The sequence below is a fragment of the Tiliqua scincoides genome, chromosome 6 (genome assembly GCF_035046505.1).
Source record: "Tiliqua scincoides isolate rTilSci1 chromosome 6, rTilSci1.hap2, whole genome shotgun sequence".
Classification (NCBI taxonomy): domain Eukaryota; kingdom Metazoa; phylum Chordata; class Lepidosauria; order Squamata; family Scincidae; genus Tiliqua; species Tiliqua scincoides.
In genome coordinates this window covers 2,497,898-2,555,000 of record NC_089826.1, presented here as the reverse complement: position 1 = coordinate 2,555,000, position 57,103 = coordinate 2,497,898, and the positions used below count along the sequence as shown (strand labels likewise).

Sequence of the window (57,103 nt, the reverse complement as noted above, 5' to 3'; positions counted from 1 at the left end):
CCCTCCACTGCATCCTGGCAAGCCAGCAAAGGCCCAGGGCTCAATGGGGAGGTTAGCAAGGAGGTGGTGGAATACAGGTGGAGGCAATGGGATGGCACCTCCTTTGTGCTGCACCATAACTATAGCGACAGTGGCAGTGAAGGAGGCCTGTTGCCCACCCACTGGGGTCCTCTTTCACTGCTGCCACCATAGCTGTGGGTGGCGACACCAAGGACGATCTTTGCCCATTGCTGTCAGGTTCCTGAGCACAATGGGGGGGGAGAGCTGGTGCATGCACATGCTCTCCAAAGCGTGGTGGAGGGCACCATCGCAGGACCTCCAAAAGCTGGAGCTGCCACTGGAGAAGAGAAAGAAAAAAATGGGGGAGAAGAGGAGGAAGATCGAGGATCAGGTGGAAGTAATAAGAGCAGATTCAAGTAATCTGGAAATCAGAGAGGTGGATCCAAATCAACACTGGCTTCCAGTCCACGGAGGCAGGGTAGGGAAGAACCGCATCACGATGGAGAGCTGAACTTGCTTATGGGGCTTTGAGATGCGCACATGGCCTTCAAAATCATCAAGTTACACATGCACAAGCGTCAGGCTAAGGGCTGCCTTATGCACTGAGCAGGAATTGGCTTGGGACTCATTTTATTTTGTGAACACCCATTAAAATGAATTAGAGTCACAAAAGCTCATGCACTGAGCTGTGTGTGCATGTGGTTTAAAGGACAAGGGACCACAGATCACCCCCATGCTGAATAACCTGTGTACAGTGGCTCACCACAAAGCCGGGCATCGCCCCCCATCCCCACGCTACCACACATATCCAACTCACAGATTCAGTGGCAAGGAAAAAAATGCCCAGTCTGCCTGCTTAGGCCAGCCCTGCTCCCCACACTCCAGGCACTGTCTGCACTGATAAATGCCAAATGTGGGCAGAGCTTCGCCCTGCGACTGCACCCCTGACAATTTCCAGGCTGTGGTCATGGTGAGAAGCTCACCCCTCATTCAGCAGTTGTCTCTGCAGACAAACGAGTGGATGGGACAAACCTTGCTCCTGCCATGAATCCTCACTAGGTGGCCTTAGGCAAACCCTTCCTTCTCAGCCTCAGTCTTCCCCGTCTACAATATGGGCATAATCATACCTTTCAGCCATACCGGGTTGCTGTTGCATGGATAACACCAATGGACAGAGTGGATAGAGAGATGCTCTTTACACTCTCACATAACACCAGAACCAGGGGACATCCACTAAAATTGAGTGTTGGGAGAGTTTAGAACACACAAAAGAAAATATTTCTTTACTCAGTGTGTGGTTGGTCTGTGGAACTGCTTGCCACAGCATGTGGTGATGGCGTCTGGCCTGGACGCCTTTAAAAAGGGATAGGACACGTTTCTGGAGAAAAAATCCATTACGGGTTACAAGCCATGATGTACATGTGCAACCTCCTGATTTTAGAAATGGGCTATGTCAGAAGGCCAGATGCAAGGGAGGGCACCAGGATGCAGGTCTCTTGTTGACTTGTGTGCTCCCTGGGGCATTTGGTGGGCTGCTGTGAGATCCAGGAAGCTGGACTAGATGGGCCTATGGCCTGATCCAGTGGGGCTGTTCTTATGTTCTTAACTACAATTCCCAGGAAGCCTTGCAGGTCTTCTTGCTATCTGGTGTGCTCCCTGGGGCATTTGGTGGGCCGCTGTGAGATACAGGAAGCTGGACTAGATGGACCTATGGCCTGATCCAGTGGGGCTGTTCCAAATTCTCATAAAACATATGAAATGGTTTGAACACAGAGTATCACATTATGATTAAGGGGTGTCAGTTGCAGGTCAATTCTGTAACACAGGTAGATCCTGGCATTCATTCTGTCCACAGTCACATCTTACAACCTTCTGGGCCAGCCCCCAGATTCCAGGTGTATGTCAGGGAGCGGAAACTTGTGGCACTAAACCTGCATTCTGCATATGCTCAGAGACACCCTCCATGAACAAATGAAGTATACAATGCACATACTTGGGCTAGCCCAGTGAGGCCACAGTTCCAATAAAACCTGGTCGCCTTCTGTGTATATGCACATGTGCATGGGCATGAAAGCACATGAAGAATGTACAGAGCTGCCTGGGTGGGTAGAGGTGCTCAGAAAAGGCTGTTTCCTCTTGAAAGGTGAGCCCCCTTGTTTGGGATACAGGGGTGAGGAAAGACTGGAACATGATGAACTTCCCTGCCCTGCCAGGCCAGCTTCTCAAGAGGCCGGGCAGAGACTTCTGCATCCATCCCAAATTCAACCTTATAGAGTCATAGCGGAGCAAGACCAGATGCTGACAGCCAAGAGGGGATGTGGAGCGGAAAGTAAGGAAGTTCCCCAGAAACAGATCTGAGCAAGACTTGGCAAAGGCACCTATTAAGCGACCCCACTTGGATGCTGTTTCCCCCAGCCAAGAACTCTCTTGGCTCTCTTGCCCACACTCTTGCCCAAGAACTCTCTTGCCCACACTCTCAGGACTACCCCAGACTCCTCTTCCTGGACAAATCCTCCCCACAAGCCCCACCAAAAGACAAGCCCCTCTTTCTGCCAGTAACTCCACCCACACATCACCCCTTCCCAGGTGGTGCCAGGTGCAGGGGACCCCCATCCCAACCTGCAACTGCAACCTCCCCCATTCAGATCAGGGCCTCCAATCTCGACCCCCACCCAGCAACCCCTTCTAAGCTAGTATGTAGTGGCACATGGGGAAAGCAGGGGGAATTTTGTGGCAGCTTCGAAAAGGCTCACTGACCTCTGCACTTGGCAATGGATGGCAATGGATGACCTCTCCCCTCCCCCCCCCCGGAATTTGGGACCTTTCCCCAGCTTTCACACCAATCCACCTTCTGCAAGGGCACAAGCAGAACCCGGCTGGATCAGGCCAGAGTGGGTCCAACTAGGCTGGCATCCTGCGACCTGCAAGGGAGGGCACCAGGATGCAGGTCTCTTTGTTGTCTTGTGTGCTCCCTGGGGCATTTGGTGGGCCGTTGTGAGACACCGGAAGCTGGACTAGATGGGCCTGTGGCCTGATCCAGTGGGGCTGTTCTTTGGTTCTTAACCCACAGTGGCCAACCAGAGGCCCCAATGGGAACACAAGAACAGCCCCACTCACAAACAGCAGATGCACAGCTCAATCTTACATTTGTCAACTCAGAAGTAAGTCTCATTCTAGTCAATGGAACTTACTCCCAGGAAAGTGGGTGCACAGGATTACAACCGACAGCCACAGTCCTCTCCCCTGTCGTCGCCCCCCCCCCCAAAAACTGGCCACTACTGAAGCTGGAAGTGCCATTCAGCCACCACGGCTAAAAGCCACTGACAGATCTCCATGACCCGGGTGCGACTTTTCAAGGTGAACCCCTGGAACTCTCTGCCACCAGATCCATCGCCTGAACTTGCTGCAATGGTCACACTTTGGGCTGCTTTGCCAGCCACTGAGACACCACACCCAGAAGCATCACCCCCCCCCTTCTACAACTGACCCATCACGTCCACAGGAACGGATCGGCCCCACGCTCTTCCTGGTGCCCAGACCCCAAGGTGAGGAGGCTGCCCCTCCAGCCTCAGCACTCCTCGCCCGGGCCTGGGGGGCTTTACCTGCAAGACTCGGGCAGGCACAATGATCCCCCCCCCCGATCAACAACCCTTTCCTCTCCCGCGCCCAGGCAGTGGGGCGGTGGCGTAGCTAGAGGGGGGCAAAGCACTAAGTTTGGCAGGCGGCTGCGAAAAGTGCTTTGCCCCCCTCCAGCTACGCTCCCCCGATCGCCGTCGGACGCCTTCCCCGGGGGGCTCCCTCCTCACCTGGCGCTCCGGAGAGGAGGGTCAGCAGCAGGGCGCAGAGCAGGCGGCGGCGCCCCCCGATCGGCTCCTCCCGGAGCCGGGCGCCCCTCTCCATGCCCCTGCGGTCCTCGGCGTGTCTCCCGCAAGCCCCTCCTCGCTCGCTCGCCCGGCCTCTCCTCCTCCGTCCTTCCCTTCCGCGGGATGCTGGCCGGCCGGCCGGGGCTGCGCTCGCTCGCGGCTAATGAGAACCACATGGGCGCCCGCTCCTCCACACTCTCCCCTCCCGCAGGCGGATCCCGGGCCGGCCCTCCCGACCCCACCCTCCTCGCGAGGGACGGGGCAGGCTGGTGCTGGAGCGCAAGGATGCTCCCATCGCAGCCACCACCACCCCTTCTGCAGGACAAAGGCAGGGGGGACCCCCGGTGGCGTAGCTGGAGGGGGGCAAAGCACTCCGGCTGGCAGGAAGCCTCACCCCTCCCCTTCGGAGCCAGGCGGATGCCTAGGGGGACCCCATGTCATGTCCGCAAAAAGGGACACAGCACCCCAAAATGTAGGGCATCCCAAAAAATATAGGACATGACAAAAGCTCAAAACACTCATATCGTGATTTCATGTAGTTATTTAAGCACTAGATTGCTTATTAGTAAACCTAAAACTACATGACATGTAATTTATTGATTGCAAGCAGGCTCTCCGGGAAAAGGAGTTCTTTTCCAGGACACAAGGCTCGAAAAGAGCACATCTGGTCACCCTGTGCACACCTCCCGTTTGCCCAGATTGGCTCCAAGGCAGAGGGGCTGGTTGCAGACTGCAGTGAGGCTCCCTGCCAAACTTAGTGCTTTTCACCCCTCTTGCTGAGCCACTGGTGGCCACTGAGTTTTGAGAGGGGCAGCAGGGTTCAGTGAGGCCTGCTGGAGCTCTGGCTGAAGCACCTGAGGACAGCAGGACCACCAAACACCCAGAAAGAGTTGCATTTCTTTCCCAAGAGGTGGCCACAACCACCAGGTGATCTTTCAGTTGGCCTGGACTGCAGCACAATGAATAGCACACTGATTTGTTGCATATACGCAACAGGGATCAGGTGTGTGCACCTGCAGGCTGGGCAAAAAAGGGTTAAGGCAACCTGCTTTGAATCCAGTGATAGGGTGAGACCCAGTGGAATAACTTAGGGCCAAATCCTATCCAATTTTCCAGTGCCAGTGCAGCCCTGCCAATGGGGCGTGCACTGCATCCTGTAGTGGGGAGGCAGTCACAGAGGCCTCCTCAAGGTATGGGAACATTTGTCCCCTTACCTTGGGGCTGCGTTGTGGTTGCACAAGTGCTAGAAAGTTGGATAGGATTGGGTCCTTAAGCAGCAATCCTATATACATTAGTGGACAAGATTGTGCAGTAAGCTTACTAGCTTAAAGCTTAATAAGCTACCTTTAAAACTACATGTCCATGTTGCAGTGCAACTGAAGGCAGCACAGCTGTACAAGTCCTGGAGCACTAAATACATTGTGGGGTGTTTGATTCAAGTGGAAAACAGATCCTCCTGCCTTATCAAACAGGAAATCTACAGCAGGGGATGGAGCTCAGGGTTTCACAGACCTAGTTTACAGCCTCTTAGACAGCAAAAGGGCTGAGATCAGCCCTATACCAGCCACAGTGGCAAAGGCAGACAGACCAGGGGAAGGAGCGGAGCCAAATGATCTGGCTCCCAGCAAAGTGCTATTTCAGCACAGGGAAACTGGGGGCAATTTTCCCATAACTGCAGTGCTAATTGGCAAAAGGAATTTGGCTCCTCCTGAAGCCTATATGCTAGCTGGGAAACATCACCCATGGCTGAATAATTAAGGACCCAGTTCTCTCCAACTTCCCATTTCAGTTGTTTTTCAGTCTGCAGGAGAAAAGATTTTCCCTCTGTTTCTAGTGGAAAAGGGCTGGGGGTCAACTTTGAGTTATAAAATTGGAAGAGAATCATGAAAGGGTTAAGCTCCTCTTCATCTCTGGATGCTTTTAGTTTGAGAAAAAATGGGGGACAGGTTGTGCAACCTCTGCCAATGTCTGAATGTCCTGCAAGGCCCCAGCCTGAGTCTCCCTTAGATGCTACCAGCCAGCCACTGCTTCTCATTTCTAGGCAGAAATTTCAGTACAATTGTTAATAATTTAAAAAGAATAAGCCTGAGAGGCCTGTTTGTTTGAAAGGGCTCCTGGCCTTTGGTTCTGCAAAGAAGCACTTTTGCCCCCTTTCCACCACTTTGCTAGACTCCCGTGGGTGCCCATGCATTGCCCCCAAACCTGCTGCTCACCCGCCTGGCCTTGTTCAAAGCCCTGTTTTGTGCTCCGATGAGCTCCCAGCTGCTGCCAGGGTGGAGTGGTGGAATCTCTTTCAGGAAGCATTTAAGCAAGTGCCCCATTTTCCTTTCCAAGTATGTCAGCCAAAAAACACACGGCTCTCCTGCTCTCTTGTTGCCATAAGCAAACTGACCTCTTGGGTGGGGTCACAGTTATTACTGTACAACCCAATTTACTATTTTGCCACAAGATGGAAATAGAAAAAAGACTTTTTAAATATATTCCCTCCCATTTCCATCTCTGGTGGTTGGTTAGGGTGGTTCAGATCAGTATGTTTCGCTTGTCATCTCAGTCTTTTTTTAATCTGCACAGTTAAGAATGTAAGAATTTGCTTTGCAGGATCAGACCCGAGCTTCCATCTTGACCCACTTTCTGTGTGCACCTCCCAGGAAGCACCCAAATTTTCCTCCTCTGTGGTTTGCATCCAGGAGCTAGAGAGAGTCTGGAAGTGTCCCACCTTTGACCAGGGAAGCTTCATTTTGCTATCAAGACTGATAACTGCAGATAGCCCCTCCCCACCTCCTCCAGGAATTGCTCTAGAGAGTCTAAACCTTTTCTAAAAGCATCTTAGAGAAGTGGTCATTATGGCATCTTGGGCAGCACTCCTTAAATTAATGACAAGTTTTTCCTTCTGTCTGTCCTGAACTTCTTTGGACGACCATCACCTTCTAATTTTATCTGGGTGGGGGGATTTCCTTCCTTCTGCGCCAATTGTAATGTTGAATGATTGCAGGCTATAGTCAGCTGTCACCCAGAGTTGCAGGCTGATGGATGAGACCGAATTTCTCCATTGGTCATAAACAGTAGCTTCAGGTTAATGGTAGCACCTGGACCCCTCTCTCTGGTCCAGTTCACACACCTGCATGGAAGGGCTGCACGAAGGAAAGAATAAATGGACACCAAGACACTGTTGCCCCCTGCAAAAAAAAAATAAAAAATAAACAAACAAGAACCCAAGAACAGAGATTTTTGATACCAATTTATCTGTGTAACCCTGAACACAAGAGCCCCTTTTTAACACTAAAAATTCCAGATTCAAAGATATAGAAGCAAATGCTCGAACCAGAACAGGCTGTGGCAATCAGCTGAGTGGCATTGAGAAGGACCACATTCACCTCCCTGAATCTATGCTTCTAGCCCTCCCCCCTTCCATCAGAAGCCATGTGTCCATCATCCCACGACCAGGAGGCCAGTTCCAGCTGCCACCAGCTACATGAGATGAGGCCACAAGGCAGGCCTTCCCCCACCCAAGCCCACCGAGCTGCATGAGTGGAGAGGGGGAGGGTAACATTTGGACCAGGGTCCTGGCTTTTATCCTCTCCCACCCACACTTCCTCAGGCAGTCACCCCTACCCATTCACTCACCTGGGCCCATGAGAGGGGGGTAGAGGGAGTAATTTATACCCAGGCCCTGGGTCAAGAAGAGGCCAGGAGCCAAAGAAGGGGGCCCAGAAATTTCCTGGGATCTTCTATTTTCCTATCTCACCTGGACCCACTGCCCATATGGGATGCTGGGCGTGCAGCGGCTGCCATCAAAAACCATGTGTTCTGGGCCAGGGAATGTGTCCATGACACTCCTCAATGCAGTGTCACATCTTGAGGAAACAGCCTGCTATAGGAGCTCTTTGGCATGTAGATCTGCTCAGCATGAAGGGCTGTATAGGAGCTCAGGAACACAGCTGTGGAACTACAGCTGCTGCAGAAGTAATTTTGGATGCAAACAGGTCACTCTCCATTCTAGTGAGAGCCTCAATACAAGGAAACTAATTTTCTGCAATGATTTTCTATATTAAAAAGATTTTAGAGTGTTAGGAATGCGTTTAGTTTTCCATATTACTGTACCTAGCTGTCCATGCTGTGTGGGCAGGTAGACCTGGGCTTCTAAAACTTTTCTGGCTGTTGCCACCCTCTCCCTGCCCTCTTCTGCCCCCTCCCAACCCTGTTCTGTCCACCCTTGTCACCACCCTCCCCCACTCTGTTTCATCTCCTCCCCTCCCCCTTTGGGAAGGAGCCAAAAGAAACTTTGTTTTCCCTGATAAAATTCCTCTCTGAGGCCCTGACTCGCAACTTCTCTGAGAAAGACTATAGAGGTGGGTGGCTCTTCATGTGAAATGGCATGGCAGGTGTATGGTCAACATGGGAAAGGATAAACTGATATTCACCCCCCCCCCCACACACACACACTGCCAAGAGCAGACTGGGCCAATGAGATGGGTGCTAAATTCAGGAGTTCTGAGGATGCTGGCTTCTGCTGAACCAAGGCCCAGTCCTTATGTGGCGTTGCTGCAGAGGCGCAGTTTATTCACAACTTTCCATTGTGAATTGTGCACAGGTCTGAGACAGTGTTGGAGGGACTGGGAGTTCATTACAGAAAATTTAAAGTCAAGCAGCCCATGTGGCATAATGGTTAGAGTACTGGCTTAGACCAGGGAGCCTTCCCACAGCTGCTACAAAGCTCACTAGAATATGTAGCATAAATCAGCCTAACCTACTTTACAGGGCTGTTGTGAAGATGAACTGGACCACAGACACTGCCCTGAACTTTTTGGTGGAGTGAAATCATCATACAGAGCTGCTTAATGGAAAATCCAATATGCTGTTGCTTTCAGGAAGCAATTACCATTTTACTACATCTCCCCACCATCGGAAGGGCATCCTGTAACGATGATGAAAAGCAGAAGCAAGAAAGGAAGAGGTGATGCCGTTGAAATCGAGAAATATTGCTGATGATCCAGAACTCTGGTGAGTCAGGCCCATCACCAGGAAGGGGAGTGGCTGGCAAGGGTGGAGGAGACCCCCAAAGAGCGAGCTGATGACTGCAGGCTGAGACACTGGAGAGGGGGAGACAACTCAGCACACTTTTCACTGATGGAATCCATTTGTTCCTCCATCCGTCTCTGGCACCGAGTTGGCCTGCTGCCTGTGTGAATGCAACAGGGGCAATTTCAAAAGGCCACTGTAGTCCAACCGCATCAGTCTGTGCACCTTGGACCACTATACATCCCACATGGGACTGCCTGCTGTTGAGGTCATCATCCAAGGTCTTCCACTGTAAACCCCCTAACTCCCCCCCCCAGCTGGGGGTTAGGCAGATGCCAGGAGGAGACAGATACTCCACAGAATGGCACCTACAGAACCCAGAGGATCAAGTAACTCGTGCATGCAGGCCAAAGCCAATATACTCCAAGGGAAGGCAGAAACACCCCTGCCTCGTTACAGTCTTCTTTCTCCAGAGCTGAGTGGATCTTTGAGTTGCCCCAGAATAAGCCCTGGCTCCAGTTCCAGACCCTGACCACAACCAACCCAATCCGCAGAGTCCTTTCTGCTTTGCAAGGTATTTGATGTGTGTCCTGATAGCTTGAGAGCATGAATGTGACACATCATGGCACAAGCACTCGCATCAAGAAGCTGGGGATCGGACACGGGGGACTCTCCAGGTCTTCTAAGTGCTATTGCATGATCAGCTGGGAAATGAATGAAGGCACCCCCTGTTAAGGAGCAGGCTACTGAACTTGCCTCTCTGACTGCTGACTGCCCTCGGGTGTGTTCTTTCCTCTTTTGCACCATGAGATTTCATCCTTGGCACAAGAGACCAAGGATGTCAGCTGTGCAGCTGAAATGCCAAATGGAGATAACATACAAATATAACTATATCACTCATAGCTTTTAGGCCAGAAGTAGCTGGCAGTAAGAGCTCATGGGCTGTATGTACTAATTCAGCTGTCATGCTTTTCCTGTTTGACACATTCTGGCAGCATCCTCTGTGAGTAAGCAAGCACTCCAATGTGATTTGGATGTACCCACAAAACTATTGCGGCTTATCTCCCTCCCTCCCCTTCTCAGATATCTTTTAGATAAAGCAGATACCTCACTGTGCATATCCAGCTGCAGGAGGATGAGCAGATACACAGATCTCAGTTAAAGTTGCAGGCCTCCTGCGGTTTTTCGAATATCTTGCTATTTATGTGACATTTTCCAGGCTTAAAACAGGTCAGGAGCCTCCTACTGTGAGGAAGCAAAGTCATTAGAGAATGGAGTCAGTCACTTGTGCTGTACAGGGGACAACATCGAGATGGACGACTGCAATCAACCAACAGATTTTTGCTACAAGTTGTAAGGTCCACACTTGATTATGTACCTCACTTTCAGGGTTCCCGATCTGGTATGCAAGTCAGTACCTCATTAAACATGTACCAAGTTGTGTGATGCACCTCACATTTGACAGCAGGGCAAACCTCCTGCTATGTCCTTAAACCTTAACTCTTGTTTAACTTAACTCTTGTTTAAGTTAATTGCAAACCAGAAACTCAGACTTCAAGTGCCCCCACCTCTCACATTGAACGACACTAGAAGAGCGAGCACAGTGAAAGGGTCAAGCCACAGAGTAACAAGATGTTTAATTTCTTTCTCAGGAATAGAAAAAACAAAGACAGAAGTAAAAGTTTCAGCTATAAAAAAAAGTATAGTCACCCCCTCCCAAAATTCAAGTATTAGAAATAAATAACACACACAGCTACATATATCAAACCAATGATTTCATTTTTGTGATAAATTAATTCTAGGCAGCCCTAATTGGGGAGAGGTCTAGGCAAAGCATTCCACACCAATTCCTATTCTAAGCAACTCTTCAATGGCTGGTTGGTTTTCAAGCATATAGGAACCGCCATCTTAGGTTAGCTGGGAAGGGCACACACGGATGCTAATCGGAATTCAGGACCTCTGGTCTGAGTAACAGGAGGTCTGCCTGAGGAGTCCACTCACACAACAGTTCAGCTGACACAGGGACAGGTTTTATTGAAACAGGAGGCAACTCTTGGTTTTGCTGTCAGCTTCACTCCCAGGGCACTTTTCTCCCCAAAATGCGATTGGTGATTTTCTACACAAAAAGAGAAGGACAAATCAAATAGTTTCATTGTTGTTGCATCACCACAATACTCAGCGATAGAGGACAGCCCACCAAGCCCGTTCTCTGCCCCACAGCCTTCCAGAGGAGGGATGAGCTGAGGTGACAGGAGATGGGCATCTAGAAAGAGTGCAGTGGATGTCTTGGGAAGAGGGGAGGGTAATGAAAGAATCATGAACTGATTCAGTTGCTGATTTTAACATACCCACATTAACATACCTTTTTCTTTTTAAAAATCCTCAAGTCAGCTAATAAGTTAAAGGACACACATTCAAGAGAATTTTTTTGTTGGTTTAGGTTTAAAAATAGCTATTGCTCACCAAACTGCATCTGAGAACCCCCTAAATTCAAAAGCAGCTTGCCATATGATATCAATGTCTGTATGTATTGGGGGGGGGGGGCAGACAGATGGGACTGGAGGCTACAGGTGGTGACAAGCCAGCCAGCCTAATACCTCCCTCCTCCCCAGGACACATGGAGCTCTAGTGTCATGACCGGGCATCCTACTTGAGGCCTCTGTGAGCCATACATTCTGCTGCCTGTGCTCCTCCTGAGGTAATCAACTGGTCACTCCCACCTGGGCTTGAGCCAAGCTGGAGAGCTCAGCTTGGGCTTCTCTCCTGCCCCGGGTGACGGAGGAACAAACAGTACTGCCAAGGGACACTACATCAGGAATCTAGAGTTCCCACCTGACTCAGCAGTTTGCAGTGTCCACACTTGCTTCTTCATTCCGCTTAGTGTAGTGCCACCTGGTGGCCAAAGTGTAACTTACAACAGTTTCCGCCTTTCTCAATTCATGCGGTTTACTCGACTGAGGGCCTAATCCTATCCAACTTTCCAGAGGGGGTGCAGCTGTGTCAACAGGGCACATACTACATCCTGCAGTGGCAGGGCAGTCATGAAGACCTCCTCAAGGGAAGGGGATATTTGTTCTCTTACCTTGGTGCTGCATTGGCACTGGAAATCTGGATAGGATTGGGCCCTCAGTCGAGTAAACCACATGAAGTCATTGTTATGAGTGTCGTCCAAGTAGTGCCCTAGCATAGATTCCAACCACTTCCACGGGTCTCATACTGGAGAATTTCCCAGTAGAGCATATTGTGCCTGATGGAACAAAGTGGATTTTCTGTCCCAGGCACCAAAACGTCATGGGTTAGCTTGGCTGGCAACTGAACTTTGGCACATAAGTGCCTTATGCAAAGTCAGCTGCCTGCGGCTGCTACCCCTCAAAATAACTACCAACCCCTTAATCAGGTCAATTCCCCCTCACAGGGCACAACAGGCAGTAAAATAAGGCTGTAAAGCCTCATTGGAGCAGCTTGCTGAACAAGGACCAAAGATGTGCTTTTATGGGCATTTAAAAGGGCTGATCATTATATGAGAGTGTAACAACCCAGCCCTCCCCTCAATTCTCCAAGAAGCACATAAACCATAGGGGGCAGGGGGCAGCCCACTCAGTCCTGCCTTTCCACTTTTTCCCACATCAATTTCTGGGCCAGCAAACAGGGGTGAGAAGGCCAAACAAGGCAGTTCCTGTTGTTTTTATTAAATCAACACGGCAGAGCTTGCATTCATGAAGGCCTCCAACTCCAATAACATTACAGTGACGGACTGCCGGCCCCAGAGACACGTTTACGACAGGGATTTATGGACCCTTCCCATAGTGCAGACGCCATGTTCTGTTCAAATGTGAGGCGCAGTTAAGTTGCAGTCATCCTGCTGCAGGCACCGTTAAAGCACAGGTCACGGGAAACGGTTCCTCCAGGGCACACTGTTCCTGTGAGACCTGCAACAGCAAGCCAGGTGACTCTGGGCCCCTTGTGAAACTCACTTGGGCTGAGGAGTAGGGCAGAGGTGGAAATGAAAGGCATTAACAATCCAAAAAGGGGACCCAAGTTCCCCTTCCGAGGCTAGCAAGCCCTTAACTAAGTAGCATGTGGAAAGTCTCGGGTTAAATTCCAACATCTTTGGAACTAGGGCTGGCAGAAAAGGCTCTGCCCGAGATCCTGAAGAGCTCTGTCCAATCACAGCAGGCATTGGTGGGACAGAGATGCCAATGGTTAGATCCAGCATTTTTCGCTTCAGAAGCTGAATGAGGAGGGGTCATAGCTCAGTAGCAGAGCACTTGTTCTGCATGCAAAAGGTCCCAGATCCAATGTAAATAAATGGGTATATAAAATAAATCCCTTGAAGCATCTTAGGTGGTGGGAAAGACTTCTCTCTGCCCAAGATCCTGAAGAGATGCTGCTGATTGACAGAGATCTTAGCTGGATGGCCACAGACAAAAGGTCTGATTCCAACACATCATCCGAAGGGGCTCCTAGCTTGATGGCAAAGCATGTGCCTCACACGCAGTTCCCAGGTTCAGCCTCTGGCACCTCCAGCTAACAGGCTAGAAAAGACCTTACTCTGCCTCAGACAGTGCAGAGCTTCTGCCAGTCACAGCAGTCAAGCATAGGCTAGATCAGGGGTGTCAAACATAAGGCCCGGGAGCCAGATGCGACCTGCGGAAGTTTTTTATACGGCCCTCAGGCTTTCAACTGCTGAGTAGTGCTGAGGTGTTACTGCTGAAAGGGCAGCCCACATGAAAATTGGGCTCTCCCATACCTTGAAATATGATAAAGATTCGTATAGTTTCTCTTTTGTTATTTGCAGCTAATGAGTTCCTAAGTGAGAAAAGAGTGTTTATTTTTGGTTATGACCTGTTTAATGACATCACTTCTTGCCTAATGACATCACTTCCGGCCCTCAGCAGGCATCATGAAAGCTATGTGGCCCTCGGTATGACGTGAGTTTGACACCCCTGGGCTAGATGGTCTCCCAACAGCTTATGCAGAAGGGACACATTTCCACTTCTCCAAGCCACATGGCACCTCTTGGGGACTGAGCATGCCAGCATGTTTTCAATGCATAGTGGAATATTATGGGTTTTTGTGCAAGTGCGAGTGTGATCAGGGCTTGAATTGTCACAGATCACTGGAGCATTAGGAAAGGTGTGCTTTTCTGTCCAAACCCCATATTTCCACTGGAACACAGAACTCAAACTGCCCTCAATTCATTTTCCCACAAGTCCACTAGACTTGTGGCATCTTTATTGGAGTGCACAGGGCCACTTTATTTTGTGCAACGTTTGAGTTCGTGGCTCATCTGAGCAGCGATTTGAGCTCTTTCGGTGGGAACCAAAGGAAGTATTTCAACTGCCTCCCATCATCTGGATGAAAGGAAATTCTGGCCTCCCCAGTCTAGTGAATGTGCTTAGCTCTTTCCCAGCAGTTGTTCACAGAAGGCTGACTTGCCAAAAAGCAACTAAAAGCCCTACCGTTTTATAAAGCTGTGCCTTTAGACGGTATGTAGAATAGTCTGATTTTCTTTTCTCTTCTTCCCTTCTTTTTCGCACTTCAGGTAGCTGCTCATAGATCCTACCAATGTAAACAGAAAAAGAAAAAAAATTACTGCAAGAAAATAGCTACTGAATCTATCTTTGTTTAGCATCCCTTACAACAGTGGTTCTCAAACTTTTAACACCAGGACCCACTTTTTAGAATGAGAATGTGTCAGGACCCACTGGAAGTGATGTCATGACAAGACATGACATCATCAAGTAGGGAAATTTTTAACAATCCTAGGCTGCAATCCTACCCACACTTACCCAGGAGTAAGTCCCATTGACTATCATTGTTAAAAGCATATACATAGTAGTTTGTTAAAAGTACAGGTCTGCAACATTTCTCCAAATGCAGTCACATACCATAGTAGCATCAAGTCTCATAGATTAATAATAAAATACTGAAATGAATGGGGACCCACCTGAAATTGGCTTGCGACCCACCTAGTGAGTCCTGACTCACAGTTTGTGAAACAATGCCTTACAACATTAGAGCCAGCTTCTAAACCCCGGGAGGGCTTCCCAAGGCCCCAGAATGCCTTAAAAGACATTAAAGTGACACATACAGGATCTAACCTATACAACAGCATACTACAAACTGTGCTTCTGTTGTGTGACATTCTGTGAACAGAAATCCCTATAAAGGCAAAGTTAAAACTTTGCATTTTCAGAATTTTTGCTCCAACAGGAGAGTAGACCAAAATACAATTTCTATGAACTGCATTTTTCAAGAGGAAAAAAAAAAAATCTCTTGAACTGTCCATGGAGTTGTTAAAATGCCTCCTGCCAACTGGCTACACCTTGTCAAAGGTGGCCCTACCTAGAGCCAGATGAGGACTGCCTCAGGCACATCAATTTGTGAAGCCACTAAAGACAGTGGTGTGGAAGGTGGACAGATTTTTAGCGAGGGGCAAAGTCCAGAAGGAGGTTTCCCTCTATGAGCCCCACCAAGATGAACCGGAGATGTGCAAGACCACGTCAGGGGTTGTGCAGGAGAACCTCGACTGAATTGTAATCCATGTTAGTTGGAAAACGCTGATGTTGTTGCATTTTCTGCCTCAGACTCCAACGTGTTCTCCTGGGGCAATCTTGCATCTTGGTAACTTTCTAGTAACTGAGCGTAACTGGGAGTATGGAAGAGTTCAACTGCGCTGTGCATGGGGTTTCTTCACATTTTCTTTAATACACAAAAACCCAGAAGAGAGGACAGCTCCAGGGAGGACAATCAAAAGGAGCCTTACCGTTTGGACCTCTGAACCATTTCGCTCTTGGAAATTGCTCTTCTCTGTATCGCCCGGTAGTCTGAAGAAGAAAAATTGAGTAATTTTAAGTTTGAAAGCATCACTTATACAGATGTTGTGGTCACATCCTGTTATTGTAAGCTTTGGGGGAGAAGTAATTAATATTATAAAGACTCTGATTTTTGAGCGAATGGCATATTGGCATCAGTTGCGCATAGACGTATTTGAGAATATCTAGAGGCCATTCCTTGCTATAGTAACAGAAGCCTGTAGGGTAGGTCAGTACTGTTGTTCCAAAATTGCAGATGGGGGCCAGAGACTGGGGGGGAGAAACTTCTCTAAAGGCCACCCAGACAGTTCATTGCACAGACAATAGTTGAAGTGGGGACTCCCCACTCTTAGCCACTTATGCTGCATCATTCTAGCTCTCAGTTACTTTAGGTCCCAATCCCACAGTGTGCGCAATCATCATACTGCACACCGAATAGCAATGCACAGACTACAGCAGTGGTTCCCAAACTGTGGGTTATGACCCACCAGTGGGTCATGAAACTTACAAGGAAAATGTATTGAGCCTTATGGAAAACAAAACAGTCACACATGTGTGTTTACTTGTGAGTAGGTGATCATGCCTCAGCTCTAATCAGAGGCCAAATGGAGGGGAACACAAGGCCACCATAAATGTTCCGACTGAATGAATGTAGAGCTCAAACTCTCCAGAAGATGGACCCTGCCCCCAGTAGTTGAAAGGATAAAAACAGAGGCTTGAGCAGCTGGTGAAACGAAACTTTCTCTTTCTCATAAAGCTGGGTGGGTTCCAACAGAAGGTCTTTTTAAAAAGTGGGTCCTGGTGCTAAAATGTTTGGGAACCACAGGACTAGAGGGTGGTAGAGAAACTCTGGGCTTCTATGTGCCTTGAGATTTGCACATCTCGCACTATATCCCTTGGTGGTTGTACTAAAAAGAAGTTATTGCCTCTCTTCGCACACAGCTGCTAACCTCTCTCCAGAGACGTGGCTAGAGGCATTCCATTACAATACGGGAGAGAATTGGGGATAACTGCAGCCTCTCTCTAGTGAGGTAGACTGTCAGCTATCTACAAACAGGGAAGTTTCAAAATACTAATTTCTCTGCCAAGGAATCCATGCACATTACTGAGGATTCTAGGGTGTGCTCTATGGCACATTCCTAGTTCACATGGAGTGCCAACCAGCCATGTTGTTGTCTGACAACTAAGCATGCTTTAGGAAGCACCTATCATTCTCTTGTGGCTGCAGGTTGCAGAAGAAGATTACCTGCCATTACCAAACTGTCTTTTCAGTCAATTGTCTGGCATTAGTGCCACTAAGCTTCCCAAAAGAATCTTTCTAAAAACTTATTTGGAAAGAACACAAAGACAGATGCACACTACAGCTAGACAACACTAATGAATGCAGGAGAAGGGGTGCAAAAATTGTGTGTGTTCTAGCTCTGGTTGTTTTGTAGCCTTTCACCACCACTGTTTTATACTGCGCTGTTTTATACTGTCTCACTTAAGAGATAAACATCCTTATGGTAGATCCCAATCATTCAATTTAAACTAGCTACTTTTCTGTAGGACAGAGTGTAAGGTAAATGCAATATGTGCTCATTATACAGTTACAGGAAAAAGCATTATGGCCATGATCCAAAGAAGTGATATACACATGGAGGAGAAAGCTAGATACACAGCCAGATTCAAATGCACCGTTTCCATTGCCAGAGATAAGCTGCCTCATCACTGCTTCCAACAGCAGCTTGCCTCTTCAGAAGCAGAAACTCTGTCCAGTTTCTGCCAATTCTCTGGAGCAGGGTCAATGTCTAAAATAAGAAGGCACCTCTGTTAGGAAGAAGGCAACCAGCATTCCTGTACACCCTTCTCTCTTCAGGAGGGTTAAATAATTCTTCTCTCTCGCTCTGGAGCATGCTCTGTAGTTTCCTCTCTTCCATGATCAGCTTCAGGCGCTTCACACGTTCCCCAGAGCGGGAAATGAAATCTGGACGGCGCAATGCAAGAGCATCCTGGGTGGGAAAATACGGAGAAGTGCTATTCAGAACCTCCACTTACAGCTAGGATAAGGAGACAAAAATAGCTAACTCCATTAACAAAGCACGGAAAATATGCCTTGCTGGAGCAGAGAATCATCCCTGTAATGCACAAAGTACAGCATATTTGAAGCTGCAGAGATCTCTCTGTGGGTCTTGTTAACAAATGCATTGATGCTGAACAACCAACTGAAAAGATAACAGTCTGGGAATAGGCCCAGCCACATATTTGCAAGCAGGAAAAATAGCTAAGCTTAAACGAGCAGGTTGGAGATCAAGCAGCGCACACACAGGATCGAGAAGCCTCGTAAGTAACGGGAGCAGGTGCAAATGACAACAAACAGTTCAAAATTAGTCCAGGAGGAACGCATGCCATGGAGCTGGGGCCTGTAAGCCCTGTCGTACGGTCAGTGGAAGTGGGGGTGGGAACCCTTGCCCAATTTCAGCACGGTCTCCGGTTACCAGGAGGTAAGAGGGCAATTATGGGTCAGGAAGGTTAAGTGGGGGGACCTGAGTGATATTTTGCCAACAGGTGATATTTAGGACACATTTTCATGGAGGCTTGCCTGTACCAAACCTGTGTCTGGACTGTACCACTTCAGAGTCAGTGAGTGCTCAAAGACTGAGTGGCCCCCATACAAAAATTATGCACCTGATATTCAAAACTAATATCAGAAAGAAGTTTGACTTACAAGCCCACAGTGGTATAGCCCAGACACAGATTTATCATTTCAGTGACAACTACAGCATGTCATGACCCTGCTGTATACAGATCTCTTGCACATTCTGCGGCTGCTGAATCGTGCAAGTAGAATTACAGAAAAAGGAGCACAGACTCATTTTCAGTGCTTCAAATAACCTGCACTGGCCTGGGGCCATGGCTCACAGCTGCACACATGCCGTGCTGTCTGCTGAAAGGCTTCAGATATACTGGACCGAAAGATCAGTTCAGTATATCTTCAGTTAGGGCAGTGGGGAGACATGGTCAATAGCTGTTTTGGATTCCACCTCCAGTCACTGCCTTCATCTGCTCTTGTACACAAGGTTAAGACAGGAACGTAACTGGCATTTTCAATTCGCAATAACCATTATCTATCCTGAATCCCTTATCTATTACGGGACACAAGTCAAAATAAAGGTAAGAGATTAACATATACATTTCCTTCCGAGTTTTGGAAGATGAATGGGGCAATACATATACATATGCACACACAGCTAAAACACAGGGACATATGTTTCACATCTAAGACAACCATGAAGCTGACAGCAAAAGCCAGACAAGCAACTTGAAAGCAGAGCCTGGATTTTACCTGCAGTGTCAATTTCACAAAAGGTGGGGGTGGCTTATTCTCAATGTCTCTTGCTGGAGCCGTCAGACGCACCTGGAGGCCCCCATGATCCTCTTGAGAATTCTTCTCTCGAAGGGGCTCTCGCCATGGCTTGGCACTGGTCACTGGTTCAAACCATGAGGGATTGGAATCGGGAATGAAGTTGGATCCATCTCCTTGCTTGGAATTTGATTTTAAATCCTCTGCAGGAACAAACCAGGACATTCCTAGAGGGGAAAAAATCCCCCAAAAAACCGCTTTTGAAAGACAGTCGCCCATGTTTTCTGTTCCTTGAATTTCCTTACAAAAACCCCAGCACCCAATGCCTGCAGATCACCCCTATTGTTCAGAGATGTCCACTGAATGAGAAAGAGTTGATGCCAATCATGTTGTACACATTTATTACTCTATTCAGGGGTCTCCAAACATTTTGGCCAGAGGGCCACATCAAATATCTGGCAGTGCTGAAGTCCAGAAAAATTTTTTAATATAAAATTTATATAAATAAATTAGAGAGGGAACTTAGATGAGTGAATAAATGAATGAATGGACTCCAGATGCACACCAGAGCACAGCTGTAGTCATGTTTGGCCAAGTGGGCCAGAGGCTTTCAGGGGACAAGAGGCCGAATTGAGGCTGGCCGCATCTGGCCCCTGGGCTGGAGTTTGGAGACCCATGCTCTATATAATAAACTCTGTTTCAACAATTTAGGAGTTCAAGTGATTTAGTAAAGATGAATATGATAATATGAATGTTAGACTGGTGCTCAGAAAATAAACCAAGCTATTTGCAACTTTCAGGAGAAATAGCTTGGCTTATTTTTCAATCCAACACTCAGTCTGTAGACGTCATTGGAAACATTTCCTAGGGATCCCCAGGGCTTTTCTTCCTGGAGCTTGCAATAAGTGTGCAAGAAAAGAAGAGATAGATGGATCTTCCTTGTCCCCAAATAGCATGGCTGCTGCTCTGGATGGAACAGGCCTACCAATAACAACTGTTCAGGGAAATCCAGCAGAGGTACGATTGTGTTACACAAGTTTCTCCTGCAGGTAGCGATCTGTACTCTATTGGGGGTGGGAGCAAGGAAGATTGGTTTCTTATGACACATGCATTCTACCCCCTTTGCACTCCTTCCTTCCTGTCATATAGGCCATATAGGAACACAGCATTTGATAGGTTGCACCCTGTGCCATGCAAGTCCCTCCCCCATTCACAGAAGGTACAGAGACCTTGCAGCCACTGAAGCTTGCTCTTCCTAGGTCTTTCTGCAAGAAAGCTGCCTGGCAGTCTCTTCTGCGTGCCCTTGCTTCCTGAAACAAATCCGTCGGGCTCTGTTCCGTTCAAGAGGGCTCCCTGCAGTCTTACTTGGCTGGAAGTTGGAGTGGGGAAAGTCAAGCCAACATCACGAGTGTTCTTCTTAGTTGCACTGTTTACTATCTCAAGGTCTCCTAGAGTACAAGAGACAAAAAAAAATTCAGTACTTTGTCGTACCAACAAAGTGAGCGGGTAGCTGTATTCTTGCAGCAGACAGCCGAAGATCTAGACAACTGCAAAATAAATACAAATAAGCTTTACATAGAGGACAAATAAAGACAAGTTTAAAATTTCTTTTGTCTATACCAGTGTTCTTCAACCTTGAGATCATGACCCCAGTGGGGTCATGGAGCTTCAGGTCATGGCAACTAACAGGAACAAAGAAGGTTGAAGATCACGAGAAACCCCAAGTAAAAGGGGAGGCACCTGGTGTACCCTTTCAGGTACCAGGAGAATATGTCTCAACTCTGCTCGAGTTCTTAAAAATTCCGCTAAAATAGCTTTCACTAGTGCCAGGCTCCACTGCTCTCTCTAATAAGAATATTTGGTTACAGTAAACAGTGTCAGGAGGGTGTAACGGGGTTGGAGAGTGGACGGATAGGGTCCTGGGAGGGGGAAAGGGATCAATAGTGAGTCCCCAGTCTCCTACTTTATTTATTGGGGTCACGCACAAAAAGGTTGAAGACCTCTGGTCTATACCATCTTTTTAAAACTGGAGCAAGTTATTAAGGGCGGGATGGTGGAAACAATCTGCATCCAAATGTGAAGCTGCTGGATTTATTTCCTGTTCTGAAAAAGCCAGCAGCTAATCCAAATTAGCAAGAAGCCTGCACAGAATACAGTATTACTAAAATCCAGGATCAGGAGTACTGGTCTGCCAATATAATTTGCCGTTTGGACACAGTAGCCTTGATAGCAGTTCATTAAATCCAGAAATTACAAAGAAAAAGCCACCCTGAAATTTTGCATGAGGCAAATACTGCACTGGAAAGGCTGGGAATGAGTTTGCCAAGAGGGAGGCGCGCACATGCACAAAACAGATGAACTGAATGTTGTACATATTCTGATTGACATGCAAAACAAATCTGCACATTTCTGTGATTAGCAATTAACATCATTTGAAACTGATTTACACAAACTAATGAAAGGATAGCAAAGCCACAGCTGGTGAACATACGGCATCAAACTGCTGTGGCACTTTTATTCCAGAATAAATGGTTAGCGCCACATGTGAAATTCGCTCAAAATAATCAAAATAGGTTTAGATTACAGTGTTATTCAAACTGTGAGGTGTGGCTCCTTAGGAAGGCACCAGGAACTCAAAGGGGAGGCACGGGATGTCATCTCGCAGCGATACAGTCACACCCCTGGGCAGAATACGAGCCCATCTTCTGTGCTTTTTTTTAAAGCAGGAGTTGCTCAGCTGCTCCCTCCAAGAGTGACTGGGAGAGTGGCTGCTGCTGCCCCGCCCTCTTCTCTTCTCTGTCCTAATCCTCTTCTCCCTTCACTCCAAGGCTGCCGCCTTCTGTGTTCGCTGCATGTTGTTTCCAAAGCTCTTCGACTCCAACCCCCATCTGGCAAGTACCGAGTATGCTCAGTTTGCAGTCCTTGCCCTTGCTGACCGTCAGAAAGAAACCCTCCTTGATCCTTGCCTGGTTGGTTCCTACTTCCCAGCCTGGGATCGCTTCTCATCAAAGAGATATCTCTCTTTTCAACCCCTTCCCTCTTCCACTCCCCCCTTTCGATCTCCAAACCTTCCCGCTTTCCTCCCCCTCCCCAAATAAAACGCTTCCTATTTTACCAGTCATCAGGACTCTTAAAGTTGCTTCCATGCTGTTGGCAAAAGGGGGGGGGGGAGAGAGAGAAACAAGCACACACTTTACTTGGCCAGGAGCAGAAAAAGGGTACTCTTTTTAAAGTGATTTATTAATCTTGTTGTTTGACTGAAGAGGAAAGGCTGTATTTTTAAAGTGATGAATCTTGCTATTTGAAGGGAATACTTATCAGCCATTGATTAAGTGATTGCCAGCCCAATCTTATCCACACTTTCCAGGGAGTAAACCCCATTGACTTTAATGGGACTTACTTCTGAGTAGACATGCAAACGTTTGAGCTGTGCATCTCCTAGTATAGGAGACAAATCAGCTTCCTAACCAAACACTTATCAGCTCTGATATATTTTCATGGTCTATTTTTGTTTTCCCCACCAGGTGCTGGAAAAATTTAATTTCATTAAATTAATAAAGGTTTCAGTCCTATCCAAGGAAAATGGGAGAAATGACTAGTTGGATTGGGGTCCACAGGGATGTGTGTGTGTGTGATGTTGGTCAGACTGGTTGTTCACAAAGTTCATTTGATAAAACAATTCTATAGGTATGCTTACAAAGTTAAAAAAAATGAGTCTTCCTGGACCAGAAAAAATCTACCTACTCCAGCATCTCCAGCACTGTCTCCAACAGTGATCAGCAGCTGATCATTTATAAAGCAAGTATATTGCTGTGTATTAATAATATATTTTTAAGTTCTGCATTTAATTAATAATATGACTAATATAATTAATATTAATATAGTTAATATTTCTCACCACTTCCTGTTTAATGATGTCATTTCCAGCCCTCAGGAACATGATGGGGAGTCATGGCCAACAGCCACGGGGGTCAAGGGAGCCACTGGCCGGAAAAGTCTGAGTACCACTGGGTTTAGAAGTTCAATTTAGAAAGAAAGAGAAGGAAAGAAACCTTCCTTCTCATTTCTGAGCCTCTAAAATCTGACACCAGCAGGCTGACACACTTGTTTAGATAACCACAAACACCAGAAATCTTTTTGTATGGAAACAGGAATGTTGTGTTTCCTTGCCACGTATAAAACATGGACAGCAATGGAACAAGCTGCCTAAGGAGGGCGCAGGATCTCCTTCATTGGCAATTACAAAGAAAAAGCTGCCCAGGTTGTCAGGCTCTCCTTCTTACCATGTATTTATTCAGCAATCCCACCCACTGCAAAACAATGTCTTTTGAAGCAATGATTGGAGGAATGAAGGAAGCAGTTTGTACCTTCCTAGGCAAACGGGTAATTGGGAATCACTCCAGTTCAGACAGGAGATGAGGCCGCCCTGTCACCGTATGCTGGCCTGTTTTTGTACAGACCCAGAACAGACATCCCAAAGCAGACAAAGAGGAAAATTCATCCTCCCCAATATAAAGCAAAGCTCTAGAGAGAACTAACATTTATTTGAAGTAGTGCTACATTTTTGTCTGTCCTTGCAAGTGGGAAATAAATCCCATGAAGGTCAAGTCAGTTCCCCAACCTCAAGATTTATTAGGAAACCAGAGTGAAGAAAGCCCACAGCATGGACAAAGGAATTGCCTGCTGATACCAAAGCAGCCTGTACAAGAAAAAGGGCCTTCCTTCCCTTTTTGCTTCAACACACTGTTCTTTTGCAAAATGAACTGAGCAGCAAAAATGTACCGACAGAGAATACTTTACTAACATAGCAAACTGGCTAAGCACATGTTAGACTCTGAAGACATTTTCAGTAAAGAGACAGGAAGCCCAGGTACAAGAGGATTCTGGATCTGACCTGCTTGGACAGCCTTATTTAACATTCGTTTGTTTCGCTTGTTACTGAGAGCAGGGCTTGGTCCTCGGGAACTGGTGACAGTAGAAATGGAATCCGATGAAAAGACAGAATCTGTCACCTAAAGAGGGAAAGACAGACACAGACAGAGAGACAGGAAACTCAGGTGATAGCAAGTTTATTTGTTGCTGTTTGGAAAGCAATTGACTTACACACACATTGTACCAGCTTGGCTCTGAAAAGCCTGGAAGACCAAGCCTACCTCCATGGGCTTCTGCTTTTGTCCAGGAATAACACAAGCATCAGCCAGGTAACAATTTTCCTTCCTTCCCCAAAGTAGCTTTAGCTATTTTTCAAATGAAGGCTTAGTTACCCACCTTTCTTTCCCACCACAAATTGGCATCAACACTGGCATCTGCCAAGGCACCCCTGCCATCAGCCGGTCACATACCTGAACTGCTTTTGGGTAGTCTGCTGCCATGGCTTTCCTGCTTCCCTTGGCCCATGTCTCCGAACGAGTCTTCTGCAGGGTTATTGTGCTGTACAGCTGGGACAGTTTTGGAGAAACCTGCACTCTGTTGTGCCCAAAAGCCCTGATCAGTCTGGCTGTGTCAATGGTGGAAACAGAGACACTTTCCTCTGTCTGAGTGGCAGTTTCGGTCTCGGCTTGGGTCGCCATATCCGATTCAGAGGTGTTGATGTCAGTTAACACACTGGAGTCTTGGGCAGTCCTCAGTTCTGAAGAGGTGTCGCTTGGCATCTCCGAGTTCTGTTCTTCCAAGTTTCTACTGCTGCTCCCAGCAGCTGGGGCAGCTCCGCTTTTATGCTGTCTTGATTTCAACAGTTGCTCATTGCTGGTGCTCTCTGGACTCTCTTCAGCCCCTCTTGCGCTGCGATGAGATGCCAGGGTACCTTTGTGTGTTGCTTTTCCCTGGGTTCTGACCTTCTTGGGCTCTTTTCTCCTTCTCTCCTCTTGGACAGTGCTCTTCCTCTCCCTGGCAGACATCAGCGATTGCCTAACAGGATTCTGAAGGAGTCGAGCTAATCGATCAAGTCGCTCCACTAGGGACAGCTCCTGTCTGCTGCTACCACCTGGATGCTGCTGCTGGTGCTGCCTTTGACGCTCTAAATATTTACTCCAGAGTTCATCCAAACTGGCTGTGAAAGGAACACTCTGCTTCACCGGCAGAGGTGCCACTTGCTTCAGTTTGGGACTAGTCATTTGGCTGCTTGGAAGTGGAAGATCCTTGACCACCTTATGGCCTGTTTGCCTTGCTTCACGCTGGGCTAGTTCTTTCCTTACAGAGTCTCTCTCAAAAGCCTCGCTCAATCTTGAGTCTTCAACCAAACTGTAATCAGGTTCAGCAGTCAGTGGGGAAAACTTCTCCTCACCTCTCTGCCAACGCAAAGAAAAGGGAGTCCTGCTTTTCTCAGGCATTTCCTTGTACTGGAAGAAGTCTCTTGAAGCAGGTTCAGAGTGCCCACTCTCAGGATAGGGCCCCAAGGCCTCATTCCCTGCAAGGAAGTCAATTTCGTGTTGCAAAGGCACTGGTTGATGCAGGTAGAACTGGGCTGACCTGAAGACTGAATGGGTAGTTTTGACAGATTCCAAGGGGTTCCTGTTTTTGGCATGAACTAAGATGGGGTGGGGAGAAAAAAAAAAACACAGAAAAACCACTTTGAAATATATTACTGTATTCAGGGTGGGGGAAGGAAGAATAAAGGCTTAATCCTATTGGCAGCTAAAGCTGCCAGAACAAGCATACCGGTATGCTAGGCACTTTCTGGCTGTTGCAAAACATGACACACTAGAGCCCACTGACTAGTTGTCACTGCTGTAAGCAGCTAGGACTGGATGCCTGCCAGGCCAGGTAAGATCACATATGGGATGGAAAGGAGGTGGGTGATGGGCAGAACAGAGTGAGGAGTGGGAGGTACGGGGGGGGGGAAGAGGATAAATCAGGACCAGTAAGGGGGCGAGTTTGGCAGCAGTGGAATCCACTGAATCCAAGTCTCTATCCTAGGCTCGATCCGCATGCATGGGTCCACACGGACTTGCACTAGCAATATTGCTGGCGCGGGTCTGAACAGACCTACTAAGCTAGCAAGGGCTTGCCTCAGGGCAAGAGAACATTTGTTCCCTTGGCCTGAGGAGACCTCTGCAGGCCAAAACTCTCCTGCAGGACGCAGAAGACGCCACACTGGTGCTGCTGCATCATGCACAGGAATTTTCAGTGGTCTGGACTGCAACTTACACGACATGATCATTTCCATTCTCACAGTACTCCAGTTTCATCAGCTCTAGGTACAGCACAGTCTGGTTACATAATATCTGCACACTATTTATAAATATATATTTATATACCAACAATCTGTTGCATTTATTGTACTGTCCAAATGTTACCATTTACAAAATATTATGTGATCAAAAACCAGCTAACTATCTCTACACCTTCAGAAATATGCATGTGCATCCATTCTGCTGCTAACAAAGGGGAAGGAGCTGTACCATTATTTTTGGAGGGAAGATGAGGCTGCCTTCAACTACACCAGTGTGAAGACAGAAGCATCTTCTGGATGAAAGAAGGCATATACAATTGGGGCTTTTTGTTAAAAAAAAAAAAAGTTAAGGAGTGGAGTATGACAGAGGTTTATAAAGTTAGGAGTGCCATAGAGAATACTGCTTGGGGTCATCCAATGAAATAGATTAGCTTTGTCAGAGTGGGCCCACCCAAGAATGAGAAAAAATTCTCTCTCCACGCATTACGGAGAGAGGATGCGGAAGGTCTGGTCTAGAGGGCAGAGCCTCTGTTAGCCCGAAGATAACATCAGAAGCGTCTTGGCTGCCCTCCATGTGAGAGATGGAGCTGCTTGCCAGCCTGCGTGGGAGAACTGGAGGCCAGAAGTGAGAACAAATCAGGAAGATCCATCTGAAATGTGGTTGGTTCTTGAAAGAGAGAACCTCCATGATTGTAAAAATCCTCTTGAGGGATTTAGAAACACCTGCCTGTGTAAACCGCCTTGAATAAAGTCAGAGGAGTAATCCGATGACCAGAAAGGCGGTATATAAATACCTAGTTATGATTATTATTACCAAAAGGAAAGGCAGTTTAGCTTCCCAAGTTCTCTTCTCTGCCTTGGCCAGGCAGGCTGGAAGGGGTGAGAACAGAGTAAGGAAGAAGCTAGTTCAGAGATTCTTAGGAACGCAATTAAGATGGACTGGTATTCTGATTTATGGTGTATTTTTTCTTTTAAAAGGCATTCTGGGTGATGGCCAAGAAAGACCTTGCTGCCACCCACACTCCCTTCTTAGAAAGGTCGCTACACACTCAGAGAGCCATTGATCTAGAAGAATTCCAACAGATGGTCTAACAGGGCCGCAAACTGATCTCGCCCTTCTAAAATTGTTACCTCTACATACCACAGATTTAAGATTTCTAAATGCACTATGGCAGCAAACTACACGTCTGGGAGTAAACCCCACAGAATACAATAGGACTCAATTCTGATACGCCTAGGATTTTGCAGTAAAAGAATTAGATACTAGAGGAATCTCTAGATTCCTAGAGGAATTCACTAGAACAGCCCTCGCCCCTTCCCTGCCCTCGCCTCTTAAAGGGATGGGTGACCCTATACATGAACTGGTGGGTCATGACCCACCAGTTTGACACCCACTGCACTATAAGAATCTCACACACGCACATGTGCGTGTAGTGTGCACAAGCATGCATTCGCAGAGGGTTAAAAAGGCTGCAGTTCAAAGCTGTTGCGCTGCTTGTGTAGTTATGACCTCCATCACTTAGCTACTATAATTAGGTCACACTGCTGTGGCCAGCATATTCAGAAAAGGCAATCACAACAAAATTAATTTTCTCTCTAATAGGATGAATGTCTGTTTGAGCAGAGAAAGCAGGCACTCTAACTCTGCCTTCAGAAAGTTCATACACGGACTCACTCAAGGGACATATTCCACCTAGTGGACTGTTAAATTATTCTCAAATCAGTTAGTTCTCAGACTCAGTTTCATACTGCCCAAGACTATTGGCAAGCAAGTGGACAGCTGAATTTTCTGATTTTGCCAGAATAGAACAACTGACATGCTAGAGACAAGCCTGGCTCCCGAGAGGCCTTTCACTGACAACCCAGTGGTAAGAGTACATATGTTTAAGAAGCAAGGCCTATAGTCAGAGAGTTGGCAGCCCTATTCTAACTTGGGGGGGGGGGTAATCAAGGGAACTCTGGTTCTCTTCTTACCATGTATTCCTCAGTGTGAACCTCCAAGAAATCTATTAACCAACCAGCTATCAGAGCCCATCATTCAATTACTTTTCGATTCTCAGTTTACGTACTTCCCATGTCACAAAAATGAAACAACAAACGTTGACTACATCAATCATGGTAATATAGTACATGAGGATGGGCACAGAAAGAAGTCTGTCTATGAAATGACTCAGGACTGTGAATCACCACAAATTTGTGTAGTTTTTTGTTTTTAAATGATAAACTTCTCTCTATGTCGTAAGCACATTTTACAACAGAGAACCTACATGTTCTCGACTAACCTCAGTTAAGCCTTAACATCTCTGGTGTTGAAAGACTGAATCTTTTCAGACATTATCTTCTTCATCTAGCTGGTGAATATCAACCTACAGGTCCTTTCATGTCATACTTGAAACCATGTTATTTGCTCTCCCCGCCTAAAACTTCGCACCTCCCTGGAACCAGCCAAGATAAAAATTACGCTGGTACAACATATGTTAACAGGGAACTGCTATGCTAATGACACTCAGTCATCAGACATACAGAGGAATAATTACCTTTGCCACTTTCCTGAGTTGCTGTTTTTCCATCTGTCCAGGCAATCTTGGGTGCAGCCCTTTTACTATAGATACCCTCTCTGTGTTTGATAGCTACAGCAGCTGGAGGATTCTCACTCCTTGAGCCAAGCACCTGTGCTGGAAACTCTGGAGGTACGGCATCATTGGAACCTATTTTAACAGAAAGCAACAGAAAAGATTATGGCAGAGATGCGCGACAGGGTGGAAGTACAGGAATGCAAACCATAGCATAGGGGATAGATTCCTAAAAAGCAGAGCGCTATGTGAAGCAGCACTATAAGAGACATTGTTAAGGGTAAGGTAGGGAAACTGGTAGGATTGGTCCACACTATCCAGAATACACTGCTCCCATTGGCTGCGGCAGCTATCACTCACACCCAGAATGACGTGTACTGTAATGAAACAGCACTAAAGGAGGCAGGGTTTGGGGAGGTATTAACGTACAGTAGGGGGTGCCCAAACCCCGGCCCGCAGGCCACGTGTGGCATGCGGTGGGTCCCCATCTGGACCCCATGGGGTCCTCCCATCTTCAATGGGCACCTGGCCCTCACCACAGCCCATGCTGGCCTGACGAGCGAGCTCTGGTTTTCCCTTGCTGCTGCTGTCAGCGGCAACGAAGGAAAAGACCAGCCAACTGCGCACGCAGGGCCTTTTATAGTGGGAAGGTAACGCGAGACTTGCAGGTCTCGCATCAGTTCAAGCCTTGCAAGTGTCGCGTTACTTTCCCCTATCAAAGCCCTGCGTGCACACTGGGCCCGTCATTCCCTGCCTGGCCGGCTGAGGGTGGGCGGGCGGGCGGGTGGGCAGGCAGGCGGCTGGAGGACGGACAGCCAGCTGGACGGGCAGGTGGCAGCACAAGCTGGGTGGGCAGGCAGCTGGGTGGAGAAGGCAGCTGAGCAAGTGATTGAGCAGGCGGGCACCTGCAGCACAAGCCACCTGAGTCAGCGGGCGGGGGGAGGGCAGCTGAATGGGCAGGCAGCCGAGCAAGTGAGCGGGTGGGGGGAGGGCGGCTGGATGGGCAGGCAGCCGAGCGAGCGAGTAGGCGGGTGAGTGGGTGGCCAGCCGGCCAGCTGCAGCACAAGCTGCGGGAGGGAGGGTGGCCAGGCAGCTAAGCGGGTGGTTGGGTGGCCAGGCTGCAGCACAAGCCACGCGAGGGAGGGAGAGAGGGTAGGTAGGCAGCCGAGCGGATGAGTGGCCAGGGAGCAGCACGTGCCACCCAAGCGAGGGAAGGAGGGAGGACGAGGAGGCAGGCAAGCTGGCGGGTGTGTGTCAAAGTGTTTAACAACTGGCTGAGGGATGCCCCCCTACCTGAGTGTGAAAGTGCTTAAGAACTGGTCTGAATTAATTCATTCATATAAGTTCCGCCTCTAATATATTCATTTATGTAAATTATGCAAATTTGAAATGCAAATTTCTTTTTTTGCCCCCGACACAGTGTCAGAGAGACGATGTGGCCCTCCTGCCAAAATGTTTGAGCACCCCTGGTGTACAGCATTACAAATTAGAAACATAGGTGCAAATCTCAGACACTGAGCAAGTTATTCAAAAGTGGCCCTAGTGAGGCAATGTCTCAAGTTAAGGACCCGTGAAACACATGGTCAATGAATGGGTGGGTGCTAAACATTTTCATGTCTTTCAATTCATATAAACACCACAATTTTTTTACCTCCAAGTAGGGTTGGGTTGAAATGCAGACAGAGCAAGAGGGTTTTTTGCAGTTTTAATACTGGTTAATCTACGCTACAAGGTGCTTAAACAAAAAAAAGAACAACAGTACATAAAGCTGCCTCTAGTCGACACGTTTTTGTCAGGGAGTGTGGAAGTATACAGGGTGAATCCCCCTGGCATTTCTAGTTAAAAGGAGCACAGTGGGAAAAGAACCAAAATGTGGAAAAGCTGCTTTCAGAGTAGATGCTGCTGGGCTAAATGGACTAAAGTACTGTAGTACATGGTACTGTACAAAACACAATACTGTATAGTACAACTCACTGGCCAAATTGAGAGAAAGAATAAATCATAGTACTGTATAGTATACTGTAGGAAGCCTCAGGCTCATATCATCCCTATTTTGTCCCCTTTCCTTCACATGTAGGGGAAACAGAACGAAAGTTTCCCTCTAGTGGTTTTGAGCAAACTGCTGTATCCGTATCCAGCTGTATCAGGAAACTCTGGTTTGTTCAAACTTGGAGGAAGAAGCTTTCACTCTCCTCTAGCTGTATACAAGGAAGAATGGAAGAAGAGGAGAAAAGTGTGTGAGACGAGGGCTCACACGTGTTCATCCTCACTGCCCTAAACCATAGTTACCATTACATCAGAAGTTGTTCTTATGGTTACTACACAGGAAGTTTCGTCTGTCTGTATAAGGCAGAAGCTACATCAGATTAAGGGGTAAGTGGACAATCAACGTTCAGCTCTTGAAGGAACTTATTTTCAGTTCAACGTTAGAACTCAGTTATGAAAATGGTAAATAGAAATGAAAGCAAGTGTGCCTCTGAGTATATGCAGAGTCCAAGCTTACTGAGTTCTTGTACAAAGTCAACCATCTGCCTTTTTCTTTAGCTCTGCTTCTATTCGCTTCCCAAAATCCTTTCTAAAGGGAAAGGTTTCTGAAGGAAGAGAACAGACTGGAATGAAGCAGCAGAAATAAGCAGACAGAGAGAAATAATAAAAATCTGAGTCTTAATAATACTGGGGAAAAATGATCAAGCTGCCTTTCCAGCTACAACATTCTCAGCCTTGTCACTCACACTGAAAGCAAAAACAGAAATGCAGCAAATGAGAGAGGCTAATTTCTGTTCTATAAATGGTGTAAACTGAGATACCCTGAGCTCAGCTCAATTCAACACATTTAAGCACAGCACCACAAACTGCTGACGTTCTTGTTTTTACGCAAACTCAGCCCCTCAGTTTTCGCAAATGCTGTGCATGTAATCCTGGGGTCCCAAGCAGTTTAGATAGCGTTTGATTCAAGGTCAGAGCAATGTGAAATACCTGAGTGGGTGCTCTCCACGGTGGTCTCTGACCTGATGCGCGATAATCTGAGTGTTTCTTTTGGACAGGGGACATAGTACATCTCTGAGCTCCCGGGTGGCTTATATGGCAACAAGAGAGGCTTACCTGCAAGCATGAAGAGCAGACTTTGAAAGAATGCATTAGTACTTTCATTTCCCTGACTGCCTTTCTCCATGCAACCTGACTGACTTTCTTGAACCCAAGAAACCAGGGATCAAATCACAGCTCTGCTGTGGAATTATAGCTTCCTGCAAGTCATCCTCTTTCAGTTCTCCACACATACAGGAATTAGAATGGCAGAATTGCTGGGATGCTGAATGCAACAAGGACTTTGTACATACTAAGATAAATAAAACACAGATCAGAAGTGGTTATTAAAGGGTCAGGATGCTTAGTCTGACACTCAACCAAAAGCTATATGAAACAGCTTCTTACATTAAGGGCGCAATCCTAACCCCTTATGTCAGTACTTTCCAGCACATGGGACATGTGCTGCATCCTGCAGTTGGCTGTCACTCAAGGAGGCCTCCTCAAAGTAAGGGAATGACTGTTCCCTTACCTCAGAGCTGCATTGCCCTTTTGTCAGTGCTGGAAAGCACTGACATAAGGGGTTAGGATTGCGCCCTAAGTAACAGAATGGTCAAGCTTAGTCCGTCCCCCATCCCCCCACATACATTTGTTGACAAGCATTGAACAGATTTCAACACTGACTGCATCATTCCAAGGGGGGAAAAATGTTTTTAAAATAACCGATCACAAATTATGCAGGCAGACATCATAAATGAAAAAAACCAAAAGCCCTGCCCACCACTGTGAGTTTGCAAATCTAACGATATATCTTATGTGTTCTCACCAGCCTCTCTGTTCAAAATGGAGACCTGATTCAGAGCAGGAGCCGAGGTGCTCGGAACACTGTGACTCTTCTGCTGTGGAGGTCTTGGAGTGCTAACCCCATCTGTGCCAACAAATATCTCTGCAGAATAGGTTGTCTTTTCAGGACTTTCTGTGGTTATTTGAGTAATGGCATCTGAAGAAAGCCTTTCAGTTTGGGAAGAAGCTGTGATCTTGTAGTTATCTTCTAGGTGTTGCTCACCTGAACCCAAAACTCTAGCACACCCTTGATCATGGACTGGACAGTTTTGTCTGCCTTCTGCCAATACCCAACTCCGGTGTGGGGCAAGCTTTGCTACAACAGGAACATTAGAATGCCTGATGCGAGAGTCTGGCGATGCTGCTGTTCTCAGAAAGTATGCAGAATCCTGGGACTTTGGGGAAAGTTCTGTGGGTTTTAACTTAGAGGTTGCTTCTAATGAAAGACCAGGGGCACTTAGAGCTGTTTGATGTGGACCAGTCTTAAGTGCATCAACTTGCCTCATTTCAGTACCAGAGTTCGTCTGACTTTGAAGATCCAAATCAATACGTCTGGGGGACAGAGTAATGTGGACACCAGACAAGGCTTTCCTAGTTGGCGAAGAAGGCGATACTGGCATAATAAGTGCAACCTGATCAGAAGAGGAAGTTGGTAACAGCCCAATGTTTCTAGTATTGGCATCTCCTGCCCTCCATGAAAATAGATCAAAAGTAAATTTGTCCCCTCTTGTCAAAACACTCTCCTCGCTTTCTGTAATAAATGGTTTAGGCATATGGACAAAGCCATCCAGGTCCTCTGTCAACTGATCCTGGGGACAACCGTCTGTCTTTTGTTCAGGTGGATTTAGGGAAGGGGGCAGACCAGTCATTGTTTCTTCTGGGTTAAATTCTTTTTCATCACCACCACCTGTGGGCCTGTCATGTTTTTTCAGTCTGGTAGCAACTGGAGAGGTTGCCCAGTCTTCTTCACAATTACCCACGACAGAGCGGACCCTTTGTTCAGCAGATCTGGTTTGGAAGTCCTCTGCCGATACAATGAATTTTTCTTGATGAGATTCATCTCCGTTAATAGCTATGGCCACATGCCGATGGTGGTCTCTGCTTGAAGAAACACCAGCATCCTTCTCTAGTGCATGAGTAACTGCTGGGCTTGCCGTAGTAGCGAGTTTAGGAGTTTCAAGCTGCTGCTTGCTAGGCTTCACCTGTTCAGCATTAACAGACTGGGCTTCCAGAGGTGATAGACCACCAGGAACAGCTTCAGTAAGGCCAGCACAGGACACAGGTGAAATAGAAGATGGGGATCGTTTACGGGATGCAAAAGTGATGGAAGTAATTTGCGTGGTAGTTTCTGTAGACGAGCTGTCTGCAGTCAAAGGTGCCACAGATGAGATACTTGTTTCCTCTATGTTGATTGCCTCTGTCAGCCCCATCAGACGTACATTTGTGTCATTACACGAGGGAGCATAACTATTTTGAGTTGAGTCAGAGGGATTATCTGAGTGTGCCTGAAGCTGGTTGCAGACAAGACTGGAAATGCTGTTTAAGGATTTGGTCTCTGGGTCACCTGGAAGGGCAGTGTCAGTTCCACCTGGAAGGGCAGTGTCAGCCTGCACCACATCTACCTCTGGACTATGTGTCTGATGCAGCTCATTGGTACTTAGAAGTTTTGAGGGCCATGGGTTCAGCTTCTGAATAGGACTGTGACTGGAAATTCTTTTGCAGCCATTTCCCCACAGCTGATCCTATCAAGAACCCAACAGAAACAGAAATGTCATAACATAAACAAGTGGTAACCACTCTCCAGTAACAGAAAGGTCTCACAGCTCAAGAGTGGAGTACAGGCTTCACCTCATGCAGAAGGTTCAGCCCAGACATCTCCAGCTAAAAGGATTTCAGGTAGGAGGACTGGAAAAAGATCTCTCTGCCTGAGAACAAGGAGAGCCACTGTCAATCACAGGGGGCAATAAGGAGCTAGGAGACTGGCTGGACTCAGTAGGAGTGGAGTTTGATACCCAGTTGAAGACAAGGTCTAATGTGAATTTTGTTGAGACACCAGCACTCCCCACAACTCCTGGCACTTGTTACAATTCAGACTTGGTGCCATTCTCTCTTGTGCCTTACATCTTTCCAGTAGAATGGCAATCACAAAGAAGCTGATCTGCCTCAAGCAAAGGTACCAAAAGGTAGGCTGAAGATTTGACAACAGAACAAAAGTATTGGAAGGTTTTTATTAAAACAGTTTTAAAAAGGCACCACTGAGTTCTACATGTTCTTAAGAGAAAGAGAGCATTGTATGTCTGCATTTTACTGCCAAGGCAACTAAACTGCCTTAATCTCTCCCTACCATTGAAGTCTCCCCCTTTGCAAATGTTCTCCCCCTTCCTCATTAAATAGCGAACCTTTAAATTGTATCATATCAGTTCTTGCTAAGCTGTGTGGCCAAGCAGCTTGAAGCCTAGCTCTGTGCAGCTCAGAGCTCAGCAACCCGGAAGTTTGGTGATAACATATGATGTCATTGCTGAGCGACCAGAGTTGGCATTGTGACACAGCTGCAATGTCATGCAACAACAGAAGGGGTCTGAACAGAAGTATGGACCCCTTAGTGGAACTCTGGCTGACAGCTCTTATTAGTGCAGAATTTTACAGAATGCACAAAATTCTGGCTACCAGAAAGCCTTTCTAGAACTGCATTTGAAAGAATTCTCCTCCATCTTTATGTCAGAACCAACCACTGAAAATCCCAGATGGGATGTTGGATCTCCTGACCCAAATCCTGATTTTCTGCACTGCCACATGGGAGGCATGGTTGGCGCTTGCAAGGAACCTAGCCCTCTTTGTATGTCACAAGACAGAGGATCTGGGTGCCCTCTGCTCTATAAGAACTGGCTCTCTCATGGCCCTCTGAAGCTTTATATCCTTCTGCCAAAAACAACCAAGTGCTGTCACCTTAAAGTCGAGCAACTGGAATGTGCCCAATAGTAACCCCATGTCAGAATGAACTTCTCATCCAATGTCCAATAGCAGCAAGAAATAACTGGGGTGCTTATTTCCATTATGTGCCAATTTCATTCCTCAAGCAGGATCAATTGTATATTTTTTGCCCCCTTGAATCAGAGATAACAAGAGTTCTTTTCTTTTAATTGCAGACCCTCGTTATTGAAAGCTTTGATTCCCCTCCCCCAAGAGGTAACACTACTTCCTCAAGAGTGATAGAATAAGAGAGAGATTGTAGTGGAGAGGTAAGTAAGTGTGTGCATGTGGGTGGGCAAGCAGGGCTGGCCCTAGACAGGCAGAAGCACCTGTAGTGGTTTGCTTCAGAGAGGCAGATCAATTCTAATACAGCCCTGAAGGAGATTTCCAGTAGCACCAGCCAGCTTAATTTGCTGACTGAAATGCAACCTAAACAATTCATGGACAAAAATACCATGGCAAAATCAGAATCCACAGGTCTTTTATGCTAATAAGAAGTGGAAAATGCAACCGTTCATAGCAAAATGGAAGCAAACCCCCTCCTTCAGTGACACAAGGAGGGAGGACCACTTGCTAGAAAGGCTTTCATTTTGTGGAGGCTAAAACCAAGCTTCATATAAGCTCAAGAGAGAAAACACAGAAGCCGCCAAGAGATAGGTAAGACGGCAGTGAACGTGACAAGCTATTCTCTGTTTACCTGATCAAGGGACTTATCTAACACAAACAAAGAACAGCCTGCTTCACAATGCAAGGCTAGAACAAAATACAGCTTCGCAGAGCAAGATCACACAGCAAACAAGACACCGCTCCCTCAGATGCATGCAGAAAACCCAGACCAGCAACATTGGCTCCCTGCGGTGGAAAATGTTTGCTAGGAAGGAGGGAAAAGCACAGAGCACCCAGGCGCAGGACTCAAAGGTCCAAAACATGCAGGAAAGTCACACTCCCATCACCTCACCCCATCACCTGCAGCCACACGTTAGCCCCAAAGGCAGAGTCATCTTATGCTGGAAACAGACAAGGCAAAACAGCACAAAATCAACAGGCAGCCACTCTCTGATGTCATTCTAGAGCCTCACACTGCAGAGGCATTCTCCATACCAAGAAGCAGCTCAAGACACAAGGTCTCGCTTCCACTTCTCACATTACTGGAGATGCGCAAAGGAGAGCAAATTGCTGGGTGGTGAGTTTTGCTTGGTAACTTCTGAAGAGTCAGACACAGATCTCTGGTGCATGTTCATAAGATGTCCCAGAAGCTAGTCAATAGAAGCATACTAGAGACACACTCTAAAGGGCAGGGAATCCACTGGGCTTGCCTCACACATTTTGGGATCAGGTAGTGCGAATTACTCCCCTCCCCGGCTCCTGGGGACATAGGGCAGCTTCCTGGGGCTTATTTTTTTTTTTTGTTAAATCAACTGACACTCTGACTACAAAGGATTACTGGCACCAGGCACTGTATAATAACTTACCAGGGATCATTGTTTCTTGCCCCCTCAGACAGTGCCTCAAAATGGAAGCCAAGCTGGGGTGGCAAAAGGATTGGTGATGGCTCACAAAGTAACTGCTGCGTGATGGGTAAACTCTTCTCCAAGCACTATGTGGGTACGTATGAGTACGTTTTACTTTGGCTCCATGGAAGGCTTATGCAACAAAGGAAGAAATTGGTTCCGATCCTTCCCTCCCTACTACCATTTTGCTTTTGTAGCTTTTGGCTTTACCCAAAAGCTACTAAATTCCAATTGGTGGTCCTCAACTTTCAAGGAAAAACAGGAGAGAGTGCACACATGCACAATCTCTCCAGTTCGAAGGCTTCCCACCCCTGCTACGGAGCAGCATTTTCAACCCCTTAGTTGCAAGTGCCACTGTTTTCAGGTATGGCTGCTGTGTTCCCAACTGGATGGCATACCACACAGGCATTCCTGCCGCAATGGGATAAACTCCTCCAGCTATGGCTGCCTTCAAGTCATCTCTGCACTCTCCTTCCCCAACCTGTGCCTCTTTAGAAGGGGTATGCCTGGGCTGCCACACAGTTTCATCTACCTGCCACCCCAGCCATCCTCATCTCCACTGCTGCAGCAAAGCTGAATCATCTACAAGGTTAAGTACCAGCTGCTATACTGTGAAATGCCACCAGTGATACTTGGATCACTGGCTGAAAAGCACTATTCCAGGGTCAAAAAGGCAGGAGGGAGATTTAGCCCTCATGTCATCAGTTTCTCCAAGTGCATCACTTTCTTCCAAATATGAAAAAAACCCTACCATACACTCCAATGGGACAAAGTAAAGCCAAGCACTTCAGAGCAGTGTTATGGTGAAAGCAAAGCCCGATCTCTACCCCAGGCCAAATAAAAAGTTTGTAAACCAGTAAAAAGAGCTCATTAAAATGCAGCAGCCAAAAGCCTTCTGAGAATTTCTACATGCAGTAGACACCCTCACTTCATCACATAGGCAAACATGGCAAGGCCCTGACTCTCACAACACTCCAACTAGCAGGACTCATGTGGGAAAAGGTGGTCCCCAAAGAATATAGTTCCCCATGAGCAAGAAAGGATTTTATTTATTTATTTGAATTTATATCCCGCCTTTCCACTTCAGAAAGGAGCATTCAAGGCAGCTAAGGATTGATTTGCATAGGACTATTCTTTGTGAGTCCGTGGTTTTAAGACACTGTTCCCCCACAGCAAGGGGACACTAGTTTAGTTTCACTCTAAACTAGTGTCCCCTAAAAATCAGTCCAGTGGTTTTCCCATGTTACTTCTTACCTTAGAGATTTCAGCCCTCCGGGCACTCAGAAAGTGCTCTTTCTTGATCGCCTCTAACATTAGCCGGTCTTCTTCATTTAGATCAGGCACAGAGTCTGGAGAATGAGCAGCCAGCTTCATTTTCACCCAGGCTGTAAGGAAGATCACACAAGACCAGGGTGGAATCTTCTGTTCACATAGCCATTTCATTTTGATGGACTGGCAGGTAATATCCTGGCTTATTGGGAAAGCTAATTGGGGCACTGGTAAAGCAATGGTAACTGAAGGGGGGAAGCAACCTAAGTGCAGTAATACATAACCAATGTCTGATGGTAATTTATTTCATGCTACCCAGGAATTACTTTGGCACAGCTGTTCCCAAAGCCTTTTCCCAACCCTGAGAGAACTGCAGGAAAGGCAGATTCTTCCAGGTAAGGTTTTTTCAAAGTGCACATTCACCAAAGGTAGGGCCATCAGTCCCAACAGGACATACAGAATCTCCAGGCACAGAGGCAGGAGACCACAGCAGGGAAAGGCTATTCCCCTCTTGCTCTGCTTGTTGGCTTCCCAGACGCAGCTAGCTGTGTAAACAGGATGCTGGACTGGATGTACCTTGAGCCTCTTCCAGCAAGGTTCCTCTTACATACAGGATATGCCTCCCTGTGGGTAACCGCTGAAGGCCTCATTTCAGGTGAGATGGGTTCTGCTCTTAAACCCCAGCAACACTGACCCCGAGCTCAGCCCTTACCCCGTACTTTCTTCTCTTCCTCCTCAGCGCTCTGTAGTATTTGAGCTGCATGCAGAACAGGGCGCTCATCTTCCAGAAGCGTTTTCACACGGGCGGCTAGAGAGTCTAAGCTGCTGCTGTTGTCACTCTCCTGGACAGCAGCATCCCCTCTGCTGCAAGAAACACCAGGTTCAACCAAAGTAGGGTTTTTCCCAGATCCATTGTGCTCCTCCTCCTTTACCCACGGTATTGCATGCATCGCAGGACATCCGTGTTGTAGAAGATTTTTCACTTGGATACCAAGCGAGTCCACACTGCTGCTATTTTCACTTTCATGATTGCTACCTGTCCCTTTACAAACAGCTTCCTTAGTTTTCTCCAAGACTTGCTGAAAGTCTCCTAGAATATCGGAGGTGCTGTCCAAGGGCTCTGAAACACAGTCAGTCTGTAATTCTTGGAGATCACAAGGGGTGCACAGACTGGTGTCACCAGCACTACTCACAAAAACCGGTAGGCCTGCATTTACTGTGACACTATTACAACCTTCTGGCTCTGATCGCCTTACGGGTTTCACAACCCCACATTTGTCATCTGCTATTTGGTACGTTGATCTAGATGGTTCAAGTATAATTGGTTCATTGCTGCTCAAATCAGCAGGAAGCAAACTTTTCCACTTTAAGCTACCAGTGAGACAAAGGATTTGGGGGAACACATTGTCTTTGTGAACATTTTGCCTGGTCACGGTCTCATCCCAAGACCACATTCTCTGAAGCCCCGGCCTGCTCTCCACAACAGAATCTTCAGTGATATCTGCCTTCTTCATCTGCATTAGTGAACTGCTCATGTCTCGGGAGGAAGAACCAGACAAGGCAGGATTACTGTCTCTACTTGGGATTCTCATTTCTGACTCTGCCAGAAGTTTGTCAATTTCCTTCAGCGTTTTGGACCCTATGGAGGAATCATCTCTCTCTCCTTCAGGAATTATGCTTGCAGAACAGATTTCCTCACTTACATTCATTTCATCCTTTTTTGGAGACAAATAGCTGGAAGCTGGTTTCTCTTGATTTACACAAAGCTCCTTTGTATCACAAGTGTCCACAGGCATCTGAATACATTCTGTGGATCTCTCATTACCAGAATGAGAGATGGACAGAACCACTGGGATTATTTGTTCTGCTGACTCTGGAGCTGCTGGAGACTCAGAGGTGATCTCAGGAGGGCAGGATTTGAGAGCACATGGCTCCAAGTGCTGGCAGATAACGCCCCACTGACTGAGCATGTTCCTGGAAGACTTTGGTGAAAGCTCTGTGGGCAGCAAAATATCAGCACCAGTATTTGACCCTCCTGCAGCAGGCACACTATGGGCAGAAGAGTTAAAGCTTGACTGCATGACATCGATCGCAGAACAAGAGTCCCCTGAAAGGAAAAGAAGAAAGGTAAGACTTTCAAGTACCCCTTATATTTGAAAATACCTGTATCATCATCTCTTAAAATGAAAGCACATAATAACAATGACTCTGAAAAACAATTATTACCAGCTGCTCCAGATAAAGATGAAGAATGAACATCACCAACATTTTATAGGGAAGCACACAGAGCTGTCTGTTGACTAGGCAGGGGTGGCTCTGGAGGTCATCGCCAAGCTCCAGAGCAATGAGAGGGAAGCTGCAAGGAGTTCGAATTCTGGTTGTGCAACTCAGAGAGAAGGCTGGTGGAGACGACAGGGACTACTACAAAAAAACTGCCTCTGGATCACCATACTGCTAGTGCAGCAAAGCTCCTGCACTATTCCTTGGAGAATAAATGAAAATACCAAAAGGAACCAAACCACTGGGGCAGTTTTTTTCAGGAAACTTTGATAATGCTACCAAACCTAGGAAACCAACAAATAAGAGGCTGCTGTTTGCCTGTAGAACCCAAGAAGCGATGGAGATTTGATGGCAAATAAAGTAGATGCTTAACATATCTGGAAGAAATATGTACACTGAAGTCTTCCCAATACCATACGTGTCCTCCACAGCCCAAGAAACCTACAGAGCACAAGAAGCTTGCTGTTTCAACTATACTGACTACTGGGAAACAAGGTACTCCTCAGAAAGCACATAACTTCCCTGTGGAAAGGTTTGCTTGTGGGCTGCCCAGCAGCACCTGGGTGATCACCCAGTGCTAGGAAGCCCACAAGCAAAATGTGAATGCAACAGCCTTCCCCTGCTGTTTGCCCCCCAAACAAGTAATAGTCAGAGGTATATAATCTCTGAACCCAAAGGTTCTATTTAGCCATTATGGTGAATAAGTGATGCTACAACCACCTATAACCATCAATGGAGCAGATGCATTTCCAGCAATACCTTCCGAAGACTGCAAACGTTGCATTAACGCGTCAGTAGATGGCTTCAGCGTTCGAAGTTCAGTTGGAGATAATTCTATTTCTCTGATTGGCCCTCGGGCCATAAACGGAGTCAGTATAGAGGAAGGTGACTGATCAATGCCAAGATTGCGGAGGTAAACCTGATGTAACACAAGAGGACAATTAACACCTGGAAAATCGCTGCTCTAAGTCCAACTGCCCCTCATACAAGAGACCCACTGCAGTCACCGCCCGCCCCCCATGCTATCAGGCTGCTTTCTGGCTCAAACAGAAGGGTGGCAGTGACTGCCTCCAGAGCTGGCTCCTTCATTCAACTAAGGGGATTTCTGTGTAGAAGGAGGTTCACTTATGTTTATAACATGGTAAACCAGAAACTGAGACTGCAATCCTATATACACTGTTCTGGGAGTAAGCCCCATTGAACACAATATAACTGACTTCTGAATTATATTCTAATGCATAGCATTAAGCTATGAGGGTGACTTCGAATGTACATTTAACTGAAAACTACACAGCCCAGGAAGATGGCATCCACACTAGGACCATTCGGTTGCACATTAGACCTGCTCCACCAAGTGGTATGCAAGTAAATCCTGGGTTCACACTTCCCAGCAAGGCCAGCCCAGACCTCCTGGGGCCTGAGGCGGTGTGTCAAATGCTTCCCTCCCTTATCTGGCGATATGCCAGCCTCGGCTCTTCCCACTCACTGAATGGGAGAAAAGAAGAGGAAGATGGAGAAGAGGTGTGGAGGAGAGGGAAGTTAGAATGTCAAAAACCTGCCTTATGTTCTAGCCCAGGGGTCTCCAAACCCCGGCCCGGGGCCAGATGCGGCCCGCAGCAAGCCTCTTTCCGGCCCACGGCCAACCTCTTGTCCACCGAAAGCCTCTCCCCCACTCAACTGAACAGGACCAGAACTGTGCTCTGATTGTGTCTGGAGGGTGTTCTGAGGGCAAGAGATGGACCCTAGATGAGTGAATAAATGAATGAATGGGCTCATTCATTCATTTATTCACTCATCTAGGGTCCATCTCTAATTTATTTATTTAAATTTTATATTTAAATTTTTTTTCTGGCCCTCCACACCATGCCAGATATTTGATGTAGCCCTCTGGCCAAAAAGTTTGGAGACCCCTGTCCTAGCTTACCACTATCCTCTTATTTTCTGTCTCTCTCTTCCTTTCCCCCATTCAGACAATGGAGGTTAGCACCCTCTGCCAATCTGCTGCCTGATGTAACTGCCTAAATCAGCCTCGTGGATGGCCCAGCCCTGCTTCCTGAGTTGGAAGCACAGAGAAAGGGTGAGAAAGAATAGTAAAATGAGGGGGGATCCTTTGGCCCTGTCCCAGTCCTCACAAACTGGATCCACACTTGCTTGTATCAAGTCTAAAGGTCAACTTGTTAAAGCTGAACACATTTGGCAAAAAAGAGAGAGAAAGAGAGAGAGAGAGCGCTGCCTACACTGAGTAAAGCAATTGCAAGGACAAATCTTTAAAAAGCTGCCATCTTGAAAGGAAAAAATGCAATTTGGTCTTTAAAAAAAACAGATGTTCAAAAGGTGGGTGGACTGGCTAGATGTACGCTCATTCAGTGTCACTAGCTTGCAGCCTTTGCGCTGCGGCTACCTTGAAAAGGAAAGAATATTTATAGGATTCAAAATGTGCTTTGCCAGGAGATTTTTGCACTGACTGCTGCTGAAGGCACATGGGTGTGAAGAACTTCTTTCCTCACAAACCCAGATTTTAATGGAGTCGATCATGGAGTTGAAATGCCTTAATGTGGAGCATCAGAGAATGCCTGCCTGGAAGGTCACAAGTAGCTCTTCGACGTACAAGTCACAAAACATTAAGTTCCTCATCGCTCAGCCACTGCCTCTCCTGTCTCCTCTCGCTTGCAGTCCCAGCCAATTCTCCATTTCTGGCATGCCAACAGTGGTGGCTTTTGCATCTCCTAAGAGCCAGTTCTAAAATGCATTTTTAACACTGAACCATCTTCACCGAGTCCTGTACCACATCCGCTTATGCACAGAGATATTTGCCTGAAATTGCCTCCCCCCAAAACTGTAATTTACCATGCTAAAGAGAAAGGTCAGGTTTCTGAAACACTTAGAGGTATGATGGAGAGACAGTGAGGTTCAGAAATGAATTGAGGAGGAAATCTTTACACTGACCACTATGGAAAAAAACTTGAAGAAATTATTTTCTTTCAAAAGGATCATTAACATTACAGAAATGTTCACTTCTAAGCTGTTTATGTCTGGAAGCAGTTTTTTTTTAATTCGTACATGATACTGAGACATCAACATATCACAGTTTACCCAAATAACTTAACCTTTTTTAATCAGTCAAATCCTAACAGCTTATTTTAAAATTGCATATTATTTCTATTTAGACACACACACAGTGCAAGGCTATGTAGGTTTACTCAGAGGAAGGTCCCACTGAGTTCAATAGGACACCCTCGCACAAAAGTGTGTTCAGGATTGCAGCCTAAGGCACCTTAGGGTGCAGCAGTGATCAAGAGGAGAGGACATGCAAGGTGTGTGTATTCAAACTCTGAGTCGCCCATCCGTCTTGAAGCAGTCCAGCAACAGACATTCACATCTCTGACATAGGAAACTTTGCTGTTTATTTTATGTCCAACATATTCATTATGTGATAGAAAGAATCGTTAAGTAGTGAGGAAACCAACCAACAATCATGCCAATAGTATAGCCAAATCATGAAAAAGATTAGGACAGAAATAACTTACTGGTATTCTCTCTTCAATGTTCATCTCTCTATCCTCATCTGGAGTTTTTGCACCATCTTCCAAACTGCTGTGTAACTTGCCAGAAACAGCTGACGATCTTCTTGAACATTGTTCTGAAGGAGGCCTCAGGTCAGCACAGCTACCTGCCCCAGAACTAATTACTTGGTTCAAACTATCTGGTGAAACATCACTGAAATGGTCCATACCAATCTGGTGAGAGCCACTGGTGCTTTCTTGGCCACCACCCAGAGAACTGGCTTCTTCTCTGAGGAGTTCAGCAACCCTTTCGCTGGTAATAAAGGGATCTGGATTTGAATCCCTTTCTCTACCAACACTTTCCATAGTTTCCTCATCACTGGAAACAGTGGAGACTAGGACAGCTGTATAACATTGGATAATTGGGTCCTCTACATCAGCATCAGTTCTCTTAACTGCAGGAGTTCCTAACCCACTATCGGAGGCTTCTGCTGGTTGAAGACCATTCTTCTGAATTGCTTCCTGACTAGAATCAGTCCTTGAAATCTCTCTATCAATTACAATCACAGAATTTTCAGATTGAGACCTGGTAAGCGGCAAAGCACATGGTGACTTTTTATCGTAAGAGCGTAGACTGAACACAGTGTTTGGTCCATGGAAGGACGTAGTCAGCCCTTCCTTGAGATTAACTTGGCACTGCTGCTTCAACAAAATGCGGTTTAAGGAATCCGCAATCGCACTGTAGGCCTTCTGCCGAGGAGAAATACCACTGGAAACTCCTAAAGCCAGAGCATCAGACATTCTCTCAGCAGACTCGCTCACATTCCAGGCCCCTACCTTCTCCATGAAGTTAAGAGAAGGCAAAGAGTGGATCCTACCTTTAAGAGGGTGCAGAGCTACAAAACAGTCACTATGTTCACATTTTGTTTCTTGTCTGCTTTGAACAGCAAGAGACTCCTCAGCGGGAGGCAGAACACTGTCACCCAAAGAAGGCACATGAAGCTCTTTCACAGAAGAACTGCATGCAATGGCACAAGAATTCTTAGAAGCCTCCTCAGGTAAACAAGTGAGAGGAGATGGAAAGACAGGCTTAGCTGGAAGTGGTGTACCAGGAAGATCCTGCTTCAAGCCCCTGGTGGGGAAAATCGCAGGAGTAGAATGATGAGCAGGATGAGCAAAGGGTCCAAAGAATGACCCTTCATTAAAGGAAGGTGAAGTGTGAGTGTCTTTATGTTCTCTCTCTACACTGAAGCCTGAAAGAGTTAATTCAATTTTGCTTGCTCCAGTCTGGATTCCTACCATGGTGCTCACCAGCTCTCTGCACGGATCACCATATTCCGCACCCACAGTGGCTGATTGGAGGGGTGCAGAGGTGTTAAAGGTACAGTCGGTCATAGCTGAAACAAGCCCTTTCTTTTGTTCCCCCAGTACACCTTCAGGAACATGCTGCATTTGCTGCTCGTTCGGGAAAAGTCTTGGAGATATCCCAGCAATAACACAAGAGTCACCTAAAACTGGACAATGTCTCTTGTAAGCCTCCAACCTCTGTGAAGTACCTACAGATCCACTGGAATCCTTCAATCCCTCCGAATCAGAAAGTAATCTCAACAAGTCCAGTTCAGGAAAGGTTCTCCCTTCTTCTTGAGGTGGTACTGCAAACGTTTCTGGCTCCTTCTCAGCAAGAACCACATTCTCTGCTGAACAAATCATTTCATTTTCTTCTGGATCTTTCCCCAAAACACTTCTACAAGAAGAGCTCTCAGAGGATGACAAGAACCCACAGCGCTTGGATATCCCCACTTCTTTCTCTAGCATTTCAAGAAGGAAAGGTGCTGGCACATTGCTGTCCAAGTGGAACAGATCAGGGCCTGAGACAATTTCCTGAGATTCTTTTGGAGGAAGAGATGTGGCCAACTGCTGGCTTCTCAGCTTCTGTGAGCCTAGGGCTCCAAAACTGTCATTCTTGGAGGCCAATGTTTTAGTGCCAACATTAAGGCCAGGCATTTGTTCTTCACTGCCATGCCCCTTTTCCATATCTGTCTGCCCAAACGGAGAGAGGGACTGCTGGATGAGAGAGCTGGCAAGGCTAGCTTTACTCTCAACACCAGGGTGGCTACCATGGGGGTGCTTTGAGAGCACGTAGCAGTCACTGGAAGAGTCTGAGTCAACTTCTGCGGCAGTCAGTCGCACAGCTTCACCCCTCTGTAAGGGCTCCAGAGAAGCAGTGCCAGAAACATCTGGAGTCCCTCTGAAACAGAAAGAAAGGAGGACATCATAATCATGCATTTTTGCCTAGAAAAGCCCAGAGAGATGAGGGTTAAGCAGAGAACGTTTCAAAGTCCAAACAACGAAGTCCACAATAGAAACAATGACAAAGAGGTGTGGATTTTGTCAGGATGATTATTTGGTCTTCTGATGCTTCGGTATGAGTGAGGATAACTCTTTTGCCTGAAACAGCATGAGAAACTGAAGACACTTCTTGAATTCTGAGTAGCAACAAAATGCCTGAATTGTTGAATCAGTCTTAAATCAGAAACTATATAAAAACGTACAGCTTTTATCTTGCAGCCACGAAAAGGGTTAGGCAGAGAGGGTGTGACTTGCCAAAGGCTACCTTACATGAAGATGAAAACCATGTCTCTCAAATTCTAACTCATTCTATCCATTCCTTTATGGAAGATTTTAGCAAGAAATGACAAATCTTAGGAGGAAATTTTGGTGAGAATACACAGCCCAATCCTATCCACACTTTCCCAGGAGTAAGCCCCACTGACTCTAATGGGACTTACTTCTAAGTAGACCTGCATAGGATTGGGCTGACAGACCTTAATTCTCCTCTTGTGGGCTGGACTGGAAAAGCTGACCTTACTATGAGCCCCTTGAAAAACAGCTCGAGACACCAATGGAAGGTTACACAAAGCAAAGGGTGCTGTAGGGCAGAGGACTGCATTCCAACCCCAGGAGCATGCAACGACCCTCAGAGACTATCCTTAAACGCAAGGAAATCTCAGTTACTTTCAGGACTGTTATCACCTCAACTGAAGGGGCCTCTCTCTGTGGTTAGACTGTAGAGTGAGACCATCTACATCCCAGGATAACCTGTCAAGTTGATACACTGGGAGCCCCATCCATCTGCTGAATCTGGGCGTGTTATCAGCCACAATATGCAAGTGGCATTCAGAGGCACTCCCAAGTCTTTCTGGGAGGCACCATCATCCAGCACCTTTTTCATTGATACACCAATATACCTTGCTTGTGCTGGGAGGTAGGGACATGCTTTCTAGAATTGTCCCTTGCCCTACTGTGCTGGCAAGGTGAGGCTTTAAGGTGTCTTACAAAGCAGCACTTTTTCCTTTGTTTTAGTTTCCTCATCTGCTTTTTTGTTATTATCTGGTGAGAGAGATTTTAAGCTCAACTTTTCCCATTGTGCTTTCAATTCTCACTTCAATTGCACTTGGGCTCCTGACCAATTTTTTGTGCCACAGTCCTACAGATGCAACTCTGAACTGCCCTCCAGTCTACATACCGGCAGCTGGTCTTTTTTTCTCATTCCTCTCCCCCCCCCCCCAAAAAAAAATTCAATTTTCCCTTCTCCTGTTCATTTTCTTTTTTTCAGCAACTGTTTCTTCAGATTGTCTCCCTTCAGATTCCCCTAACTGCCCACATCCAGCTGTATCATGTACCAGAGCTTGCCCTGTGCATTCCTTTGATAGTCACCTGAAGAGCTTTCATGCCTATGACAAATGGTTAAAGGAAACTGACACTGGCAGGAAAGACACAGGTGTGTGTCTGTGTCTGAGTCTGGTCTGATTCACATGGGAAGGCACAGGAGCCAGGCCTAGCAGCTCATCACATAGAAGCAGCTTCCCACATGGTAAAGATAATGAGCAGACCAGTTCTTAACAATAACACAGAAGGCAAGGAACATAGCAATGGAGGTGCTGGGAAATGAAGTTAAGATTTCAGAGGAAAATGGCTAGATTTATTAATGACAAATTAAAAGGAGCTTCACTATAAATGATACAACTGCTAAGAGTTCAAGCAGTCTTAAGGTTACCTCAAAGGAACAAAATCCATTCCAGTTTGCTGAAAGAGGGTCTCATTGAAGAGTGTTCGACCTTGTGCAGAGCAAGTCGTCAGCAGTGGGAGGTTGGGAGAGAGGCAACTGTCCTGGATTTCTGTGAAGATTGCAAATACCATGGTGATGTGGCAAAAGAGTCACAGCTTGTTAATCAATGTCTTACTAATGCAACTGTTCTGCCAACTGGCATAGGCTTAAAAAATCAAGTATGGTCAAAAGCTGTGCAGCACAGTAGCAACTATCAATTGAAATATACAGATTTGAAGACTGGAATGACATCGTTTTTAAAGATCAAATAAATGTTATAAAAATAAGTTTCATAATAGAACTTTAGGGGGGAACTGAATGACATTCCACATCACAAAAAAATAAGCCTGGGAAGACCAGAGGAAACATTTAGAGACAACCAACTACTCGATGCAACATAAAGCCGCCCAGTTCTATCAAGAACCACATCAGTGATATCATCATCTCATATACCCCGTTATGAACACCTGGTAACTAGGTCAATTTTAACACCTATAACCTGAAGTTCTGCCTATAGCACAGCTGAGATGTTTTAATCTTGGTAGTTCCTTTCAGCTTCTCTTAGAGCAGCTCGTGTTCTACCTGTGAAAGGAGGCAACATGCTCTTTAAAGAAATTGAATCTAATGCATAATAAGGAACACCCTGGTCCACACACAGCCAATACAAAAATATGCTCACTGAATACATTCTCTAAGGTGATCCTATCCCAATCTTCATCATCCCAATCCAACAGTAAGACAGATCCACACTTTACATCTATCGTACTACTATGCTGCAGAGTTCAAGCAGTCTTAAGGTTACCTTGGGTAAGGTAGATGAAGGTTCCATCCCTTCCTCTGACTCTAGTCTCAGCTGCAGTGTACTGATTACCTTAGTCAGAGATCTAAGAAAAAAGTAGCAGGAACAAGAATCTCTAAGATGGGTTCAGGTCAATTCTGTTCCTTGCTCAAGAGCTCACCCTTCTCCTGAAGGGATTCCACCATCAGATCTGATGGTGCTGGGGATGCAGAGTGTAATGGGTTGCCCATCTCCAATTGCTCCCCGCCCCCTTATCACAGGCCTCCATTCCCATCTTGGTGGATGGTGGCCCACGAGTGCTTTCCTTGCCCAATCCAGAAGGGTAAGAGGATTGAGGTGGTTGACGATATGTGTTGGGGGCAGGGGATGATTCAGAAGAAGTCTAACAGGCTGGAATAATTCCATCTGAAGAAACACAATGGTGTTCTGTGAAGAATTGTGCTCCTTTCATTGAGCACTGTGGCACTTGTGCTCAGATCTGCTACGAAAGTACTGCTTTGGCTTGTGCTTCTTGCAGATGTGTCTTTTGTGTGCAAAGATGGGTCATGATCTACCACAACAGGAAGCCCCTGCCCCCACCATTTCACCCCCCCTGGCCCAAGTTCCTTCACCAAGACCCTCTACCTTATAGTTAGCCCAGCTGGCTGAAGAACCTCATTCCTGAGTCTCTCTAATGCTGTGTTCTACACCAGCTCCATCCTCCTCCAAGGATCCTTCCCTGGTTTGCACACCTGTAATGTGAGGAGGGGGATGTATGCTGCTGTCTGTTTCTGCTCCAGAAGAAGGGTGAAGACAAGGTACCTGCTTTGCTGCCAGCTGGAAAGTGTCACACTTTTTTTTTTTTTGTTTCTCTTCTGCAGCAAGTTGCTTGCTCCCTACCTGCTTGGCACAGAACTGGTTGGTGGGTGGGAGAAGTATGTGGACACACTACCACAGACCAGCTGGAGAAGCTCAGCACAGGCTCCAGAGGACATACTCAGTGTCCAGATCCAGTGTCCAATCCGCCCAGACTGCAGCTGAGTGCCCTTCATGATTCGAGCTATCTAAGCAATAAGCCCCCTGGAAAGAAGCAGAGTGCTTCCCCCTTTGTGGAAATAACCCCTGGCCCTAATGTGGTGGGGGGGGGGGGAGAGCAGCAACACAGAGGAAAATGAATGAAAGATAAAATAAAGAACTGTAGCTTCCATTTAAACTGGCTGGGTTCAGGAGAGGTAAGCTAAAACGCTATTAAAGGCAGGGCCGGTTTGGAGAAGAGGGAGTCCCTGCTCACTTCAAGACTTCTGCTAGGATGGAGGGCAAACCCAAAGGATTGAGAAATCTCCCTTCCTCTGCCAGAGGAAGTCCATTTTCAGTCTTTGCTTTTCCTTTCTTTTCCCTTGAGGGTACTACACTGTTTAAGGAAACAAAAATGGGCCTTCTGCAACTCTCTCTCTCTTCATCCAGCAAAACAGTTAATACCCTCAGCAAACATCGATGCTGCTTGTTTTAGCTATAAAATTCGCAATTAAAAATAAGAGGTAGAAAGGCTATTGCTAAATATAAGTTTCAACTGGTTGTTCCACGCAGCATACACTTGCCAGCTTCCAGAAGAGCAGGCGTGGGCTGGCCGGATGCAACAAACATGACAATGTGTCTTGTGGCTCCTTAGTTTTACTGTGGCAGAAGCTTTCGTGAACTAGAGCTTTACAGTTTTCTCCTGTGTTTAAAGCCAAACATTGTGGTTGCTTCCCACTGAAAGTAAACCTGCTTCAAACCTTAGAATATGTTTCATTGCTCAGTGCTACAACCCTGAAGCACTTTTTCTTTCATCTAAATAAAACATCTTCATAGGTACAGAAGAATTACATGGCTTCTTCCATCAAGGATTTCTATCAACACCTCCAGAACAACCATCGTAATTGATACCGCAAGAGTCAAGATTTCAACCCTGCAGGAGTCCCAATGTCTTTTCAAGGCTGTACACGTTCCCTCTGCACCCATTTATATTTACCCCACCAAGATAGGATAAGCCTGTGTTCACTGCCCTGGACTCTTTGGACGATGGATGACAGACCAATGAAATGAACTATTCACGCGCATATAATCTGTTGCTTTGTTGCAGTGCTTGTTTGCCAGTACTGTTTATCACCAGAGAAGACCAAGAAAGAGCAGAGCAGAGCAAGGATCTCTCTGTCAAAACAGAGACCTTACAATTACAGTGCCAAAAGGAAATTACAATTACAGTGCCAAAGCGTGGCAAGGAAATTATGCTTTTGGTTCCGGTTCACATCAACTGAAAACTTAACTAGCTATTATCGCATTTGGACTCTGTGAGCAACATCCACTGAACTACCCAGTGCTTGAGCAGCCTCAGTTGGAAATTCAAGCTTGCCCATGACTAAATGTTAAAATTGCAGCAGAAGCAGAAGCTGCTACCAGAAATCAGAAAATGAAGCAAAAGGGAGATATCAGCGTACAGATGGCTGTGGGCTGGACTCACACATGCACAGCTCCCATAAGTAGAAAGACCTTCTCTAGCCCATATGATGGGGCTTGCCCCTCTGGGGGAGGAGGAGAAAGTGGCATCTTGTTTTCTGTCTTTTTCACAAGGAAAATTCACTATAATATAGCATGGTCCCGTATCTGCAGATCCTGTATCCATGGATTCACTTATCCACGGATTGGGTCCTCCACGCCACCTCCGGAGGTAAGGGAATCTCCGTTCCCCTTGCCTCCAGAGGGTCCTCTGAGTCCAGCTCCCCTCAGCTCCAGACGGTGAGGGGGGGAGGCGTTCGACCATATCCACGGTTTCACTAAACCATGGGGGGTTCCACAATGGAACCCCTGTATATACAGGGGACGCCTGTGTATTTTATCAGCATATGAATCAGTATATGTTAGTTTTCAGTAGTGCTGGTTCTAGAGGGTTGTTCTATCGACTTTAGTTCCACTGTTAACCAGTTTAGGATGGCCCATACTATTAAATGAAGGCAAACTAGGGCCAGAATCCAAAGTACAATTAGCCTATTCACTTCTTGCAGATCTCCCAACCCTTCTCCACTGGAGCAGAACCTCTTGAGGCAAGAAGGACTGCCACTAGAAGGAAAAATCAATCAGCTGCCACCACTGCATGCACATGCATTGTCCTCTACAGGTACACATTAGGCTGCTTTAAAGTCCAGCCCAGATGGAAGACACTCTCAGCCCACGTGTCTTGACTCCCAGAGAGATAAAGGTAAAACTTGGTAGAGCTACCTACATTTATATACAATATACTTAAATAAGCTAGTTAAAGAGGCATAGGCTTGAAGAGAAAGCCAAATGTCAGTTCAATTTTCCCCCAAATGTCAATTTTTCCCCATGGGTAAGTAACAGCAGTGGTGACTTGTCTCCCTTAGCATAAAAACCTCTGGAAGTTTTGCATTTCTAGTCTGAAATGGTTGCTAGCCAAATATATGACAGTGGGATGACACAGCTGACACCTGTAATGTGGCTGGCAGGTCAGCATAGTGCACTCTGGTTAGCTGCAATTTGCATTCGCCTCTCACATCCTCTCCTTCCATTTCAAAACACTGAACATGCTTGCTACTCAAGTGTTGATACAGAGTGGAGTTTTCACATAGGATCCACATTAACGGCCTCACACATCCAAGCAGAGGCAGGAGAAGAGGAGACTTCTATAACTGCAAATTATCTATTTAACATGAAAAAAAAACATCATGACTAGGATCACTGGCTTGAAATTCCTCTGAAAGATGGGATTTGCCAATAAATAAAATTTATTTGCCAATAAATAAAAAATCCAGGTTTTTTAAGAGCAGAAAACTGCTTAGAAAAGTATTCAAAATTATAGCATTATCTAAGCACATACATACCTAGCAACACAGGGTGTGTCAAGTTGGGTGCGTGCTGCCTTCTGGAATCTTCTGTTAGAGTGATTAAGCCTTCCTCCATACTTGGAAACTCTGGCAGCTCACAGGTCCCACTGGCCTGGCCTAACTTTTGCCCTGGGGCCACTGTCAGATTACTAGTATCTATTTCTGTACAAGGGTGGCACCACACTTCCATCTCCTGAAGCAATACAGAAAAAGAAAAAAGAAAAAGAGCAGAGAGCACATAGCACTGAATTCTTCAAGGCAAACTTCAGAGGCTGCTATTCTCATGCACTACAAGTACTTGGGAAGAAGTTACTAACTATTAATGCTAAATACCATGCACAGCTGCAGGGGGGACACAAATCACAACAGACTTCTGCAAGTTTTACAGCACAAAGATCACCACTTTGTATTCCAGTGCTAATCCTGCCTGAAGAAAACAGCTTCCAGTTCCATGAATGTGCCTCCACATTTTTGCCTTGTCTTATGGGAATTCCACAAGTAGAAACGGGCTTGCAGAGATGCTTCAGGGTGTCCCTAGTGGCCCTCCTACCTATTCTTCCGGGCACCACCATCTTGGATCTCATAAAAATCACGAGATTTGGGTGCTGCCATCTTGGATCTTGCAATTTTGCAATATTCAATATGGTGGTCCCTGGATGAGCCAGGAAAAAAAGGCTGTGGGGGCACTGTGACCCAGGTAAGTGTGGGAACCACTGAGCTAGACCTTCATGTTCTACAAAGGAGAGAAACAACCTTCCCATTCCAATTGGGATTGGCCTAACATTGCTTTATTCAAGCCTGCAACAATGGGGGGGGGGAGGGGGAAGCCAGGTAAATTTAACATAGTTCCAGGAGGCATGAGGAGGAGATGGTTATAACTGGCAACAGCACAATGCCTTCCCTGTCCCCATGCAGGTAAAGAACCAGATAAGATCATCAATGGCATACACAAGGGTTTATTTTAGAAAAATGAAGTACGTCTGTGTGTATAGGTTTATGTCTGATGCCCCAAGGTCCTGGTTTGGGGTTCTAAAATATCAATTCCATCCAAAACAATTTGTTCAATCTGAATTTCTACTCTAACTGAATATGCAAAGTGGACAAGCAAAAAAGCATACTGACAGAATTGCAACATTACCCGATTAAGAATGGATCTCTGCCGGATCAATTCTCCCAAGGAAAACCCACTGACGTTCGACATTTGTGTCCCACTGCTGCTCTGGCTTAACAGCTCCTCCTTCAAGCCAGGATATGGTGGAGTTGTTGCAATAGGCTGAAATAAATTTATAGGTTATAATGTTTTATTGATATTACAAAATATTTTATAATGCTAGCTTAAGTTAATTAGGCAACAGTTGAATGCTATCTCAGAACAAAAATTAAAGCTACGCAACGCAATTATCTGAATGGTCACAGGGGCATCCCAAACAACTCAAAATATCCAAAACTCAAGGAATGCTGTACACACGTGGTTACAATCACATGAAATTGCCAACTGGGGAAGATCACTGAATGCCTAACAAGCCATTTAACAACTGCATTGTCAGACATTGCAACAAAACAATATGCAACTGTTTTTTCTTCAGGAGCATTATGAGACTCCAAAATAGAAGGCGCACATAAAAAATGTTGCTTATGTGAAAGTGGTTATTTTCAAAGATAATTCATGGTAAAAATCACATTGGTAAGAAGCGTCAGGCATTAAGGTGACAATCTTATCCTTCAGTACATGAGCCCTGGATGAGAGTGTTAAGGCAAGATTCATCAGGCCACTGGCTTTCAATAATCATCTTCCTCCTTGTTACTATCATACTTGCCAAACACTGCTAATCTATCAGAATGGACAAAGATCTTTAAAGGGGGCTGAAATGAATATGTGGACTGTTCAAGACAAGTTGATTAATGGTGCAATATAAATTAAAAGGGAAGGACCCATTTGATCACATACTTGACTTGCAATTATCCTCCTTCAGAGATGTGAATTTTTTCTGCCCAATGATGACCGATGTCCATGTAAACTGAACTATATTTGTTATGGATTATATTTCTATATTAATGTTAATACATTTATAATAAAACATCACTTAAAGAAAAATAATCTTTTCATTTATACCAACACACTACGTTTAAATGCCTCGAGACCAAAAACCTACTTCCACAATCGCATGGGATGTAGCACAAGCAGAACCCAACAGGAAAGGAGAAGCAACTGAATTTGGGAGGGGAACCCCTGACGCATGCATGATGTATTTTGGAGGTATATCCCCATTTACACACTTGTTGATATTTTCAAAATATCTTCACAACAGGAGGACTTTCCTTTGCAGAAGCCATGCTTATTTTTTCTTCAGCAAGGCTTGTTATTCTACATGTGTAATAACTCTTTAAATCATGCTTTCCACCTATTTACCTAGAATGTACATTAGCTAACTAGCCTGTGGTATGCTGCCTCCGCTTTGGATTCAGTTTTACAAATCAGCATATTGGCTTTCTGCTCATTGTACAGGACAGTCAGATGGAAAATGAGGTGCACAGATGGGAGGGAAAGAGGAATTAAGCGTTCACATGCCCCACTCTTCAGACGTAGCCTTACAAATACCTGCTATCAAAAGCAGATACACCACCGGCACTCAGCTGCTGCTCTGGAAGTTATTGCATACATATTTGAGCTGGAAACTTTAGCCCTTATAGAAGCAAAATAGACTTAACACTTCCGCACATTCTGCCTTCCTCAATATTTCAAGAAATAACACTACTGCAATAAAAGGCCTAATTTAAAGTTGCTCTCTCAAACCAAGCAACTGTCAGTCCAATCCTATCCTTCTGTGCCCCCACTGATGCAGCCAAGGTGGTTTGAGCTGTTTCCTGTGGGGGGGGGGTCATAATGCAATGGGAAGGAGGGCAAAGTTCTACTTACCCTATTCTGCCTTGCCATGGTCTCCTATGGGCCTTCTTTAGCTGTCACAAGTCCAAGGTGATGTGTGCCACCCCCTCCAGCCTCCATATAATTTATATACAGTACTGCTCCATCCCAGTAAAATACAAAGAAACAAAAGCCTTGAAAAAACAGCATAACTCTAGCTTCCTTTTATAATTAAATCAGCGCCTGAAAGACCCATGACTTTCCATTCTGAACTTCATATACTTCAGTAAACAGGAAGGTTGCACTAACTCAAACAAGCGCCTTAGTTATTTTGTCCTTTACACAGGTTAGTTCACAATTTAATTCTGTGTATCTGCAAATATTCATTTGATTTTCTCTAAAGTCTGAGACAGGTGATAAGCAAGAAGAATCAGGAGTTGTGTTATGCAAAGGTCTTGTCACCATGTCACAAGAAGGGCTCTGCATGCAAAAGATTTCTTTTATAATTAAATCAGCGCCTATCTTTTTAATTAGAGAACTGTGTATGTAACCGTCAGGTATCCTGAAATTTACAACACAAAATAGAACTGAAACAGCATGAAGAGCGCAAGCCTGTACATGTTTACTCAGAAGCAAGTTTCACTATATTAAAGAGGACTTACTCCAGGTTAAAGTGTATATGATAAGAACCTTAGTGAACAATTCCTCCTGGTTATCCATACAAGTCCTGCATGCAAACTGAGAAGTGGGGGCGGGGTGCTATAAAGAAGTCACCTCCCCAACTTCAAGCCTCAAACATTTTACTAGCATCAAGAAAGTGGTCACTTGGTCGGTTTTTCTAACACTGCCAGTTATAAGAGAAGACACAGTCCCAATGTCTTTAAAAGTTGTATAGAAGGAATTTCAGTAGGTACAACTTGCCAGGCACATTTTAAGTAGTACAGGAGGCTATAGATGCCTGTGAAATTTGTGCACAAGTCACAAAAGATGACAGATTCCTAAGAAGGCAGTTTTTATACTTTTTTTTGTCATGCGGTATAATTAAGTATGAAATATATTCTATTTCTGTACAACAAAAAAGTTTTTTTTCAATTTACATAAAAATCTTGAACCCAAAGTTGAAAAGGCAAAGGGAGACATAAAATTCTTAAACAGCTCAACCTTTAAGTGCACAGTTAGAAAGATCGATCCATCCACAGACAAATAGTGCACCAGAATATCAAGAACACTGTCTCCTGTGGCGAAAAGTGATGTATAATTAAATAGATTCTATCAGAGAAGATTGCCTT

The 57,103-nt window shown here is 46.2% G+C and overlaps 2 protein-coding genes and 1 long non-coding RNA gene across 4 annotated transcripts in view; all 3 read right to left on the bottom strand.

Moving 5' to 3' along the window:
- ADAM33 (ADAM metallopeptidase domain 33) overlaps positions 1 to 3,995 on the bottom strand; it is a 69,818-nt gene extending 65,823 nt beyond the window's left edge. For both annotated transcript variants that reach the window (XM_066631675.1, XM_066631676.1), the window contains exon 1: positions 3,807 to 3,995. In XM_066631675.1, the coding sequence (XP_066487772.1) occupies positions 3,807 to 3,900 (94 nt within the window). In that variant the 5' untranslated portion in view covers positions 3,901 to 3,995. The remainder of the gene's footprint in view (positions 1 to 3,806) is intronic.
- A 6,539-nt stretch (positions 3,996 to 10,534) lies between these two features.
- Positions 10,535 to 39,622, bottom strand: ALMS1 (ALMS1 centrosome and basal body associated protein). The gene is made up of 13 exons (XM_066632225.1): positions 39,117 to 39,622; positions 38,390 to 38,520; positions 32,638 to 34,396; positions 31,764 to 31,889; positions 28,752 to 28,922; positions 24,386 to 25,569; positions 23,938 to 24,055; positions 20,273 to 20,491; positions 19,026 to 19,246; positions 17,508 to 17,691; positions 15,652 to 15,712; positions 14,345 to 14,444; positions 10,535 to 10,998 (listed from the first exon to the last, which is right to left on the bottom strand). The coding sequence occupies exons 1-13, from the start codon at positions 39,352 to 39,354 to the stop codon at positions 10,954 to 10,956; spliced, it is 4,557 nt and encodes a 1,518-aa protein (XP_066488322.1). The 5' UTR covers positions 39,355 to 39,622; the 3' UTR covers positions 10,535 to 10,953.
- A 182-nt stretch (positions 39,623 to 39,804) lies between these two features.
- LOC136655918 (uncharacterized) lies at positions 39,805 to 44,771 on the bottom strand. The gene is made up of 3 exons (XR_010794680.1): positions 44,212 to 44,771; positions 41,444 to 41,603; positions 39,805 to 40,511 (listed from the first exon to the last, which is right to left on the bottom strand). It is a non-coding gene; the product is annotated as an uncharacterized lncRNA (long non-coding RNA).
- Between the last annotated feature and the right edge of the window lie 12,332 nt (positions 44,772 to 57,103).

Coding starts and splice junctions, on each gene's coding strand:
- ALMS1 (XM_066632225.1), bottom strand. CDS start 39,354: ATGCATGCAATACCGTGGGTAAAGGAGGAGGAGCACAATGGATCTGGG. Junction 34,397..38,389: donor GGAGGGCTGAAATCTCTAAG/GTAAGAAGTAAC, acceptor GGTTCTTGATAG/GATCAGCTGTGGGGAAATGG. Junction 31,890..32,637: donor CATTTTGAACAGAGAGGCTG/GTGAGAACACAT, acceptor TCATGCTTGCAG/GTAAGCCTCTCTTGTTGCCA.